Source organism: Scyliorhinus torazame, chromosome 2 (assembly GCF_047496885.1).
Source record: "Scyliorhinus torazame isolate Kashiwa2021f chromosome 2, sScyTor2.1, whole genome shotgun sequence".
Taxonomy (NCBI): domain Eukaryota; kingdom Metazoa; phylum Chordata; class Chondrichthyes; order Carcharhiniformes; family Scyliorhinidae; genus Scyliorhinus; species Scyliorhinus torazame.
In genome coordinates this window covers 103,857,391-103,929,479 of record NC_092708.1, presented here as the reverse complement: position 1 = coordinate 103,929,479, position 72,089 = coordinate 103,857,391, and positions in this window count along the sequence as shown.

Here is a 72,089-nt window from a genome sequence, read left to right as displayed (position 1 = left end):
CGCTGTTTGAAAATCTTCTAGTTGGCCCCGAGGTTGCCGGCGATGCGGAGCGGCGGCGGCGGGCTGATGTTGTCCATGTTGCAGGATGACGGAATGCTGGCGGAAGGCAGATCACTTGCAGGTAGGTCTAAGAAGTGCTAATATCCCATCACTCCTGGTATCTTGATGTGTTGTGTGTTCTGGATCACATACAGGTCACCAACACTTGAAATAGTGCAACACTATTTTATTGAATCATTAACTGTTTAAACATACTCAGACTGTGGGTTAATACGATACTAGCTATAACTAAAGACCTTAGCCTTGTCCTAACCAGTCGATGCACTTAGCACATGGTGAATGTCTGTGTTGCAGGCTGTGAGCTCTGTCCTCCTAGCTAGCTGCTACTCGAATGAGCGGGAACTCTGATGCCCCCTGTCTTTATAGTGCGTGTGCTCTCACTGGTGATTGGCTGCGGTGTTGTGTGTGTTGATTGGTCCCACTGTGTGTCCATCAGTGTGTGACTGCACCATGATATACTGGTGTATATTATGACAGAAATGACAATTACAAGGGGGCACAGGTTCAAGGTGAGGGGGGAATGATTCAGTGGAGATGTGCGGGGGAAGTTTTTTACACAAAGGGTAGTGGTGGCCTGGAATGCATTGCCAAGTGAGGTGGTTGAGGCAGATACGTTAGTGACCTTTAAGACTTATCTGGATAGACACATGAACAGATGGGGTATAGAAGGATACAGGAGGTTGGCCTAGATAGGATACGTGATCGGTGCAGGCTTGGAGGGCCAATGGGCCAGTTCCTGTGCTGTACTGTTCTTTGTTCTTTGTTGTTGATTTTTATGTTCTTTGACTTCAGTATTGACATACAGGCATGATGTCCCTCAAATATCTTACTTTTCAGGCAGGTATCCATGAGATCTGGGTCCCACCATTTCGAAGCCATAGGCAAATCCTTTCCACTACTTTGTTCGCACATCTCAACCAGTTCCCAGCATCCGGCTGCTTTGTGAATCACCCAGTGTTATTTCCCTACTAACATGATCCCTGAGTTGTGAACACTGAAACCAAAGAGCAGTGAGAGGGGGAATTTGTGCAGTTGGTCACTTTAGAGGGTTCACAGTATGTTGGTGACCATGCTGTACAAGGAAGAAAAAGTAGAGTGTCCTGTGTGCTATGGCAGGCTATTAGGCCAGGCTTTTTTTCTGGTATGGGGGACAGGTCTGTAGTCCCAGTGATCGGGAAGATGGCACTCTGTCACCTTTTCTCCACATGTCACGTGAGTCACTTTTCTGAGATTTTGTTTTCCCCTTGCAGGAATTGCAGTGGTTTTTATCTCCTCTGAGAAACATCAGTTGTGAGTGCCTGAAAAAGGGCCTTATTTAAATTCTCTTCTTTTCTGCCTCCATCCAATGGCTTGCTCCTTCCCTCAGAATGTCACTCCAATGAAAGGTGTTCTCAGAAAAAAAGCCTCTTTAGCTATCTATTACCCTTACCAGATAGTCAACTCAGTCTTGTGTTCAGTTTCACTGCTAACAAGCTGATTCCCCTGCCATTGGCTGAAGTATTCCGCTTTTTCTGCTGAGTTGAAAGCTGTACTAGTAGGTGCCACAACATCACCAATGCATTATCCTGTCTGCACCACATGTACGCTGCAGAAATATCAGAGCTTATTTAAGTGACACTGTGTTCTACAACAGGCTCGATACTGTAAGCGATTGGCAGGTAGAAGGTCAACCTCCGCGGTGTAAGATCATTATAAATGACACAATGCATTTTCAGGGCAAGTTTATGCATGATTTCATTAATAATACTTCCAGTATAAAAAGAAGAAAGGACTTTCATTTATATAGCATCAGTTTGAGAGACTTTCCTCAATGTGTTGGGACTTTGTCCCAGTAAAAATAAAAACATAAAGACCCTCCAGCCCTCACTCCTCAGTTACCCTCCCAACGCTCCCCATACCCCATCCATGCCACCTCTTGTCTCAAACCTAGCCTTCGTACCCCCAAGCCAAACTCTGCCACTGTACCCTTTCTAGAACTAACGAACCCCATAGTGTATAGTGGCATGTGTAAAATCAAATAGCTTTGAAAAATGTAACCATTGATAAGTTTCTCCAATGTTTGAAAAAAAAGTCTGGACAGCAAGCTAATGAAAGTGCTAATTATCCAGGCCCTTTGAAGTTTCATTAAAACTACAAAACACAAACCCATGAAACCACTTAACTGTGTAAACAAACATTATGAAATTGACTGCAAAGATCAGAGAGCCTAAGCTGTCAATCAAACATTTCCTCTGGGGCGCAGGTATTTTATTATTATAATAGCTGTCATATCTCATCTCTCTTTTCTCTCCACCAAGTATATATAATGAGGAAGTGTTGCTGTGATGGTACAGGGATTTGGTGAGAAAATTGACAATGGGAATAAATTTAAAATAGCAAACTGACATATGTACAGTTTAATAGCAATCTGAGCGAGGAGAGAGAAACAGACATGGAGTCACACATGTGCGGGCACTCGCACGTACACACAGATATAAATACTACGGCTGACAGAGCAGATCAAAGGCTAGGAATGCTGCAGTGAGCAACTCACCTCCAGACTCCCCAAAGCCCATTCACCATCTACAAGGCACAAGTCAATAGTGTAATGAAATACTCTTGACTTGTCTGGATGAACGCAGCTCCAACAACATTCTAGTCAACTTCACACCATCCAGGACAAATCAGCCCTCTTGATTGCGACCCCTTCCACAAACATTCAATCCCTCCACCACCGATGAACAGTTACAGCCGTGTGTGTTATGTACAAGTTGCACTGCAGGAACTCACCAAACTTCCTTAGGCAGCACTTTCCAAACCCATGACCACAACCATTAAGAAGGACAAGAGCAGCAGATACCTGGGAACACCACCACCTGGAGGTTCCCCTCCAAGTCACTCACCATCCTGACTTGGAAATATATCGCCGTTCCTGTCATGATATTCAGGTAAACATCATGGTACAAACATACATACATACTGATGGACAGATTAATGGACCAATCAATACACACACAACGCCACAGTCAATCACAGGCAAGAGCATACACACTATAAAACGGGGAACACGACACTTCCCGCTGATTCCAGCAGGAGACAGCTCAGGGCACAGAGCTCACAGCAAGCCACTCAGACATCCGCCATGTGCTGAGTACCACTCCAAGATAGTATTAGGAATAGGTCCACAGATTCAAGGGTTATGATCGAACCACAGTAACCAGTTTACCACTGTAAATATATGTTAGTAATAAAACTGAGTTGTACCATCCGCAACCGTGTTGGTTCGTCTGTGTAGCAGAGCACCCAACACATCAGTTCCTTCATTGTCGCTTGGTCAAAATCCTTGAACTCGCTCCCTAACAGCACAGTGGGTGTACCTACACCACATGGACTGCAGGGGTTCAAGAATGCAGCTTACCACCACCTTCTGAAGGGCAACTAGGGATGGACAATGAATGCTGGTGTAGTCAGCAAAGCACACGTACCATAAATGCGTTAAAAAAAAACACAAACACAGTGATCAAGGGACAAAGAGTGACAGAAGAATACTTGGAAGAAGAGTGAGTGACAGAAAAATACTTAGAAGGACAAAGGACAGCTTAGAATTTAGAATTAGAACTTAGAATCCAAAGGACAGCTGATAAGATCAATCTTAGATTTTAAAATCAGCAATTGACTCAGCATCAATTGCCACTAATGGAAGACAGAACTAAACTAATACTCCACCAGTTGCACTTGACACTTTGACAAATTTGATCAAATCACCCATGATTGATGTAAATTTCAGTGGACATAAATTCAGTCTGCAAAATCTCAACTCCTGATTTAACCTTTGGCATCCAGATATAATTCTGCTGAATCTATGCTGCACTTGAGTGGACATGGACACCCAAGTCTATTTAGATTTCTACTGTTTCTAGATTTTCATCATTTATAAAGTAGATGCTTCTATCCTTTACAAGTAAGATCTCATTTACCGACACTGATATCCTATTAATCCACAACAGTTTTATCTATTCACAAGATATTGGTATGTTGGGTGCATTGAGGAGCCATGGGGTGGGGTGAGGGTGTAATTTGGCACAGGATGCATGAGGGGCCATGAGGTTTGGTGAAAGGCAGAGTTTGATTTGGGAACGTGAGGAGGATCTTTTGAACTTGGCTTTTGAAAAGTCCCTTCGTGCAGACTCGGGTTCACAACTTCTCCAAGGGGGCGTGAACCACAACTCTGTAAAAATCTGGCACGACTCTATGAACTTTATGGAGTAATGGGACATGCACATCACCGCAATGGCACCAGCCGGGTTAGGAGTGCTGATATGGGCTTTTGACTGGAACCAGCCTTCAACCTTTAAAGGCAGCAGCACGGTAGCACAGTTATTAGTACCGTTGCTTCACAGCTCCAGGGTCCCATGTTCGATTCCCAACTTGGGTCATTGTCTGTGCAGAGTCTGCACGTTTTCTCCGTGTCTGCGTGGGTTTCCTCCAGGTGCCCCGGTTTCCTCCCACAGTCCAAAGATGTGCAGGTTAGGTGGATTGGCCATGCTAAATTGCCCTTAGTGTCTTGTTAGGTGGGGTAAGTGGGTTATGGGGATGGGGTGGAGGTGTGGGCTTAAGTTTGGTGCTCTTTCCAAGGGCTGGTGCAGACACAATGAGCCGGATGGCCTCCTTCTGCACAGTAAATTCTATGATTGTATGATAAAGGCACTCCTGAAAATCAGACAGCTGTGGAACGGAGTTAGGAATCCTAGAATCGGGACATGCCGCTATTTTTGAAGGGCTTCCACGTCATCCTGACTCAGTGAAAATCCAGGCCATTGGTTAAGGAAAAAGTGCTGTCCAGGACACTAAGGAGAACTCTACCAGTTCTTTTTCAAACATTGCCTTTACGTTGACCTGTGAGGGAAGGTGATAAGCTGCTGTTTAATGTGTCACCTGAGAGTGGATATCGCTGGCAGTGCTGCATATCTTCAGTATGGTACTGAATACTATGCTCAAATCGCTGGAGTGGAATTTAAACCCACCTTTCTGACTCACTAGCAAGTGTTATAACAGAGTCACAGCTAAAACTCTGTTAGTTTATAATCTTTCAACAAAATCTTAACTGCATCAAGAATATGACATTTATAGTCTCTCGAAACACCTTGTACCACAGAAAAATAGGAACATAAAGTATGGAATGAGAAAAGGCCAAACGACCTATTGATTCTATTTCTTCCATTGACCATGTACAGTCTGCTCTGTCAGTGATTTTTTTTTTACAAATCTACTTAATCTCCTGAGAGAAACAACAGTCTGGATTTTGCTCTGATTGTCAGATTACAAACAGGGTCGGACTCCTATTTGCCCAAGGAATTCTCCCACTCACACACGGGGGGTGGGATTTTATGAGCCTCCGCGCTGAAATCGCGACCATCACGGGGGGGGGGGGGGGGGGGGGGGGGGCGGAGAATGGGCGTCAAACCCGAGATCGGGTCCGACACCGCTCCCGAGATTCTCTGGTCACAGGAGAATCGCTGCCAATCGCAACCGCGCAGTCGACACGGCGCCGGTCGGGAGCCATTGAAAGAGGCCCCCGCAGCGATTCACCGAGTGCAGCTGGCCGAGTTCCTGATGCCGTTGTTCTCTCATGGTCCTACCCGTCGGGAACTTGGTGTGGCGGCTGCGGACTCAGTCCGCGGCCGCCCTGGTGGGGGGCGGAGGGATACTTCACCGGGGGGCCTCCTGGACGGCCAGGCTGCCGATCGGGGGCCACCAATCCACGGGTATGCTCAATCTCGGTGCTGTCTTCTTCTTGGTGCTGGTCTGCGGTGTGGGTCTGCAATGTCATGCAGAGTGGCTGACGCAGGCCGCCGCCATGCGCATGCACGGACCCCTTACTGGAAGTGCAGGTTCCCTTATCAGCAGCCAGAGCTGCGAGGACTACTTCGGGCCCTGCTAAGTGAATTGCTGCAGACTTCAGGAAAGTCCGGAGTGATTCGCCCACCCTTTTTCGTGGGCGTGGGGACAACCCCCATTATTGGAGAATCCCACCCTGGATTTGACTTTTGGGGCTCTAAAAATGTATGCGTGCAGCTTTAGACCAATGATACTACTCCTCATTGACTACTGGTATTGGGAAGGAGGGACTTATTGCGGAGCAGCAGCATCGAAAGCAGGACAGTTGATTAGGAGAGGGGACAATATATTTTTTGAAAGTGAGAATCACACTGCCCTAAATATTGTTCCACAGGCCATTGGATAGTGCCTGCTGTAAATGAGGCTTGTCCTTGCCCATTTAATGATGATAATATTTTGCCTTGCAAGAAGCTGAAGTTGTGAGACGGAAAAGGCCTAGCTTCCTCGATAGAGTATCGGGGGCCTGAATGAATGGGGTAAATCATTTTGTATCTCCTAACCAACCAGGTGGAAGCATTGTGGAATTAACAGTGCGAGGACTGAGAAGGAAGTGTAAGTTAGACTGGATGATTCTAATGTCAAATCAAGAACAGAAAAAATAAAGCTGAAAGAATCAGGGTTAACATTTGTAATAACTAATTTGCACCACCAGAGAGGCAGACGAGCAGTACTGAACACGCCATTGAAAGAGTATTGTTTGAAGTGGCTTGATTTAATTTTCCATGGTGAGTTTCCTTCATATCTACATGGCAAGCATAGGAACGTCACATTACTCAATGCATTTGAAAGTTGATGCTTACAATGAGGTATTCACTCTGTAACCTCCTCAGAATGGCAATAACCAAAGGATTGCCACTCTGAAGGGACTTACCTTCACTGGGATTGCGAAGTCCCTGGGCGGGATTCTCCGTTCCCGCCGAAATCGTAATTGGCGATCGTGCAGTGAATCTGGCGGCGATTTGATGCCGGTTTGTGATTCTCCATCCCCATTACACAGGCGTCATCGTGACGTGCATCGCGAGCAGTCGCAATGCCTCATCGGCAGGCCTACTCGCAATGCTCCGCCCCCGATGTGTCGAGTTCCCGACAGCGTGGGACATGTGTGATCTGAGCCGGTGTGCCGGCTGAGGACTGTGTCCAGCGCCGCCACACTCAGCCAGGATCCATGCCGCTGGCCAGGGGCCCTTCTGTCAGGGCTGGGGGGGACTGGTGGGGGGTGGCCGTGGGGGGATGGGGAGCAGGTGGCCAGTGGGTGGACTGCGGGGTCGCGGTCGGCGGGTTAGGTTTAATGCACAGTCGGTGTCATGTTGTACGGCGCGACCAATGCAGGTCATCAGCCGTGTGCATGTGCGGCCAGCCACCTGGCAATTCTCCGGCCATTTTCGGCAGGGGTACTTTAGTCAGCGCCGGTGCTAGCTCCTCACCGCTACTGGAATCGGTGAGGGGTCGATGCCGATGTTTTACCTGAACCTCCCGCGGATTCTCCGTTTGAGGCAGCATTTAGCCCCAGAAATGGAGAATCCAGCCCCTATCTCAGCCAACCTTCCTCATTGAGGCCGTGTGAGACAGGGGCAGCGATGGTCGCCCCCGGCTGCAGCAGCTTAGTATAAATGGAGTGCAGCGAAGGGGAACATGCCTGCTTTTTAGAGCACTAGCTAGGGGAGGTGTTCAGATGGAGGTGGGGTGTTGTCCGGTGTTGGGTCGACCCAGGGGGAGCGATGGGGTGGGCGGTGGGCTGTATTGCGTGGTGTCAGGTCAGGCTGGGGTCGGACCCAGGGGATTGGTCAGGGGTGGGGGTGAGGTGGGGGCCCTCTGAGGGTCAGGTGTGTGGGTGCTTCCCATATGGGGCTGAAGAACCTTCCAAAGTTAGTAATTTTAATCGCTCTGTCGGATGTTTCCCAGCCCACCGCAATTGCCCAGGGAAAGTTAGACCTTCTGGACAACTGCCGGGCAAACCCTTACCTGGAACGTCCAATCGGGATTCCTCAGCACATCCTTGGAGTACCCCCAAATGTAACACTGGGGAACCAGAAAGCTATGTCCTGTTATTTCTGAAAATCGAAAGGTGGAGCAGTGCAGCTCTGACAGCAACTTTTCCACTTTGACATTTCAATGTACATCTTCCTTTACCTGAAGTTGCTGTTGTACTTTCACAGAAACAACTGTGAGCATTATTAACTACAGTATGTTATGAGAGAAATTGCTGGACGTATATTGAGAAAACTGCAGCTTCTGTGGTCAGGCAATAAACCCCAGATCAGAGATACACTCTTAATGTTTTACTGGTTGATGGAAGGGCTAGAAGGATAGCGACTTTGAAACTGAGGGCAGGAAACTCCAGAAGAAGATTGCTCAAACCAACATTCACACTAAGCTGTGTGGCTGCACATCCATGCAGTAGCCTGAAAGGTACGTAGATCTTCTTCTGTGACAAAGAACGTGTGTGTGCAGCCGTTCAAAAAACTTTAAACAGTCCCTGCAGTGAAATAGTTCAGACAACACACACAGACACACACACAAATGAGCAGTTCACACATCCCAAGAGCATTCCCGTGGGTGGGCAGGCCATGGGGAGTTACTGCCTAGCATCCCAATCATACCTTGATGCCTGGCTACTGTGTCTGAACACTGCAGAGGCAACGCCACACACACAGCAGCCGTGATCGGAAAACCCAGGAGATGGGCCCCAGCACCAGGGATATATTCGCGGCCGGAGGGTGGGTGAGTGCAACAGGGAGGGAACCAGCACCCGGCCTGTTAACACTATGTGTGGGTGTCAGGGGTATAGGGTCTACGGTTCGATGAGCTGGGGGGGGGGGGGGGGGAGTGGCAGGGGGCGTTGCGACCTGCGGTGTGTGGGCAGGGTGTTCCGGGGAAGGAGGGTCCATTTTGTCAGTCTAACACCCTCTTCCAAATTCCTTATAGATATTGAGCGGTATGGCCGATATTTAGGACCCCGCAGAACTAGCCCCAGTGGTGCTACTGATAGGTCAGTGGCCAGGCACCGAAGATGACGGCAGCAGCAGTATCTACAGGAGTTAGAGGCAGCGGTCCATGTGCTGGACCCCACGCCATCCATTAGGCCAGGGTGAGACCCAGAAGGGGAGGCCCACGGTGGCCCAGGGTATACAGGCATCGGTGATTGTTCGAGCAGATGACTGGCAGCACATGCCACAGGAGGCTCTGCCTCAGCAAGGAGATAGTGCGGCAACTGTGCCATGCCCTCGCGGACTTGGTACCACACGGAGGAGGAGGAGGACACCCGTTCTCTACGGCTGTTAAAGTCACCGCAGCCCTGAACATTTACGCCTCGGGATCCTTCCAGGGCTCGAGCGGGGACCTGTGTGGCATCTCTCAGGCTACAGCCCCCAGGTGCATCCAACAGGTCATGGATGCCATTGTTTTCTCGGCCGGAAAACGTTATAAACTTTGGCATAGACCAAGCCCAAAAATATGCCTGGGCAGTAGGATCCTCCGCCATCTCCGGGTTGCCCCAGGTCCAGGGGCTGATAGACTGCACACAAGCTGCCTTGAGCACACTAAGCCAACAAGAAGGGGTTCCACTCCCTGAATATCCGGCACATGTGCAACCACCACATGCACGTGTGTGCACGTTTCCCAAGGAGTAGGAATGACAGCTACATCCTGGGGCAGCTACATCCCCGGCCTCTGCAAGGACCACCCCAGGATGGCCGGCTGGCTCTTGGGAGATAAGGGGCACCTGCTAATGTCCAGGCTAATGATGCCAGTACGGAGACTGGTGAACAATGCGGAGACCTGATATAACGTGGCCCATTGTGCCGGAGATTTGGCAGGGGCGGGAATCGCGCCGCGCCAGTTGGTGGCCTCCCCCCGCCGATTATCCGACCCGCGATGGGCCGAGTTCCCGCCTGTTTTTGCCGGGTCCAACCATCGTAAATCAAGGTAGGTTCCTACCGGCGGAACCCAGCTCTGTGGCCAGCCTCCGGGGTCCTCGGGGGGGCGCCGGGCGATCTGGTCCCCGGGGAGTGCCCCCACGGTGGCCTGGCCCGTGGTCAGGGCTCACCGATCCACGGGCAGGCTTGTGCCGTGGGGACACTCTATTGCTACGCACCGGCTATGTAAGCCTCTGCAATAGCTGGCGCGAAGGTGAACCCCCCTACGCATGCGTGGGGATGACGTCAGCAGACGCTGACTATCCCGCGCAGCATGCGCAGACCCGTGCCGGCCGGCGGAGTCCCATCGGCCCCGGCTGGCGCGGCGCCAAAGGTTTTCCACGCCGGCCGGCGGGTCGCAAACAACTCCGCATGGGAAGCCCAGGGCAAACACAGTGCTAGGCGGGAGCGTTGCCAGGTGCAGGCCAGTGGATGGGGTGCCAACTCACCCGTGCGGCCCAGTGCAGATCGTTGCTCTTATGGTATTGGGTGCCAATCCTCCTGGTTATGCTTATAGAATTCATAGAATTTACAGTGCAGAAGGAGGCCATTTGGCCCATCGAGTCTGCACCAGCTCTTGGAAAGAGCACCCACCCAAGGTCAACACCCCCGCCCTATCCCCATAACCCAGTAACCCCACCCAACACTAAGGGCAATTTTGGACACTAAGGGCAATTTATCATGGCCAATCCACCTAACCTGCACCTCTTTGGACTGTGGGAGGAAACCGGAGCACCCGGAGGAAACCCACGCACACACGGGGAGGATGTGCAGACTCCGCACAGACAGTGACACAAGCCGGAATCGAACCTGGGACCCCGGAGCTGTGAAGCAATTGTGCTATCCACAATGCTACCGTGCTGCCCACAGGTAGACTTCTCGAGCTGACGGCCGCTGCCCCTTCATACCAGCCGGCACTGGCTGCCTTGTGTTTCACCCTCCGGGGCCCTCTGGTGAACAGGACATCCCTCCAGGTCTCACCCACCTCCAAGAGCCCCCTCAGGTCTGCATCCCCGAATCGTGAAGCCGGTTGTCTCGGTGTCATGGCTGCGAGCTGAGCAGGGTTGGCTGTGCAAGTTCTGTTCAAATGCAGCTCAGCCATGTTAGCAGGTGCTAGCGAGTGCTGTCCCGGCACACTGGCTGGCGAGTCTTCATTTGTGGCCTGAAGCCTGTGGGACCTCCTGAAGTGGACCAATTAGCGTTGTATTGCCGTGACGGTCTTGAGGGGCCGAGCGCTGGGAATCTTCCGGCTCACTACCACGCTTAGAATTTGGAAGGATCAAGCCCAGAGTGTCATTTTGGGCAGGTTTCGCCGACTCTTTGGGTGAGATCCAGACCTGAACTCACCCACACTTAGGGTCCAATCAGACGGCCTTGTCGCACCCGACTTGGGACGCGACGAGGCCGTTAAATCTCGCGAAAGGCCTTTTGTGAGATTTGCGATGCTCGGGGCGTCTCACAAGATCTTGCGAGACATTGTGATCTGCATCTCGCACTCAGTGGCGAATTTCAGAACTGCATATTTAAGTGAGCATTTAGCCTCACTTAAATATGTCTGCACTGGAGTTTACCAAGGTGAGAGATCGAACACTGGTGCCTGGGAGACCAGGCTGTGGCGCAGTTTAGAACTGATACGCACAAACGTAGACCGGGCATAATAGCACACAAAGGGGGGTCTCTCAGCCCATCGGAGACCCTTGGGTAGTCGGATCTGGACAGGGTGGTACCTTTGCACTCCCCCTGCCACTGGTCACCTTGGCACTGCCAGCCTACCACCGTGGCAGGCAACCTGGGCTTACTGGCAGTGCCACCCTAGCGCAGCCAGGGTGACCACATGGCACTGCCAGGCTGGCAGTACCTGGGTGGCAGTTTTCCTGTGCTGGGAATCGAGCCCAGAGGTGCCCTGCCTCTGTGGGGTGAGGGGGTGCTCGAGGAATCCCTAACAAATAAGTATTTGGGGGAGGGGAGAGTGGTTTGGGGTGGGGAGGGTCTGGAGGCCGTGATGGGGTGTCCAGAGATCAGGGCAGCATTTAAAAATAGCACCCCAATCGCACCCTGTACTGACAAGCTCATTAATGCAGGAAAAGAAATGAAGGTGAATGCGGCCTCAGTGATGCAGTCCTCAGAGTCCTGTAGCACGGTCGTTCTCCACGCTGCAGATGTCGAGAAACACCCCGCTAAATATGCCCAAATGGAACTCTTTTCCCCCATTATATTGTGCTCTTAGTCGTTTATTTGGGCCTTGGAGAGTTTCTCCCCAGTCTAGGCCACACTCAGAAATGTTTTCAGCAGTAGGGAGCTGAACTCGCTGGCGAGACCAGCTCCACAGAGATTGGGATATTCATTTTAAATGGATGCCCTGATCTCTAACTGAGCCTGAGGGTCCTCCACTGTGGGCAATGCTGACCCCTACATACAATGCCATTTCTTACCCCCCCCCCGCCCCCCCCCACCCCCGCCCAGCAAGTGAGGATGCCCTGCTATGGTGTCGCTTACAGGGCCTTTTAAGCATCCCTCACCCATGCTTTTGAGTCCCCCCTTTCAAGACCTCTCTAAACCCAACCCTTATGAGGCCCCTTAATATCTCCCCTTCACTACCCAACCCTTCATTCCCTGCTCACCCCCCCACAACACCCCCCCCCCCCCCCCCCACACACACACACATACTTTCATGGGCATGGCCCTCCTCAGACCCTGATCCTTGCCAGTGCCAGCCTGGCACCTGGGCACCTTTGCACTGCCAACCTGGCACCTGGGCAGGGTCCTTGGCAGTGCCAACTCATGACCTTTGTAGTGCCAGGTTGGCATTGCGACGGTGCCAGGGGAAATGTCTGGATACTGCCCTGCCCTGCCCCCAGCTACCTGGGGGGTGGGGGCGCTGTTCTAATGGCCTCCGAGACCCCGGAGTCGCCATCATGACTGGTGTCCACTTATGGAGACCAATACCAATCAGCACCTGTTTGAGGCCTCGTTGGTGCGGCTGATGAGTCCTGGGTGTGGTGTTGGGTGCTCTGGTGCACAGATGAGCCAACACAGTTGTATGTGGTACAACTCTATTTTATTATAACTCTTATAATACAGTTCGTTCTGGATACTCTGCACGTGCTGTCTCCCTGAGTGTGTTTGGCAATAGATGTGTCCTGGTTCTCCTCTGCAGCTAATACTGACCACCAGGGGTCGTGTCTGTGCTTTTATATCTTTCTGTCATTGGTTGTGGTGTTGTGTGTTCTGATTTGTCTGTTGGTGTGTCTATCATGATGTGTGTGTTTGAATATCATGACATCCCCCCTTTTTACAAAGACAAGTGCCTACGTGGTTATAAATATAATTGTGTCGTGAGTGCATCTAAGAGTGTGCGTTTGTGTTGTGTACAGCGTGTGTTTATGACGTAACTATTTACATGGGGCGATGTCGGGTGCGTCACACTAACAAGGTTGTACCATAACAAAACTTGGATGCGAGAGAAAAAAAAAAAAACTTGAACATTGGTCCGGTCAGACGATATCTGGAACAATAAACAACAACAGGTTATAATACAGAAGTGTTTGACTTTTTGAACGTATGAACAGCGTTATAAGTCCAGTCTAATGGGTGACCGCCTCAAGAATGGGCTGGTCCTCAAGCCGGTTCAGCTGTGGAGATTTGGGGTCACACTGGTTCACCTTGGACTGTTGGAGGTGATGCTGTTGCCGAAGTCTCTACTTTACCATTTGTTGTACTTCGTGCAGTGCTTGGTTTTTTCATTCGTGCAAATATAACATTCAACATCTTTGTTAGTGGTGCCCTGGCTGTGGTTTGGTTCTGGTGGCGATGGAAGGGGCATGATCCGTGGCATCTCCACGAAGTCATCCTTGGGAACCAGTGGAGGATCCGGCGTGTGCGTACGGTGCAGTTGCGAGCGTGGAAGGCGGCACAAAGCCCGCTGATTGCGCCTACGCACCAATCCATCCGCCCTGCATGCCAGGAACAAGGTGGAGTCTGTTTTCTTGACTGCGCATGCGCAGCATCTCGCGCATGCGCAAACGAAACTTCCGGTTCTGCGCACTTCTCGCGCAACTGTGCTAGCGTTATACCTTTAGCAAGGTGGCCGCCGACCTCGACCCAGCCTTTTCTCAGGCCCGGGATTTCGGGCTCCGGGATCCCAGCCACGAGGTGAGTACTGCAGCTTTTCTTACCTTTAAGTGCCCATTGGATTGCGTATTCTTCACAGTACTTGGAGAATTTGCCCAGGACTGCCTGGTAATCGTACCTTTGCTGCCTCCTGAAGAACCTGAACCTTCTGAACATTGCTCTTGCCCTTGCACCGGCGACGGTGAGGAGAAATTCAATTTTTTCCTTATCATCCAGGTCTTTGAGTTCAGCTGCCACCAGGAACAATTCGAAATCTTGCCGGAATCGCCGCCAGTTTTCGTGGAGGTCGCCGTCGCACTGGAGCGCCTGCGGAACCGGGAGCTCGTACATCATGCCTGGGCACTGCTGGTTGTCTGTGTACACTGAGGTATGCCGGCAGGTATCGATCCACTCCTGTACCATGTGGTGTTGGGTGCTCTGGTGCACAGATGAGCCAACACAGTTGTATGTGGTACAACTCTATTTTATTATAACTCTTATAATACAGTTCGTTCTGGATACTCTGCACGTGCTGTCTCCCTGAGTGTGTTTGGCAATAGATGTGTCCTGGTTCTCCTCTGCAGCTAATACTGACCACCAGGGGTCGTGTCTGTGCTTTTATATCTTTCTGTCATTGGTTGTGGTGTTGTGTGTTCTGATTTGTCTGTTGGTGTGTCTATCATGATGTGTGTGTTTGAATATCATGACGCTGGGCACCAGGTGAATGCAGCTGCAGCATATTTAAATGACCCCTTAAAACATTATCTGGAGCACATTCAGCGAGGGCATGATCCAGATCCTGCAAAGCCCGATTTCCCTCCAAGTTCCCCTCCGAGCCACTCATCACCCCAACTTGGAAATATATCGCCATTTCTTCACTGTCGCTGGGTCAATATCCTGGAATTCTATCCCTAATAGCCCTACACCACATGGACTTCAGCGGTTCAATAAAGAAGCTCATCACCACCTTCCCAGGGGCAATTAGGGATGGGCAACAAATGCTGGCCTAGCCAGCGAAGGCCACATCCCATAAATATGAATTTTTAAAAAGAGGATGGTGTTCAACATGTGTCAGATGTCAAGAGGCTGAGGTAGGCTAGGTACCACAGTCACAATCACATGGGACCAGTCTGGGGACTTATTGATCAAAATCCTATCTATCTCTGTCTTAAAGACACTTAGTGATTTGGCCTGCCCAGCCTTCTGCGGCAAAGAGTTCCACAGATTCACCACCATTCAAGAAATTCCTCTTCATCTCTGTTTTAAAAGATCGTCCCTTTAGTCTGAGATTGTGTCCTCTGGTTCTAGTTTTCCCTACAAGCGAAAACATCCTCTCCACATCCACTCTATCCAGGCCTCGCAGTATCCTGTAATTTTCAATAGGATCCCCCCTCATCCTTCTAAACTCCAACAAGTACGGACCCAGAGCCCTCAACCGTTCCTCATACGATAAGCTCTTCATTCCAGGGATCATTCTTGTGAACCTCCACTGGACCTTTTCCAAGGCCAGCACATCCTTCCTTAGATACAGGGCCCAAAACTGCTCACAATTCTCCAAATGGGGTCTGACCAGAGCCTTGTACAGCCTCAGAAGCACATCCCTGGTCTTGTATTCTAGCCCTCTTGACATGAATGCTAACATTGCATTTGCCTTCCTAACTGCCGATGGAATCTGCACATTAACCTTAAGAGAATCGTGAACAAGGACTCCCAAGTCCCTTTGTGCTTCTGATTTTCTAAGCATCTTCCCATTTAGAAAATAGTCTATGCCTCCATTTCTCCTTCCAAAGTGCATAACCTCACACTTTTCCACATTGTATTTCATTTGCCCCTTCATTTCCTGCCCTCCTAGCCTGTCCAAGTCCTTCTACAGCCCCCCTACTTCCTCAATACTACCTGTCTCTCTACAGATCTTTGTATCATCTGCAAACTTAGCAACAATGCCTTAAGTTCCTTCTTCCAGATCATTAATGTATATTGTGAAAAGTTGAGGTCACAGCACCGACCCCTGAGGTACACCACTCGTCACCGGCTGCCATCCTAAACAAGACTCCTTTTTCCCCACTCTCTGCCTTCTGCCAGTCAGCCAATCCCCTATCCATGCCAGGATCTTATCTTTAACACCATGGGCTCTTAACTTGTTTAACAGTCTCTTATGCGGCATCTTGTCAAAGGCCTTCTGGAAATATAAATATATCACGTCTGTTCTGTTATACAGCTTTGGATAACACAGGCTGCTACTTGATGCAGTCTTAACCAAAGGATATTCCAGACTCTGAAATGAGTTCAACATGTTTATTGAACTATTAACACAGTTCTCAAATGAGTTTGACTCCCTGCTAATCTAACTGTAGTAACTCAGTCTAACTGTACCAGCTTGCTCTAAGCCACATGCTGGGGTGTGATGCTGCTGATCAACCCTGTCAGACTCTCTAGATGTCTGTGGAAAGAGGCTGGGTGTGAGTGCCTCATCCCTTTTTTAGTGTTTATGGCATGCCCTCTTGTGGTGATGCCACCTCTGAGTGTCCTGATTGCCCATTGGTTGTGTCCTATTCTGAGTGTTCATTGGTTGCATGTTTGCATATCATGACATCTCCCCTTTTTAAAAAGTTTTTTTTTTAGATGTACATACATGTGAATGTGCCTGTCTAACGTGACTAACTGAGGAATACAGAACAGAACAAACAAAACAAATGCTCCTAAGTCCAGTCTCTGAGGCTTGAGTCTGATCCTGGTCGACCGTCGGAGAGGTGGTGGAGGGGATGACGGTGTCTTGACAGGTGAGTGGGAGGCACGACTGGTGGCCTCATGGTTTGAGGTATCTGGAGGTGGCAATTCGACATGTGGAAACGGAGGGGAAAGTGGTTGTGGGCAAGCAACTTTTCGCAGTGCCCTTCGATTCCTTCGCACAATGGAGCCATCAGTCATACATGTGACATAGGATCGGGGTGCGGCCTGTCGAACAACGACAGCCGGAGCAGACCACCCACCATCCGGTATCTTGATCCTGACCGTGTCTGCCAGGGATAGCACGTCCAGATCGGTGGCATGTGCATCATAGCCCTGCTTCTGGCTGTCGCGAAGCTGCTGCATCTTCTGCAGCACCGGGAGGTGATCAAAGTTGGGCAGGTGCATAGCTGGAAGCGTCGTCCGCAGGTTCGCTGCCGATATGCCAGTGGACAAGGGAGTCGCCCGGTACACAAGTATTGCAAAGTGTATGTCGAAAGCGGAGTCCCAGGTCTTGCGGATGAACTGCTTAACGATGTGCACCCCTTTTTCGACTTTGCAGATAGTGCGGACTGGAGGTGACATGCCTGAAATTGTAGCTCTTGGCAAACGTGGACCATTCTCGACTGTGGAAGCACGGGCCATTGTCGCTCATGACGGTGGTCGGGATGCCGTGCCGTGAGAATGGCTCTTTACCCTCTTTGATGATGGTCCGTGAGGTGAGGTTTGACAGCTTCAGCACCTCAGGCTAGTTCGAAAAGTAATCGATGATTAAGATATAGTCGCGACCATTCGCCTAGAATAGGTCAATGCCAACCTTGGACCACGGCGAGGTCTCTAGGTCATGTGGTTGGAGCGTCTCCTTGCTCTGCGCTGGTTGGAACCTCTGACAGGTTTCGTAGTTCAGGACCATGTCCGTGATGTCCTGGTTGATGCCGGACCAGTAGACAGCCTGCCGGACCCTGCGTCTGCACTTTTCTACGCCCAGGTGTCCCTCATGAATCTGCCACAGCACCATGATCTGGAGACGTAGCGGGATGACTATCCTGTCCAGCTTGAGCAGGATGCCGTCGATCAGCATCAGGTCCTTGACGTTGTAGAATTGAGGGCATTGCCCTTTCCGCCAGCCATTGCTGAGGTTGTGGATGACTCGCTGCAACAGGGGGTCTTTGGCCATCTCTTCTCGGATGAGAATGACTTCTCATCTGTTGCTGGGAGAGTGCTTGCACACAGTTGTACCTGCAATTCAATGTGCTGGATGATCTCCAGTGGTTCACTGGGTGAGTTGACGGAGCGGGACAATGCTTCGGCGATGATGAGCTCCTTGCCAGGTGTGTACACCAAATTAAAATCATACCTCCGGAGTTTGAGCAGAATTCTCTGCAACCGAGGTGTCATGTCGTTGAGGTCCTTTTGGATGATGTGGACCAGAGGCCTATGATCCGTCTCAACAGTAAATGTTGGCAAGCCGTAGACATAATCATGAAATTTGAGGATGCCGGTGAGAAGACCTAAACACTCCTTCTGAATCTGCGCATATCTGGTCTCAGTGGGTGTCATTATCCGTGGCGCGTATGCTACTGGTACCCCGGGTGACGTGTCATCTCTTTGAAGCAACAACGCCCCAATGCTATCCTGACTCGCATCTGTGGATATCTTGGTCTCTCAGTCTGGGTCAAAGAATGCAAGGATGGGTGCAGTGGTGAGCTTGGCTTTCAGCTCCAGCCACTCTGTTCGGTGCTCCGCCTTCCACTCAAAGGCGGTTGATTTTTTCACCAGGTTGCGTACGGCCATGGTGTGTGTGGCCAAATTCGGGATGAACTTGACAAGGAAATTGACCATTCCCAGGGAGCGCAGTACTGCCTTCTTGTCCTCAGGGACTTTCATTGCCTCAATGGCTTTGATTTTGACTGTGTCCGGGTGCACACCGTGATGCGAAATCTGACAACCCAGGAACTTCAGCGTGGATGTCCCAAAACAGCACATGGACCTGTTTAGCTTGAGGCCATGTTCATGTATGTGTCGGAATACTTTCTTGAGTCGCGACACATGTTCCTCCGGGGTTGTGGACCAGATTATGATATCGTCAACGTAGACACAAACCCCTTCTATTCCCTCCATCATCTGTTCCATGATGTGATGGAAAATCTCTGATGCCGAGATTATGTCAAATGGCATTCGGTTGTAGCAGAATCTGCCAAAAGGCTTGTTGAAGGTGCAGAGCCTTCTGCTGGATTAGTCAAGTTGGATTTGCCAAAATCCTTGTGATGCGTCCAATTTTGTGAAGAAGCGCGCGTGTGCCATCTCACTCGTGATTTCTTCCCTCTTCTCGATGGGGTAATGCTCCCGCATAATGTTTTTGTTCAGATCCTTGGGGTCAATGCAGATGAGTAGGTTGAGTAGATGAGCACCCCCGAAGGTTTCTTTACGCACACCATCGAGCTGACCCAGTCGGTTGGTTCAGTGACCTTGGAGATGATGCCTTTTTGTTGTAGACTCATGACCTCTGCCTTCACGCGCTCTCTCAGTGGAGCAGGGACACGACGTGGTGCGTGGACCACTCGCTTGGCATCAGACCGCAGTAGAATCTTGTATTCGTACGCCAGTGTGCCCATCCCGCTAAATGCATCTGAGTACTGGGTTAGGATGTCGTGATGCTGGCTTGAAGATCCGAATGGGACGGCGTCGTGGTGAAGACCCTTTGAATGAGGTTCAGTTGCTTGCAGGTGTGCGCACCTAGCAGGGGCGCCCTGTCTGGTTCAACAATCTCGAAGCGTAAGCTTGCTTGTGTGTGTCGGCTGGACACCTGCAGATGGCAGGACCCCAGTGCCTTGATTGCGTTTCCATTATAGTCCAGGAGTTTGCAGGCAGCTGGAAGGATTGTGGGGGCTTCTTGATTCTCTTGAAGTCCACCTGCGAAATCAGGTTGGCGGAGGCACCTATGTCCAGTTTGAACTGGATGGGGAAGTGGTTGACCTTCATCACTGCATGCTTTTCGTCCTCGGAATCCACGGCCAGGATTGATTGGACTCGCGATGTGTCCGGTGTGGCGTATTCGCACTTCATAATAATGCCCACTCGGTAAGTGTTGTCCAGATATTCATCTCTGGATCCGTCGCACTGCCTGGATCAGAGTCATGCATTCGGTGCTGTACATTTCTGATGTGCCGCTGTCGGAATTGGGAGTGCTGGCTCCTGACTGGTGGTGCAGATCTGCACAGGGCTGAATAGTGGTTTAGTTTCCCACAGTTTAAACAGCGTTTGCCTCTTGCAGGACAGTTTTTCTAAAATGGGTGGTGCCGCAGTTCGCACACGTCATGACGTTGGCGTCGTTACACATGCGCGGTGCGGTTGTCGGACGTCTGCACCTGTGCAGTGCAGTTTTCAGCCGCTTCGTGGTCCCGATCGCATTGTGCATGCGGCGGGCGCCGGGAAGAGCGAGCGAAATGGCCGCTTTCGTCAATGTGGAGGCGCTGCATCCGGGAGATGGCCTGAACACACTCCACCTCGTGGGAGGCTTGTTTTTCACTTTCTGCCGTTTTGTACTGTGAATAGTGATTTTTAGAGTGCTCATGCACAGAACACGTTTCAATCGCGACTGGCAGGGTCATAGACAGGGTCATGTGCTTGATTTTCAACAATTGCTCTCGCAGAGGATCAGAGTGGACTCCAAAAACGATTTGGTCTCTGATCATGGAGTCAGTGATATCACCGAAGTTGCAGGATTGCGCTAGCAGTCTAAGTTTAGTTAGATAGGAGTTGAAGGATTCGTTTTTACCTTGCGTACTCTGCTTGAAGACGTAGCGCTCGAAGATTTTGTTGGTGTCCACCTCGCAGTGGCTGTCGAATTTGTCCAGGATGGTTTGGTACTTCGTCTTGTCCTGCCCTTTGGAAAAGTGAAAGGAGTTGAAGATCTCTATCGCATGGTCACCCACAGTGGTGAGTAGAAAAGCTATTTTCCGCGCATCGGTCACGCCATTGAGGTTGGATGCTTCCACGTACAGTTGAAATATCTGCTTGACTGATCGCCAGTTGGCACTAAGATTGCTGGTGGTCCAGAGCTGATGTGGAGCCTGAATCTTGTCCATTGTGCCTGTATTCAGTAGCTGGTTGTCACGGATCTTGCTGAGTTGAAATAAATAGATTGAACAGTCGCTCCTGGTATCGTGTTGTGTTATGCTGCTTCGGATAACACAGGCTGCTACTTGATGCAGTCTTAACTGAAGGATGCTCCAGACTCTGAAACAAGTTCAACGTGTTTATTGAACTAGTAACATAATTCTCAAATGAGTTTGACTCTCTGCTAATCTAACTGTAGTAACTCAGTCTAACTGTACCAGCTTGCTCTAAGCCACTTGCTGGGGTGTAATGCTGTTGGTCAACCCTGTCTAACTCTCTCAATGTCTGTCTGTGGAAAGAGGCAGGGTGTGAGTGCCTCATCCCTTTTATAGTGTTTATGCCATGCCCCCTTGTGGTGATGCCACCTCTGAGTGTCCTGACTGCCCATTGGTTGTGTCCTATTCTGAGTGTCCATTGGTTGCATGTTTGCATCTCATTCTGTGCTGTACTGTTCTATGACAACGCCCACTTGTTCTCCTTTGTCTAGCTTCCTTATTACTTCCTCAAAGAGTCTGGGAGGAGTCGGGTTTTGAGGGTGAAATGAGGGGGGGGGGGGAATCAATGTGTGATTGAAGGGGCAGTTGTATAGTTAGCCAGGAATTAGACAAGGATTAACGTTTCCTGGGTAACTATTCTTCCTAGAAAGGTAACTAACTCAAGTTAAAAGCTTTTTCATTGGGCCCCAATTTCAGGGGAATTGCCCCTCAGAAGTTTAAACGTTCTGGGCAATTCCCATGGAGTCATTGAGTTGGGACTTTTGGTGCATCTTGGAGGATGAATTCCATCTCAGAATATGTGAGGACGGGAAAAGCTGGGCAATTAACATTTTCATAGGGTTTCCACTTCCTAATTGGAAATATTCAGTCTGTCATGAACAATAAGTACAGCTCTAAGCTTTTTCCCTACAGGAACCTGGTGAACAGATGTGAAGACATTAAATGGGAGGGTAACTTTTTGAGCAGCCTTGAAGTTGGCACAATCTGAGAAACTGAAGAATAATTGCTCTTAGATTGCAATGTAGGCCATTGTTGTGTACACTGTACTTTATTGTGCTTGGATAAATATTTTGCAGGTCGGTTTGATGACAGCTAATGGAGTGCAGAGAGTTCATTCCAAATTGCCTTCTGAGCTGTTTCCTCCCTCTTCTGGTATAATACTATGTAACTCTTAGGTAAACAGCATGGTCTGTGGACTCTTGTGATTCCTCCAAGTTGCTCTTCTGCTTTGAGGTACATTATCATGTGCAGCTCCTTCATTTCCTGTTACTCCTGCTCAGCCTCCAACACAGGTACATATATGGGAAAGATTCCATGATAAAGGTCTTGACGATGTAATGGCAGGAAAACAAAGATGTACCTACCTGAAATTGCTGGGAGGTAGCTTGGAGTATCTCTTCCTTGCAGCACAGCTGAGAAAAAAGATATAAAATCCTGATGGGACTGGACAGGCTAGATGCGGGGAGAATGTTCCCCATGTTGGTGATGTCCAGAACTAGGGGTCACAGCCTAAGAATAAGGGGTAAGCCATTCAGGACTGAGGTGAGGAAGAGCTTCTTCTCTCAGAGAGTTGCAAACTTGTGGAATTCTCGACCACAGAAAGCTGTTGGGGCCAGTTCGTTGGGTATATTCAAGAGGGCAATTGCAGCTAGAGGGATCAAGGGGTATGGCGAGAAAGCGGGAGTGGGATACTGAATTTATATGATCAGCCATGATCATATTGAATGGTGGTACAGGCTCGAAGGGCCAAATGGCCTACCCCTGCACCTATTTTCTATGTTTCTATATTGCTCCAGTTGTTGCTTCTCTTTCTGATTTTGAACTAAACCTGAGAACTTAACAGGCAGATAATATCTCTCTTACAGATTCACGGTGGGTACAATGCTGATGTAAAGTGAATTTCTAATTATCCCATAATTTGAGACATTCATCAATAAAAAGGTGATCATGAAGCTACTGTCATAAAAACCCAACTGGTTCACTTATGTCCTTTAGGGAAAGAAAACTGATCTATATGTGATTCCAGTCCAACACCATTGTGATTGACGATGAAGTAACTTCTGGAGTGGCCTAGCAAACAACTCAGTTGTGCAAAACTGCTATTAAAAATTCTGCTAATTATCTTCAGTGAGACAGTGAAGCAGGCAGTAGAAAATACGTTATTCCCCTTCCAGAATCACAATTCTTCGTCTAGAACCCACACAAATGAGAAAACAAAATGTTTTGGATGAGCCTACTGTGTGGATCTGAGAAAATGAACAGAAAACTAAAGGATAGCTGCTTCCATTCTTCATTTTCACATGACCATGATTGTTCTGAAATTGCTTTGGAAAAGACTTCAGAGCAAATTGCATTCTGGCTCTCTTTGTGGAGCACAAAGGATGGAAGACAGAGAGAATAATGATAAGAAGGGGGGAAATGTTCTAGTTTTTCCATCCACTATAGTATTGTGCCAAAAAGATGATCAAATGCCCCGTTTTGAAAAATTGACCTCAAGCATCCAAGGACATGCTTAAGCTCAACATATTACTACCCACTAGTCTGTTGCGTAACCTTCAAGTCAATGATTTACTGCAATAGCCATAAAACAGTGAGTCAAAATTTGAATTAGCTAATATAACTGTAAATTATATAATTATAAATTACAGAATATATTACAATCTCTCTTGTGTAGTGCAAGAGTTAGGCCACTTTAGTTTAAAACCTGTGAAGGTTTGTAAATGAACATTACAACTGACTATTGCAGCCTATACATCGCTTATTTGGAGCCATTAAGTGTGGACAGCATGCAAATGAACTAAATATAAGAGGGATTAGTGGAATTCAGTCAGAGTTTGAAAAAAAGAAAAATAAATGGAGATTTTTAAAAATGTAAAGTCTTAATAGAAATATATGCTCAGTTTTATTTGTTTCATGTTTAAACATTAGCAATTTAATTGTCCTCCAAAAATATACATAGAGTGGATTAGTAAAACAGCAGGCAATTCATTTTGAATAGTAATACCTTGTTAAAGAAAGCTTTTTGTCGGTATCATTCTCTGATTGGGCACGGCAGAAAATAAATTTGCAGTGTCACTCAGACCCAGAGGAAGGACTAATGAGTGAAAGAGAGAGAGCATTGGTGGTGTGGGCAGATTTGCTGTATATTCATACCCTCAGCTGGCATAGCACAGGGATTTGAGGTATCCCTCATTATGTATGTGTCTCAGGAGCTTTCTTTAATATTTTAATAAATAACAACATCAGCCCAACATGAAATTAATGAATAGTATCATTAATAATGAGCTAGAGCCTTGTAGTGATAGGACAGATATTAAATTGAACCACTGTGGTGCTCCCTCTGGAGACTTGGGATTTTTCCAGCAGCAAACAAGGCCACTGAATGAAGCAGCCATCACTCTGTGCCAACAGCTTTTACAACAGGTTGGGAGTAATAAAAGAGGATTTTCTGCACGATAAAGTTAAGCCCTAGAAAATCTGCTGGTGTAGACCGGTGTGAAAAGTACTGCCAAATGTGATCCTTAATTAAACTTTAATCAAGATAACGCTGTTTGCAGTGGAATTGGCTGAAAAAAAGAGGTGACTGCTGCTCCGCAATGGGAGTGTACCAAGTGCTTTTATGATACTAAATGTGAGTGTTAGAGTGTGATTTGCATAGTATTTTATTACACTCTGTTTTTATTTTTCTGTTTATGCTTACATTAAACGGTTCAGCTCCAATGTACCTCACAATCAAATAGATTCACTGAAAAACTAAAACTGAACATTCCAGAAAATACAACAGTAATCACCAGTGCTATTTATGTCTTTAGGTGCAATAAGTATTTTATTCGCAAACTGTATACAGTGGAAATATTTATCATTATCTTGTGTTCATTTAGGATAATTTAAAATGTACAGTACTACTGTAGTTCACGAGAAACACAGATTTTTCAAGGATTTAAGAATAGCTAAATTACAACATTGAAGGTTTGGTTGCATGGAAGTTTTTTGCATTTGTAAAGTAACAAAACAGCTGGTTTCTGACCAATTTCTGCAAGTCTTCTGCTTTCCCATCCTTTCCCCAGTGTCTCGGAATATGCCCAGTTCCTTGATAATAAAAACAGGATTAGCATGTATCAATAAAATGCACCACCACCTGTCATTTAAAAATTAAATCTTCCGTTCAATCCTTCATATGCTAATGGCTTAATGATAAATAAATGTTTCCTACTCTTTAATTAGGTGATGCGTTTAGAGAAGCAACTCTTATGAAACCTTGGCCAATAATTTAAGCACCCACCAAGATAATGCAACTTTATTCTGGCCTTCTCTGCGCCTAAAGCTCAATCAAATATTGTTAACATCTTACACTGGAACACAATGAATTACTAAATGCTGTTTACCACCTGCCATCTCCCTACAAAAAATGGAAAAAGTAATATGACCAGAATTTTTCTCCCTGTCACATTTTACATTTGCAGATTTCCTGTCCTTCTTTTAAAAACTGAAGGGCAAGCATTTTCTTGAATTTATTGTTCCTATTATGAGGCGAAGCTTCCTCTTCTTTACTTGGATTTTACCAGTGCAACTTGCCTGAAGTCAGCTGAAACAGCCAATCAAAAAGATTGAGGAATTTTATGTTAAGCGTAAATTGAATTTGCATGATGTTTAACACTGTTTATTAAAAAAAAACATTGCGTTGGAAACTGGCCCTGCCCATAGGCTGGCCACACACCCCAGATCCAAATAATGAGCCTTGTGAGTTTCTGCCAATTGTGCCCGCTCAAGGAAGTTCTTCAGATTAAACTTAGACTTATAGACACAAATACATTGGAAGACACATATTAAAAACATTGAATTTTTTTTTAAAATATTTAATTTATTCGTAAACTTACCAGTGCATGCCAATTGAACTAATAAATGGTTCATTTAACTTTTTATAGTCATTTTCAGTGATTTTAAATAAAGTTACCCAAAAGTGATTGTTTTTCCACGATAAATCCATTTCAGGGGTGAGATTCTCCGACCCCCCGCCGGGTCAGAGAATCGCCGGGGGCTGGCGTGAATCCCGCCCCCGCCGGTTGCCGAAGTCTCCGCACCGGAGATTCGGCGGGGGCGGGAATCGCGCCGCGCCGGTTGGCGGGCTCCCCGCGCGATTCTCCGGCCCGGATGGGCCGAAGTCCCGCCGCTAAAATGCCTGTCCCGCCGGCGTAAATTAAACCACTTACCTTACCGGCGGGACAAGGCGGCGCGGGCGGGCTCCGGGATCCTGGGGGGGGGGCGCGGGGCGATCTGGCCCCGAGGGGGGCCCCCACGGTGGCCTGGCCCATGATCGGGGCCCACCGATCCGCGGGCGGGCCTGTGCCGTGGGGGCACTCTTTCCCTTCCGCCTTCGCCATGGCGGAGGCAGAAGAGACTCTCTCCACTGCGCAAGTGTGGGAAGCTGTCAGCGGCCGCTAACGCTCCCGCGCATGCGCCGCTCGGAGATGTCATTTCCACGCCAGCTGGCGGGGCACCAAAGGCCTTTTCCGCCAGCTGGCGGGGCGGAAATTCGTCCGGCGCCGGCCTGGCCCCTCAAGGTTGGGGCTCGGCCCCCAAAGATGCGGAGCATTCCGCACCTTTGGGGCGGCACGATGCCCGTCTGATTTGCGCCGTTTTGGGCGCCAGTCAGCGGACATCGCACCGTTTCCGGAGAATTTCGCCCCAGATGTGTCATTGCACTAAATTACTCATCCTAAATAAATGTTATTTTAATGCAAGTGAGTATAGCAAACATTTATTACACTACCTGATTGTGCTGATTCGGGAAAGGTTTTTCATTTGAGATTAAGCAAATAAGTTTGAACATAATTTGAACATAAAGCCGGTTCTCCAATTTTGCCCAAAGCAGAAACTCCTCTGCAGACTTCTCATAAAGTGTATTTTGCCTTATCTTTTATTGAAAGGAAATCCAGAAAGACAGAATACAAATATTTACACATTTCACAAATATCAAACAATTTTTGGATTGCACAAACAAAATATTGTTCAGAAAACAAATGCGCAATTTGAATCCACAGGGGCTGAGATACTATTTTGTATATGGCAATGTGAATACGTGCTGTGACAAATATGCAAGATTCCTGATATTTAGCATAAATGTCTCATTCTGAGTGAATACGGTGATATAGGTCTGCAAAAGGAGCTGGATCCACAGATGAGGGAATATGGCTGCAATGTGTCACACAGAAGACACATCTAGTGGGTCTGTCTTGACAACTGTGTACCATCCATGCTGAGGGCTCCCATTTTAAACTCCTCTATCCTGGAATATTGGGCGCGATTCTCCGACACCCCGCTGGGTTGGAGAATCGCCGGGGCTGGCGTGAATTTCGCCCCCGCCGTGTCCCAAATCCTCCGCTGCCAGAGAATCGTCGGGGGCGGGAATCGCGCCACGCCGGTCGGCGGGCTCCCCCCGGCGATTCTCCGACCCGCAATGGGCTGAAGTCCCGCCACTGTCAACCCTCTCCAGCCGGCGTGGATTGAACCACCTACCTTACTGGCAGGAGCAGACGGCGTGGGCGGGCTCCGGGGTCCTGGGGGGGAGCGCGGGGCGATCTGGTCCCGGGGGATGCCTCCACGGTGGCCTGGCCCGCGATCGGGGCCCACCGATCCGCGGGCGGGCCTGTGCCGTGATGGCACTCTTTTTCTTCCGCCTTTGCCATGGTCTTCACTATGGCGGAGGCGGGAGACCCCCTCCACTGCGCATGCGCGGGGATGCCGTGAGCGACCGCTGATGCCCCCGCGCATGCATCGCCCGGCGAAGTCCTTTCGGCGCCGGCTGGCGTGGTGCCAAAGGCCTTTCTCGCCAGCCGGGGGGCGGAAATCACTCCGGTGCGGGCCTAGCCCCTCAAGGTGAGGGCTTGGACCCTAAAGGTGCGGAGAATTCCGCACCTTTGGGAACACGCGATGCCAGAGTGGTTCCCGCCACTCCATCCCGCCGGGACCCCCCGCCCCGCCGGGTCGGGGAGAATCCCGGCCATTATGTCAACTTTATAAACACTTTCCAAATAAGCTTTAAGTTGTTTGGTCAGAAATGTTTAATTAGCAAGAATGTTTTGTAATTTTAAAGTATTAACTAAATTAAATGTATTATTCCTATTTTTCTCCTGTTCTTCAGGAAATTATGATACACCTGAGTATACAGTTCCAAAGGGCCTCTCCATGTGTGAGAGTAGACCGTGTATCAAGCAGGTAGGACTTGAGGTAGCAGGAAGGGAAGGGGAAAGTTTCCATGCAGCTAAATGTTATGTCTTCCTGTGAGTTCTACACACACATGAAAGCACAGGCACAGACAAACACACGTACATCCACATATTTCAGCAAGAATCACTATGCAGACTTAGAAGAAAACGCCCTGACTTATTTTGCCTTTCTGTCCCAGGAGTGCAAAGGCTAATTATCTCAGTTCTAACACTAATCCACCCACATCCATTTACTTAGCACAAGACAGAAGTCACACCTAGGGTCTTCCTGAAAGATTTGGCTCAGTACCATTTTGAGTGGCATAGTTACCCACTGAGAACTAGGGGACCTCTAATGATTTCTATTCAATGTAAGCATATGACGGTCAAAGTATTTAAAACTATTACTGCTGTGCATTTACCCATTCTTTTTTGAATTGGAAGGCAATCTCAGTATTTGAATATTTTTTGTTTGAATTCATCTAACTGGATGTGAGCAGTGGAATCCGAGAAGATATAGCACATTCAGCGTGTGTCAGTGTTTCTTATTTAACCACCTGCTAACTCTCTATATTACCTTTCATATTCTTTTTCCAGCAACCAATTAATTTATATCTAATTAAGAGGTTGTTTTTCAAAAATAGGAGCATATAGATTTCCTATTTTCTTCTATATTATTGTGTAACACTGCTAGATCACAAAGCTATCAAATCGATCTTCCTATTTTTCTTTGTGGTCTAAAACAGAACTTGTAGCTCAATTGACTGAAGCTTTTATCCATAACATGTTACTAAGCTAAGGGTACTATGATGCTAAGCTAGGAAGAATAGTGAATTGTGAGGATGATGCTGAGCGACTTCAGAGGGACATTGACAGGTTGGCCAAATGGACAGGCACCTGGCAGATGAACTTCAATGCAACAGAATGTGAGATGATGCATTTTGGTAGAAGAAACATGGGGAGACAATATAGACCCAATGGTACAACTTTGAGGGGAGCACAGGAGCAGAGGGACCTCGGTGTTCATGTGCATAATTCTCTGAAGCTAGACAGGCAAGTTGAAACAGTTGTTAAGAACATAAGAACAGAAGAACTAGGAGCAGGAATAGGCCATCTGGCCCCTCGAGCCTGCTCCACCATTCAGTGAGATCATGGCTGATCTTTTGTGGACTCAGCTCCACTTTCCGGCCCGAACACCATAACCCTTAATCCCTTTATTCTTCAAAAAACTATCTATCTTTATCTTAAAAACATTTAATGAAGGAGCCTCTACTGCTTCACTGGGCAAGGAATTCCATAGATTCACATGTAAGATTCACATATTCCATAGATTCCATATAAGAAGGCTTATAGGATCCTTGGGTTTATAAATAGAAGCATAGAGTACAAAAGCAAGGAAGTGATGCTACACCTCTACAAATAGTTGGTCAGAACACATTTGAAGTATTGTGTTCAGTTCTGGGCACCTTATTTAAGGAAGGATGTTAAAGCCCCAGAGAGAGTGCAGAGACAATTTACTAGAATAATATCAGGAATGAGAAATTTTAGATACAAGGAAAGATTGGAGAAATTGGGCTTGTTCTTCTTGGAGCAGAGAAGATAAAGAAGCGATCTATTGAGGTGTTCACAATTATGAACAATTTTGACAGGGTAAAGAAGAATATTTTGTTTCCACTAGGTATGTCAATGACTAGGGGGGCGGGGGGGGGGGGGGGGGAGGTCACAATTTTAAGATGGTTAGTAAGAAAGCTAGGAGTGAGATGAGGAGAAACTTCTTTACTCAGAGGGCACGATCCAATGGCAATCTGCGCCTGAAAATCAGCCCGCCGCGCCTCAGTGTGGCTGTTGAATCAGGAGACCCTGCTCCCGGTATCTACCCGGCTCGCCATGCCTCACGAGATCCAAGGCAATCTCAGTGAGATATTGCGATGTAAATCCCATCCACAATGAGCAGGATCACTTTTTGGCAAATCTGCACATTAGAGCGAGGCACCTAGCCTCACTCTAATGTGCAGATTCCCAAGCTACCTGAGGCTTTGGGATTCAAGCCATACCCCTCAGAGACCTTGGATGAGCGCCATTCAGCACTGACGAAATGACACTCATGGGGGTCTCCCAAGGGATCAGAGGCCCCCAGCTGCTTGCCCTTTGGACAGGTTAGTGCCTGGGCACTGCTGGTGCCATCTGGGCACCTGGCAGTGTCAGCCTGGCACCGTGACAGTGCCACTTGGTTGCCATGCTGGCATTACCAAGGTGCCCAGGTAGCATTCCAACTGGCATAGGCACTGCAGGGGGCCAAGTTGGCAATGTCAAGGTGCCAAGAGAGAATCCTATCCAGCTGCATCACAGCCTGGTAAGGCAATTGCTCGGTCCAAGATCGCAAGAAACTGCAGAGTGTGGTGAACTCAGCCCAACGCATCACACAAACTTGCCACCCCCACATTGATTCTGTATACACCTCTCGCTGCCTCAGGAAGGCAGACAGCATTGTCAGAGACCCCTCACACCCAGGCATTGCCTTCTTCCAGACCCTTCCATCAGGCAGAATGTACAGAAGTCTGAAGATCCGCACAGTTCCAGACATAAGAACAGCTTCTTCCCCACAGATACAAGATTCCTCAACGACTCCCCCTCGGACTGATCTGTTCCCTGTAAGAACACCATTCGCGATGCCCTATGCTGCTCTTGCTCATATATTTGCTTTGGTTGGCCCCTTGTTCCGCACCGTAACCATTCACTGTTTGTCGATGTACCATTTGTCAATGTTCTCTGTTGATTATTCTGTTTGTCTACTATGTACGTACTGTGTATGTTCCCTCAGCCGCAGAAAAATACTTTTCACTGTACTTCCACGGTACATGTGGCAATAAATCAAATCAATCAATCAAGCTGGCATTTTTTGCGCCCGTGTGATCAGGCCGAGGTTACCCAGCGTGGGAGTTGGGAGGAAGCAGGGCAGGCCCAGGACCCACCCAAAGTGCGTTTGGGCTAGGGTGGAGGTCGGGGATTGTTTCAGGAGACATCGGAAAATGGAGCTCTGTGTGGCCTCGGCAGCACATGATCCATTCAGGCCCCTTCTTCAATGTGAACCACATTGAACAGCCATGTGTTTCTCAGTGCTGCAAAAGCCAGGAAACACGCAACTAAACACACTCGCTCGGAGACTTTGTTCCCTTTTGGGAGAATCGCGCCCAGAGATTAGGATTTGGAATGCGCTACCTGGGTGAGTGGTGGAGGTGGATTCCATAGGAGGTTTTAAAAGAGGGCTGGATATATATGTAAGTGATGAATTTAGAGGACTATGAAGAAAGGGCTGGAGAATAGGACTAGCTGGGTCGCTCTTTTGGGAGCCTGTGCAAATACGATGGGCCGAATGGCCTCCTTCTGTACTGTAAATTCTATTCTATGTTATCAGATATAATTGAGTATAACCTGAAGAGCGTACTTACTAAACAACCCATATATTGCCCCCTGATACCCAGCATCAATCAAAAAAAAACCACTATCAATTCAAATACTTATTGCTGGTGTGTTAGCTAAATCAATGCTGCCAGTGTGAATCCTTGTAAATTCAAGTTATTGCCAATTTCATTCCTGAGAACTAGCTGTTCATTTACTGATGGTGTCCATCTCGAACTAATTCCCTTATTGTCTCTGTTGGTCATGTATTTGATGAGTGAGAAGTCATGCAAGTTACACTACTGATGTCGCACAATTGAAATGTGGTGTAAGCTGTGACATGTGATCATCAACCAGTTGAATCAATTGATTAGTGAGATTGTTTTCAGAATGCTTTTCTTCTTTGAAACTGCTGAGTTGTACGTTCAGGCCAGTACTCAACTCCTCATTGTATAATCAATCTTAGGTCAACTGAACTGCTAAAATACACAACCGTACAACTGTTTCAATGGCTGTGATATCATTGGAACACTGCCCAAACCAACATAATATTAATAATAATGATAAAAGACAAGACATTGCTCAACTATTTCTTACTGAATATTTTAATTTGTCTATTAGCTTGATCATAAATGCACCAAAATGCATAAAATTACATTAGTCATTTTGGTTAATACTTAAGTGATCAAAATGTCCTTTCCACAACAATCATGCAAAGTAACTTACAGCTTATGGTGAGGTTTGATCAGGAACAGGTACAATTAATTACAAGACTGAAAAAAACAATGGGCCCAATTACAGAATGATCACAAATGTGCAGAAAAATGATTGAATATTTCAATATTTTAAATTGAAAACATTAATATTCATTATCTGAATACAGAAAGAAGCCAAAAACAAGATTCCCAACATACATCTCTTATAAATAGCTTTCAAATAGTATTTGAAAAGCTGCAGTTCCTGAATATTTCCTGAACTGGGTAAGACATGCTGGAAAGTTATTCAAATGTGTAACTTTAACACTGCTGTGCAGAAATGGCACAGCCTGACATTCCTTCTTCTTCACGAACATTGGAAATTCCATCAATTCTTTCCACTTTTCCATTTTTGGTCTATTTCTTTGAAAGCAGTAGTAATCAATCTGGGGGAAATTGCACGGAGGTACACTTTTTAGGAGATTTACTTATGGTTCGTTTCATTACAATGGAGCTTTCAGAGTTTGGTAGGCTTCAAGAACTTTTGAGGGAATGGACTTCATGAGATGAACAGCCTTTTCTTGTCTTTATTTTATGCAGCCCAAACCAATAGCAGTAACTGTCCATTTTTTTTGTGTGCATGAGCTTCAGCAAACTTTTCATTTGTTACATTCATCATAGCCAAATCCTTATGTCCTCACCTGATGTTCATACATACATGCTTCCAGTACAACATTAGCATTGGTCAGTCATCGGGTATGGAGCCTCCTTAGGATGGGATTCCTGAAATGAGTTGGAGCACCCTCACTGCCACATCAGCTGGTATCAACATATTCCACAGAAAACTGAAACCTTCCCAATCAATGTCACATCACAGATGCATTCTCCCACTTACTTTGAGATACTACATGCTTTGCACTTTATTAATTGACATTATGAGATTTCCTTACAGAAATTGTCAAAATGTAACATGAAACACTCGGTCACATTGTAGATACTTTTACAAAATAGCAATGTGGGATAAGGTAGAATTATTCTCCAAGTAAGCATGCTGTGAAAATGCACAAAAAGGTTGAAGTGGATTCATAAGAAATTTGATAAGCAAATTGATGATTATTCTTCTATGAAAGCAATGTGAGACAGGAAAACTGGATTTCAAAACAAAATGAGGCAAACGTTTGTTTAAAACGACAAGACTACAATCTATAATTTTGCTATTACAGTCCACCATAAGTCTATTTTCACTTCTAATGTGGAGCAAACTACTTCACAATAGAATAGCATTGTCAGTCATGTTCCGTGTTCAAATCTTTTGCTTAACAAAGAGAACCAGCATGCAGATACTACAGGAGATTCATTTAAATGTTGCTTGTGTATTTTGTTCCACTGGCAGCAATCCATTGTGAAAGGATATGGTAAAATAAAGTGGAGAGGGACTGTAATGTGACAGCATACATGAGTCAAACATTGACCACCGCATATAAATCATTCTCAGGAGGAAAATTAAGGCATTTAATGCAGCTGAGGAGCATTCTGAGCCCAGCAATGAGGAAAATCCTGGGAGAAAATAGTTTAAAAAATCAGTGCAACTGGGGAGAAGAGATGGTATGATTTCTTAAAGTGCTGTCCTTTCAACTTTGGAACCTAGGTTCCAATGCAGCATGGACTAATGAATCAAAATGTCAAAGTTGCAAAAGTTCAACACCAAATGAACTTCAGTAGCTTGGCAAGCACTACTGCACATTTGGAGCAAAGAATGCTGTCTCATCTTTGTAGCTGTTCCTTTAAATCTAGATATTGTAAATGAGCTCCAGGTTCACGCCGACCAGAGTGGAGGTGAGTGACGGCCTGGGGGGTTGGCCGCTGGGCAGGCGATGGCGTGGCCGCAGTCTGAATGTCTGAGGAGAGGTGTGTCTTGGGTTGTGTGTGTGTGTGTGTGTGCGGCGGGGGGCGGGGGGGGGGGGTGGTGTTAGAGTGGGATGGGCTCCGGGGGAGTGCCAGGAGGGGGGTCCGTGCAGGGGAGGGGGATGGGGGGTCTGTGTCGGGGAGGAGGATGGGGGGGGGGGCGGTCCGTGCTGGGGAGGAGGATGGGGGGGGTCCGTGCCGGGGAGGAGGTTGGGGTCCGTGCCAGGGAGGGAGATGGGGGGTCCGTGCCGGGGAGGGGGTTGGGGGGTCCGTGCCGGGGAGGAGGATGGGGGGGGGGGGTCCGTGCCGGGGAGGAGGTTGGGGTCCGTGCCGGGGAGGGGGATGGGGGGTCCGTGCCAGGGAGGGGGATGGGGAGTCCGTGCTAGGGAGGGGGATGGGGGGTCCATGCCGGGGAGGGGGATGGGGTGTCCGTGCCGGGGAGGGGGATGGGGGGTCCGGGCCAGGGAGGAGGTTGGGGTCCGTGCCGGGCAGGGGGATGGGGGGTCCGTGCCGGGGAGGGGGATGGGGGCGGGGGGGTCCGTGCCGGGGAGGGGGGGTGCGAGGGCAAGTGAGTTGGTCCACCTGGCCAGGTGCCAGCCTCCAACAGTTGGACCCATGCGGTCCATGCCACCTGGCTGGGGGGAAGGAGGGGATATGGGCAATGATGACATGTCGTCCCCCCCCCACCAGGCCGTCATGTTTTCCGATCATCCAGCGATGTTGGCCGCCGTGGTGGCAGCCACTAATGTCCATGTTGCCCTGGATGAGGAGGAGGAGGAGGAGCGTGCCAGAGAGGCGGCGCAGGCTGCCGCAGAGGGGCAGGCGGCAGCCGCCCAGGCTGGAGGGACACCTGACCGACAGGACGAGGAGGGGGAGGAGGACGTCGCGGCCCCATGGCAACGGAGGCACCCGAGGGCGCTCCGTGTGTACCGGCCCCGGCAGTCATACCAGGACCTCACGGACCGGGAATGCAGGAGGAGACTCCGGATGAGGCGGGAAACCGTGGCACACATCTGCCACCTGCTGGCACACCTGTCACCGCGTGGCACTGGCGGGGGACACCCTCTCCCCGTGTCCGTCACGGTTACGGTGGCCCTGAACTTTTATGCAACGGGGTCATTCCAGGCACCGAGTGGGGACCTGTCCGGCATATCGCAGACATCGGTGCATCGGTGCATCCGGGCAGTGACAGATGCCCTTTATGCCATGGCGCACCGCTACATCCGCTTCCCTGTGGACCGGGCGCGATTGATGGGATGCACGTCGCCGTGCGGCCACCTGCAGATAACAGGGCCGTGTTCACCAATAGGAAGGGGACCTATTCGCTGAACGTACAGGTGGTCTGCGACCACCGCATGATGATCCTGCAAGTCTGCGCCCGTTACCCAGGCAGTGTACAGGACTCATACGTGTTGTCGCGGTCATCCATCCCCAGCATGTACGAGAGATGCCATCCCCGGCTGAGGGGCTGGTTGCTGGGCGACAGGGGCTACCCATTGCGATCGTGGCTGATGACGCCTATACGGAGGCCATGCAATGAGGCGGAGAACTGCTACAATGATGCTCATGTAGCGACAAGGGGAGTGATAGAGAGGTGCTTTGGCGTGCTGAAGATGCGTTTCAGGTGCCTGGACCTCTCTGGGGGCGCCCTCCAGTATCGGTCAGATAGGGTCGGCCGCATCATTGTGGTGTGCTGCGTCCTGCACAACATAGCCCAACAGAGGGGCGATGTGCCGCAGGCAGAGGAGGGCGGAGTGGAGGGGCAGCAGGAAGAGGTGCAGTCCTCCCCAGATGAGGAGGATGGGGGCAATGGTCAGGGCAGATGGGGTAGACACAGGCGGGTGGCTGTCCACCATTACCGGCTGGCCCAGCGGGCACGGGACAGACTGATAGCCGCCCGCTTCACTGACTAGATGGGCATGGGAATCGGGTAGTATGGCCACAGACCGCACACCATGGCAACAGCCGACCACCCACACCCCTCACCCATCCACCCACCCAGCACCCTCACCCCCCTCCCCAACCCCACCCACCCCACCCCACCCGCATGCACACCACCCCCCCCCCCCCCATTGCCGATCCACCTGCGGCACAACGGGCCGGGCTCACACAGTTGCGGGTGGATGCGTATCTATTGCAGGCCATGGAGGATGATGACAACCCGCCCTGCGATGAGCTCCTGGCTCCACATCATTGGACTATGTCTGACCCATGGCCACAGTACCACCATCCACCCGGACCATCCCTGCATGCGGCTGTGACACTGCAGCGCACGGTCCCGTCCTCTGCCCGGGAGGATGTTGATGGCGGCCCAGGGGGAACGGGGCAGACTCACCTGGGGCTGAGGTAAGACCACCCCTCACACACACACTTGCGCTCAACGTACGCTTTGGACAGAGCACAAAGGCAGCTTCTGTAGGTGTAACATTGACTTTAATAACCAAACGAGTTCATGCACGTGCCCTAGCCCCTAAAACTCATCTGTGCCCTGCACCCGTGCCAACTTACTCAGTGTCTAATTGTTTGGCCTTACGGGCCCTTTGACTACGTCTACGTGGTTCCCCAGATGGTACAGCAGAACTGGAGGTGGACTCCTGTGATTCCTGCCCTCTGACACTGGATCCCTTTGGCGGCCGTTTCCTGGGGCGTCCTGGTCTAGATGGGCCAGGCTGCGGCCCGGGCGACTGGGATGGCGAGCTGCCAGCCAGTCCTGCCCGTTGCCCACCCGATGCACCTGGGATGGAAGGGGGGAGTCCGAGGTGTCGCGGTGTTCCGGGACCTCCCCTACAGAGGGAGCCGGGACGGACCACACCACCTCCTCCTCCCTCGGGGTGCCCAATGGCTCCCAGGCCTCTACATGGATGGGGGATGCGAACGGACTGGCCATCCGACGCCCCCCCAATATCTGGCGCTGCCAGTCCTGGAGGCCCGTGCTGGTATCGACAGGGGTCTGCAGGTTTGCAGCCATGGAGCCCAGGGGGTTGGCAAACCCTGTCTGTGACAGTGCGACGCCGGCTCGCACATGGCCACTGGCGCCGATGCCCTCAGCGATGGCCTGCAGAGACTGGGCCATGGCCTGCTGAGACTGGGCTATGGTGTTGAGCGCCTCTGCCATCTGGCGCTGGCCCTGGCTCATGGCCTCCTGTGAGAGGGCAGACATGTCCTGGTCCACAGACGCCGCCTGCACGGAAAGCCCCAGGCCTCGCAAACCGTTCCCCATGTCTGACACCGTCGCACCCATTGCCTCCACCGCGGACGCCACCCGTGCGGTGTCGGCCTGGGTGGCACGCATGACCGGCACCACTTCCAGCTCCTGGACGCGGGTGGACTCCTCCACCTGCGACCGCAGCCGCCGCAGGCCGGCCGTCACCCTCTTCGCTCGTCTCCGGGTCGGTGGTTGCATCGGATCTATGTGTGGGTGTGGAAACTCCAGGAACCCGGGATCCATCTGGGCGGCAGTTGTTCGCTTGGGCTGGGCTGCCCTCCGACCACCCGGCCCCTCTGATGCTCCTACCTCCACCTGCTGTACCGGGACGGCTGTGTTGTGCGCACCAGTGAGTGTACCAGACGCCTCATCACTAAAGTGCCCAACCGAGGTGAGTGTTTCTGCGATGGTGGAAGGTGTTGGTGACAGCAGTGGCGTTGTGTCGTGCTCTTCGTCCCACTCTGAGTCCATGGCACTTTGGGGTGGGGGTTCGTCTCCACCCATCCACTCTGAATCACTGTCCGGTATTTCGTCTTCCTGGGTAGTGCTGTCCCGGGTAGGGGTGTCCTGGGCAGTGCTGTCCCGGGTAGTGGTGTCCTGGGTAGTGGTGTCCTGGGTAGTGGTGTCCTGGGTAGTGGTGTCCTGAGTAGTGGTGTCCTGGGTAGTGGTGTCCTGGCTCGGATGTGACGGGGGCCTGTGGCTGCCCCCCTCGTCGCTGGGTGGTCGCTCCCGCACGTGACGGAGGTGTCGTCTCCCTGTTGATCCAGGTCTCTCCGTCTCCCGTGGTGTGCGAGGGGCATCCTGCGGGCGTCGCATGCTGGAGGGTCCGGGTTTCTCTGTCTCCCGTGGCCTCTGAGGGGCATCCTGCGGGCGTCGCATGCTGGAGGGTCCGGGTCTCTCTGTCTGCCTTGGTCTCCGAGGGGCATCCTGCGGGCGTCGCATGCTGGAGGGTCCGGGTCTCTCTGTCTCCCGTGGCCTCCGAGGGGCATCCTGCGGGCGGTCTGCATCTGCGGGGATGGATGCCTGGACGTTTGGTCCTGCGATACACAATGAAGCATGCATGGTTAGACACCCAGGCAATGATCAGGTGATATGGGGGAGGGGGATATAGGGGAGGGGGGATATGGGGACGGGCTGTCGGTGGCTCACTTGCTAGTACGCCCCCGACCTCTGCATCAGCAACCTCCCGGTCCTCAGGTCCGCCAGCCAGTTCCAGGGCCCTTTCCTCGTGTTCGGTCAGTGGCCTCTCATCAGCGAGGCCTCCTCCAGTCCTCACATGCTCCCTATTGTTGTGTGCGCGCTTCTCCTGTGTGGGGGGGGGGAGTGGGTGGGGGTGGTGGCAGGGGTCAAAGGCAACACTGTTAGGCAGGTATATGAATGCACGCCATCGGTTGCGCATGCATTGCAGAGGTTAAGGTTAGGGCTGGGTTCACTTGGGGATATGGGGGATATGGGGGAGGGGGGATATGGGGGAGGGGGGATATGGGGGAGGGGGGATATGGGGAGGGGGGATATGGGGGAGGGGGGATATGGAGGATATGGGGGAGGGGGGATATGGGGGATGGGGGGATATGGGGAGGGGGGATATGGGAGAGGGGCGATATGGGAGAGGGGGATATGGGGGATATGGGTGAGGGGGGATATGGGGGAGGGGGATATTGGGGAGGGGGGATCTGGGGGAGGGGGATATGGGGGAGGGGGGATATGGGGGAGGGGGTTTATGGGGGAGGGTGGATCTGGGGGCGGGGGGATATGGGGGAGGGGGGATATGGGGGAGGGGGGATATGGTGGAGGGGGATATGGGGGAGGCTCACCCTGCCTGCTCTGACGAGGTTGTTCACCTTCTTGTGGCACTGGGTGCCTGTCCGTGGTGTCAGGGCCACAGCGGTGACGGCCTCTGCCACTTCCCTCCACAGACGCCGGCTGTGGCGTGGGGCAACTCTGCGGCCGTGCCCGGGATACAGGGCCTCCCTCCTCTGCTCCACTGCGTCCAGCAGCGCCTCCACATCCCGTGACTCGAACCTCGGGGCTGAGCGGGGGCCAGCCATCCAGTCGGGTGTTCCGGTCGGGTGTTGCGGTCGGGTGGGGGGGGAGCAGCGCGGCCTTATGAGCCGTCACGCCGTGCGGCGCGTACGACGCTGCACAGCGTCAACCACTGCGCAAGCGCGGATCCCGTTACGTCGCTGCTAGCCCATTTCGGGCCGGAGACGTTTGACCCATTTTTCCGACGTGACGCAAGTCGGATTTGCGCCGTTTTTTGCGCCGATCGGCGGACTTTGCGCCGATAACGGAGAATTTTACCCAAGATCTGTTCACTGAAGGTACTGATCAGAAAGTAGTCAAATCAAATGAAAACTTCACAAGAAAAGGTAAGACAGACCGGCAGGCTCCACTCGTCAGATTGTCAAAACAAAGGACCTCCTTTATAGAGTTATCCATAAAAGAATGAATCAGTATTGGATTGAAACTTTTAATTTCTCTACTTGAGAAATTAGATGAAAATTTAATTTAATCTGGGCAGCACAGTAGCACAGTAGGTAGCACTGTTGCTTCACAGTTCCAGGGTCCCAGGTATGATTCCTGGCTTGGGTCACTGTCTGTGTGGAGTCTGCACGTTCTCTCTGTGTCTGTGTGGGTTTCCTCCGGGTGCTCCGGTTTCCTCCCACAAGTCCCGAAGAGGTGCTGTTAGGTGAATTGGACATTCTGAATTCTCCCTCTGTGTACCCGAACAGGCACCAGAATGTGGTGACTAGGGGCTTTTCACAGTAACTTCATTGCAGTGTTAATGTATGCCTACTTATGACAATAAAAGATTATTATTATATTATTATTATCAAAGACCTTCTATTTTAAAGTATATAACTAAATAGAACGATTATTTTTGGTTTGTTTAATAAATTTCTGTAATACTTCACGCTGAAGAAAATTAGGTCTTACGTGATGTTCTACCATTTTGGAAGACACAGGTGAAATCTTATGGAGGGATAAGGAAGTCCTTTGCTTAATAAAAATTATGAAATAAGATTATTGTTTGTCTTTGTTCCAAACTTGATTCTGAAAACGTATCCAAATTACTAGGGAGCGATAAAGAGAGAAGAATTGGATAAAGCCCATTTTCGGAGAAGTAACTGCCCCACGCCCAGTCCCATTGAGGAAGGGATTACACAGACTTTATGCTGCCCGTTTGTTTTAGTTATACCAGTCTGCAACCCTCGGCAGAAATTGCCGTTGACTGGTTGTACACTTAACAGGTGACCCAACAATATGTATGGCTAGCCCCTGAGCCTGAAACTCTTAAAGGCAACCTGCCCCTCTTAAAGTCAAGGTGTACTCGTGCAACAAGAGTGGCTGTAACTGTCACGGGGCCACTTCACTCGAGGGACAAACACAATAAATGGAGAAACATGCAAGAGAGAGGGATCGCAGATTTTCTGATGCAGCATTGGAGGCACTAATGACAGAGGAAAGACACAATGATCCTGCAAGAGGCTAGGGGGCTATAAAGACGTAACCTAATAAGTTAATGGGAGCTGGCCAGGGGAGTGAACTCCTGGTGTCTGGCCCCATGAAGCTGACTGCAGTGTTGAAAAAAGTTCAATGATCTCACATAAATGGTCAAGGCCAGTGAAGGCCTCTTCTCATGACATCTCTTACCCATTGCTCCACCGATATTTCCTGCTGTGCAATGCACCACACCCTCCATCACTCAAGCAACAGCAATCAGCACTCATGCTTAGCATTCAGAAGCTTCGCTTCACTCTCACACATGTACTAATGCTGCCAGACTTACATGCCCATCTCGCTACCTCCACATATCACCAGCTATTCAGCTATGGGAGGAATATCACCCAAATGCACTGCAACACATTAACTGACATTCCTACCTCTCTCTTGCAGTGCTCAGTGGGAATTCATGCTCTCACAGCAGTCCTGCAAACTGCCCTCCAGCAGGTTACTAGGATTGCAGAACCTCCAACCCGGGAGAGTGGCAAAGACCCTATGGTGCATGGATTTGATGTCCTCCCTTAGGATGACTGGATTAGTGCCTCCATCACTGCCATTCCACCAGTTCTCTTGCTGTTGCCTTTCGGCCAGCCAATCCCAGACTGCTGTCACTCATGCCAAAGTGTTGCAATTGGAAGTGGGCTCACAAGCTCAGGGTTGTTCGAGGGCCTGTGCAAGGGTATGATGGAAAGTATGGTGCCTTAAATAGCCTGAGATACCAGTGGAACAGTAGGTAGAGGATGTTACATGAAGATGCTTTCACTGACCTTGACCATCTATATGAGTTAGTGCTTTGCGGCACTGCTGTCAAGTCCTCATGGTTAGACTTTGGGAATTGACCATCCTGGTGAGCAGCTCTCATTCTCTTCTCAGGTTGTGTCTTGATAGCCCCTTGACCCCTTGGAGAATTATGGTGTCTTCCCTCCATCATTAATACCTCCAGCACTGCATGGGGACACCTGGAAACTCTCTCATACATCTATGGAATTCCTTGCCCAGTGAAGCAGTAGAGGCTCCTTCATTAAATGTTTTTAAGATAAAGATAGATAGTTTTTTGAAGAATAAAGGGATTAAGGGTTATGGTGTTCGGGCCGGAAAGTGGAGCTGAGTCCACAAAAGATCAGCCATGATCTCATTGAATGGCGGAGCAGGCTCGAGGGGCCAGATGGCCTACTCCTGCTCCTAGTTCTTATGTTCTTATGTTGCTCCATTTGTTGTGCTTTCCCTTTTAGCCGAGCATTTCAGAGACAGATACAGCCACTCTTGTTGCATGGGACCAATTTCCCTTTGAGAGGTTCATGCTGACTTTAGGAGGTTAAGGCTAGCATGCGTCTGTTTAGTGATCACATCCTTGGTGCAGATGCTGATAGCATTATGGTGCTCAATTTCAAAGCCATATACTTTCGAAAATTTGGGCACTTGAAGCTCTCCCAATGAACCTAAGGAATTAGAGCCAAAACAATGGAGAGTAAGATTTTTAAAAAGACCTGAAAATGGAAGACAATTGTTCGCACAACTTTAGCAATCACACTCAAAGATCTTCAGTGACAGTGCAGTAAGAGATTCTGTCACTGAGGTGAGCTTTGTTGACCACAAACGAGTCCAGACTGAGTAGCTTTAAGAAACACTCACTAGTATTTACAATGTACACCCAGATCCCAGATGGCTCTGAACGGTGAGTGCCATACCTGGATGGCTTTAGACAAGACTTAGCTGTGGATGACTTGGGGTTCCCCTAAGCTCGAATTAGATGAGACGAGATGCACGGGAGGTTGATTGCTCCAACCCTGTAGGTCTCCTGTGGGTTATAACATCCCTCCCCCACAAAGCCGAAGATTCCTCTGACAACTGCTGAGTAGGAGGGCGGCCGAGCCTCTTTGCATCTGTCTGCGCGTCTGTGACTCGCAGTTCTGGAGCGGGCGGTGTATACCAGGACGGCGCACGCCACTTCCAAGATGAACGCTGTGGTCGATGCACTGTCTGAGGCTGCTGTGCTGTGTGCTCCCGTTTGGAGATCTCCGATGCCTGCATTTTCATATCCGAATTGGTATCATCAACCGCTCTCATGTCGGCATTCGGACCCCCTTGGGGCAAAGCACTGGCCTCTTTGGGCATCGGATTTAGCTTGAGAAGAACTTTCCTCCCTTCGAGGAACTTTACGAAGAATTGGTCGTCTCGACCGAATGTGATCAATGTGCTTATGCATGATGCAACCTAATGCCTGTAATTGATAAGATACCAGCCCTGTCTGGCGGGCAATGGTCCCGGAGATCCAGCAGGTGCCGTCTGCAAAGCTTTTAACATAGACTGCATCACCTACAACAACAAAAAAATCAGGGCGATCGTCGATGAATGGGGCAATGAAATGAAACAAAATGAAAATCGCTTATTGTCACAAGTAGGCTTCAATTAAGTTACTGTGAAAAGCCCCTAGTCGCCACATTCCGGCACCTGTTCAGGGAGGCTGGTACAGGAATTGAACTGTGCTGCTGGCCTGCCTTGGTCTGCTTTAAAAGCCAGCGATCTAGCCCTGTGAGCTAAACCAGGTGTTCCTGGCTGTGGCGTACTTTCCCACCTATGTCAGGGAAAACCATACTGGACAGATTTGAAGCCTCTGGCCCATTAGCAATTCAGCAGGAGCCACCCCAGTCGCGGCTTGCGGAATGTTTCTGTGACAGAACAGAAACCTGTCCAGCCTCGTGTCTGGACTGGTTTTGAATGTCTGCACCATCCTTTCCGCCTGCCCACTCAAAGTCAGTTGAAACGGAGCCGTACGGATGTGTCGCACCACATTAGCTTCAGGAATCCCGAGAACTCTTCACTCGTGAAGGACGTTCCATTGTCAGTAACAACACTCCTGGGATGCCGTGCGTACAAACATAGCTTTTCGATGGTCGCCCTGGAGATAGTCGCCAACATTTTATGACCTTCTAACCATTTAGAATGGGCATCGATCAGGATGAGGAACATTGAGCCTTGAAATGGCCCTGCAAACCTGGCTTGCAGCCGAGCCCACGGTGGCTCCGACCATTCCCAGAGGTGAAGGGGCATGGCAAGCCGAAGCTTCTGGTGCTCCTGGCATACGTCGCACTACTGGGCCACTTTCTCAATTTCAGCGTCCAGGTCTGGCCAACATAGCTACTTGCAAATATTTTGACTTTGGACACCACAGGGTGTCTAATATATAGGTCCCTCAAAATCAGGTTGTGGCCTTTTTCTGGAATGACAATGCGCATACACCACAGCAGGATACCATCCTCCATGTAAACTCGGACATCTTTGTTGAGAATGCTGACAACTTGTCTGGAAACGACATATGCTGACCCCTATTGGACTATATGCAAAATCTTCAAAAGGACAGTGTCTTGCTGTGTCCACTCATGGATCTGGGATGCAGTTACAGGCAACAAATCCATAAAGTTGAGCATGGCCACTACCTCATCTGTCCAGGGAGGATAAGGAGGGCTCCTTTGCAAGGGCAATCGTCTCAATGCATCCGCATTGGTGATCAGTATGTCAGGACGATGCTCAAATAAATACTGTAAGAAGTCTTACAACACCAGGTTAAAGTCCAACAGGTTTGTTTCGATGTCATTAGCTTTCAGAGCGCTGCTCCTTCCTCAGGTGAATGAAGAGGTATGTTCCAGAAACATATACATAGACAGATTCAAAGAAATACTGACAGGTGACCAGCAGAAGGGCCCTTGTGGTATCCTGATGGAGGCGATGGGAGGAATTGCCTTGTCTTCCTTAAAAAGACTGAGCAGCAGTTTCTGGTCTCTGATAAATCGTGAAATGTCGACCGGACACGGATTGATAGAATTTCTTCACAGCGAAGACCACTGCCTGACCTTCTTTCTCGATGTGCATTGAATTGCGTTCGGCCACAACCAGTGCCCAGGAAGCAAAAGCAATGAGCCTCTTGCTGGCATCTTCAATCCGGAGTGATTAAACGCCACCAATGCCGTATGGTGATGCATCACACGTGACAATGAGGGTTTGATGGGATCATAATGAGTGAGCAAACCGGGAGAAGTCAGCTGCTTCTTTACTTCCGGAAAGCTTCTTCTGGCTGCCATTTCCACGCCCACTCCTGTTCTTTTAAAAAGGCCAACAGAGTTGCAAGGCTGGGAATGAACTTGCCATAATAGTTCACCAAACCTAGAAAAGGCTGAAGTTCCGAAGCATTTGTGGGGGGTAGGAGCCTGCTAACTGGCACGTTCCTTATCCATGACTGGGTGTAAACCCTCATGATCAACTCGGTAGTCTAGATACACAATTTCTCTGGTGTGAAAAACACACTTCGCTCTCCGCAGGCAAACCCCTGACTCTGAGAATCGACGGAGCACTTTGACCAAATTTTCTGGATGCTCCGGTTCGGTCTTAATGCGGACCACGCGGGGTGCCACCATACAATTCATTTGCATGTACTCCTCCTCTTCTGGTTCATGCAGATGGAAAGTGAGATCCCTCGGTTGACGCTTGTCATGAACGGGACACCGGCATCTCTGGCTAACCAGCCGTTTGTGTTCCCTCCAGGCCCTACGACCACATGCCTCACAAAGTCCTGGCTCACCCTCTCTGGACTGTGGAGAGGTATGCGTCAGGATGATTCGGTCTTCGACCAATGGGCTGGGCCTCTAAGGCGCTCAGTCCAGGGTGGGGTATTTGTCGTGAGGGTGGAGGGGTTGCGTCCCAGGGCGTTAACTTCCTTCCCTGAATCTCCTGCACTCCACGCTCAGCACTTTCTAGGGAAAAGAAAATCTGTGGGGCCTATTGCAGGTTTAAAGATGGTTCAGTCAGCAATTTGTTTTGAGTCACGACATTATTCACCTCAGACAAAATGGTCTCATAACATTTCTGAAAAGGAAGCGTCGTAGTCACAAAATTCGGCTATCTTGCGCAATCGGGACAAAATCTTGGTCTCCAGAGGTCCTTTTCATCGTATTGAAACAGTATCTTCGCACAATTACTGATGGGGTAGTTAAAATGTCCACCACTATTCACTAACTGGAGCTACAGGATATGTGAAACATATGTATCATACCTTCGGTATGCACACCACAGGCAGTTAGCAAAATTACTGTCTGACGCTCATTGTCTGTGATATTGTCCACCTGGAAAAAGTAATGCATTCATTCTGCGTATGCTGTCGAATCCTTTAAGCTGGCATCAAACACATTTAATCTTCCAAACAGCGGCATATTTTAAAAAAAGTCCAACCTTGGTGTAGCAGACTAAGGAGGTGGTTGACCCAACGGTGTAGTAGTGTTGATGGCAATCCAGTTATATCCTCGTCGCCAGTTTTGTGAAGCACAATCGCGTCCGGACCGAGTGGCTTTAAGAAAACTTGGTTTATTAATGCACACTAGTATTTACAATATACACCAGATCTCAGCCACATCTGAACTGTCAGTATCATACCTGGCAGACTTTATACAACACTTATATACGAGATTTAGCACCCAGCCCCTGTAGTGGGGGAGCACATATCTGACAAGACTCACGGGGTGGTTGATTGCTCCACCACCGGAGGCCTCAGAAGACCAAAAGACATTAAGGCAAAGGAGCAGAATCAGGCCATTCGGCCCATTGAGTCTCATCCGCCATTCAATCATGACTGATATGTTTCTCATCCCCATTCTCCTGTCTTCTCCCCATAACCCCTCATCCCCTTATTAATCAAGAACCTATCTATCTCTGTCTTTAAGTCACTCAGTGATTTGGCTTGCACAGCCGTCTGGAACGATTGGACGGGAGTCTCCGACCCCCCGCCGGGTCGGAGAATCGCCGGGGGGGGGTGGCGTGAATCCCGCTCCTGCCGACTGCCGAATTCTCCGCGATGGGCCGAGTGGCCACCCGTTTTTTGCCAGACCCGCCGGCGTAAATTAGAGTAGGTCCTTACCGGCGGGACCTGGTGGCGCGGGCGGCCTCTGTGGTTCTCGGGGGGGGGGCACGGGGGATCTAGCCCCGCGGGTTTCCCCCACGGTGGCTTGGCCCATTATCAGGGCCCACCAATCCGCGGGCGGGCTTGTGCCGTGGGGGCACTCTATTCCTCTGCATCGGCTGGTGTGGTCCTCCGCCATGGCCGACGTGGAGATGATCCCCCCTGCGCATGCGCTGGGATGACGCCAGCACACGCTGGCGCTCCCGCACATGCGACAACTCATGCCGGCCGGCAGAGGCCCTTCGGCGCCGGTTGGCGTGGCGCCAAGCCACTTCCCCGCCGGCCGGCGCGGCGCAAACCGCTCCAGCGCCGGCCTAGCCCCTGAAGGTGCGGAGGATTCTGCAACTTTGGGGCGGCCCGACGCCGTAGTGGTTCACACCACTCCTCGGTGCCGGGACCTCCCACCCCGCCGGGTAGGGGTGAATCCCGCCTAATGAGTTCCACGGATTCACCACCCTCTGGCTGACGAAATTCCTCCTCATCTCTGTTTAAAAAGATTGTCCCTTCAGTCTGAGGATATGCCCTCAGGTTCTTCTAGTTTGTCCGACTAGTGGAAACATCCTCTCTATGTTCACTCTATCTAAGCCTCTCAGTATTCTGTAAGTTTCAATGAGATTCCCCCCTCATCTTTCCAAACTCCATCAAGTGCACACCCTGAGTCAATAATTGTTCTTCATTTGACAAGTCCTTCATTCCAGGGGTCATTCTTGTGAACCTCCTCTGGACCCTCGCCAAGGCCAGCATATCATAGATTATCATAGAATTTACAGTGCAGAAGGAGGCCATGCGGCGCACCGAGTCTGCCCCGGCTCTTGGAAAGAGCACCCTACTTAAGCCCAGGCTTCCACCCTATTTCCGTAACCCAGTAACCCGACCTAATCTTTTGGACAAACCTAAGGGCAATTTAACATGGCCAATCCACCTAACCTGCTCATCTTTGGACTGTGGGAGGAAACCGGAGCACCCGGAGGAAACCCACGCAGACGTGGGGAGAAAGTGCAAACCCCACACAGACAGTCACCTGAGGCCGGAATTGAACCTGGGACTCTGGAGCTGTGAGGCAGCAGTGCTAACCACTGTGCCACCGTGCCGCCCCTGAATGAGGGAAAGTGATCTATTCTGATTTATTCTGATGTGGCCTGTTCAAAATTCCAGTCCATCAAATTGCGGAGGTTTACAGCAGAGGAGAAAATTAATCCCACATGTCTGTGCCCGCTCTTCTGTATCTAATTTCACTGCCCTGCTCTTCCTGTAGTCCCGCATGTTCTTCCTATCCTCCTATTTTCCTTAAAAAGGCAAAATGGTTTCTGTTTTTCTACTCCCTGTGACAAACCATTGCATGTTCCAACAATGCCCTGCTTAAAAAAAAAATTCTTCTCCTCTTACATTCTTTGTCATAACTGTAAAAATTAGCAGCAGAAATTAAACCTGGTGAAGGGGATTAGTCTAATATAAGTTGTGAGCAATACCTAAGGAACTGATATTTGCAGGGAGGTGGAAGAGGTGTGGGGGAGGCCGGAAATAGCCAGGGAACCCAGCAAGGCCAGCGAAGCAGAGGAATTTAATGGCAGCACCTCATTTATTCTTTTTCTTTGTAATTGATAATATGGAAAGATGAGTCATTTGAAACATGGAAGTCTGGCAATATCTGGTCTGAGAGAAACATGAGAGAATGTAGGGAAAGATTCCACGAAGGGTTCACAGCAGCTGCAAAGAGCAGGATTATAAAATGCAGATAGCCTTAGTCAAACAGGCTTAGCAAACAAAACAAACAGGATTTTTGTATGAAGCTAAAAACAATGGTTCACACTTAACTATCTTAGTAAGCAGCTGGAAAGGAAAGGGTCAGGTTCAGTTGAATTTGGTGACAATTCTAGGTGTGAAATTCTGCTAACACCAAGTAAATTAAAGAAAACTGGAGACTATCAGTCTACGAGAAACATAATTTAAAGTTAAAATCAAAGTCAAAATTATGAGCTGAGGACACAATTGGAAAATAAAACTATAGAAATGACAGGAACCAAACTAAAATTCACACCCCTATTGACACCAAAGCATTTTTGAATATCACAAAGGAACTTTGACGATCACAAAGGAAACAATGTAATCAGAGACCTGAGAGATGAGGTCATGTCAAAATGAATACTTAGTTGTATCAGAATGTTTAGATCAAAGATACTTTTTACAATCAAAGTGAAATAAGAGTTACTTTACAATAAAGTCATAAAAACTTAATAACTGTTAGAAAGAGAATATAAACCCAGAGACCAGAGCACGAACTAGCAGAACCAGATCTCAGAGAGAAGCAAAGAGGTGGAGAAGCAGAGAAGGAACAAGAGAAGCAAGCAGAGTCAGCTTGCAGTCAGCTCGGCCATGGGAAAGGGACAGGGCAAAGCAGCCGTGCTAAAACAGCTAATACATCTAAGGAAGATTAGAATTTAAAGAGTAGGCATAGTCAGCTCAGAGTCAGCTCAGAGACAGCCAGCAGAGCCAGCTCTCACAGCTCGGTACATGGGAAAGATAGGACATAGCAGCCGAGCTCATCAGCGAATACATCTAAAGAAGAGCAGATTTTAAAAAGAAGATTGATTGTCAAGTTGGGCCTGAAGGTCCCTTCAACCAACCAGAAGGATCCAGAAGCAAGATCTTTTTACCTTTCTGTAAAGACAGTAATTGCAGCTTTTAAAAGAAAAAATATAATAATAAATTAACTTAATTTATCCTGAAATAGTGGTTATTCCAAAGTCTACTTTACTTACTTACAAATGCGGGACCCAGTATCGATGCTACTCAGTGGTAAGTAGATGAAATCTTCGGTTATACCGGGGGATAACTTGAAAACATAGTTTGACCTGAACAGCACCCACTGAAGCCTGCATTGGAGTCGGGGAGTGAGAATCCCTGTTCACCATTTAGAATGTCGGCCCTTTTTGGTATAGGGGGACTTCTAAGAATAGTGGTGAGTTTTCAACAACATCTTCCACTTTCTGCCTGGCAGCTGGCCATATTGGCAACCTTTCTGGTTATGGAGTCCAGCACAAAGGGGTATCCTAGAGTCATTAGAGTCGTTTATAACCCTAAATTTAGAGCTAGACTGTTCAGGTGTGATCTCGAATAACACATCTTCACACCAAGGGGAATGGAAATCTGGAACTCTTCCCTGCAAAAAAACCTGTTGAGGAAAGGTGAGTTAAAAATTTCAAAACTCCGTGTCATAGATTTTTAATAGGAAAGTGTGTTAAAGGATAAGAAATCAAGGTGGATAGATTGAGTTAAGTTATAGATCAACCATGATATAATTGACTGTCAGAACAGGCCTGAGGCCGCGGGTCTGTATGACCTCTTCACCTTTTTCACCTTTCTATCCCCATTTGTTAAAGAAGTCCCAAGAAGAACCAAAGAAATCTTACTACATGGTCAAGCGAAGGATGAATACTGTGAGACCCAGGATGGGATGTAGAGTGCTGGAGGTGATAAAACAAAAAGTTAAAACAAAGATTAAACTTATCTGCAAGGAACACAGTGACCGGGGGGGGGGGGGGGGCAACTTTAAATGAAATTTACCTAGAGCACCATCTAGTGTCAGGGTTATCATACCTAGGAGACAGAGTTTGGTGGCTAGCTCACAGTAACTTCATTGCGGTATTAATGTAGGCCTACGTGTGACAATAATAAAGATTATTTATTTACCATTAGCCTTACCATCTCAAACATAATTATCTTGGTATGTATAGATATCTTATACATACCTTAGCAGTACACAGATGGGATGGAAATAATATGGAAGAGTATGTGGCACATGTATGGCTGTGACAATAACAGGACAAAAGTGTTTTAATACAGGTAGTACATACAAATGCAAGAATCTTACCATATAATAGATTATGTAGAGTAGTGTAATGTGCCAAAAGATTAGTGTAGAATTGGACTGCATAATTCATAAGCATAAGGGATGACCAGATTCTGTAGTAGTTTATGTAGTAAGTCATCACAAATTGATTATTTTGTCTATCCAATCATCCCAAAATCATTGATTCTATTTCTTAGATAGCTACAGAAATAAAGAAAAATGTAAGTATGAAAATATAAGTAGTTGACACTTGTGGATGGATTTCCTGGTGTGATTAGACAATCATTTGAAGTTACTTGGAGCTGTGTGGCATTGATGCTATAAAGTGGAGGAACTCTCTTTTAAAATTCAGCTTGAGGTCAGATGAAAGCAGTTTCCAAGCACAACAGTTATTTTGAGCAGCTATAAATTTTTGATGAAATTTTTGCATCATCACTTTGATAATATTAGTAAATGTTCAAGCAGGAAAAGTCAATTGAAAATAAAACATCCACCAACAAGAAACAGCTTTCCATGAGTGGTAAAGTTGAAACCGATATGACCCTGTTATGAAGAAAGCAATTTTTATGAAGTATTATAGTATAACTAATTAACTGTCTGTAAATTAAAGCAGCACAGATGTGTATATGGAATCAGAGTCTGGGCGCATTCAGGACCCTGACCTTCCCGGTGCTTGCCATTTTAACACAAGACCCTGCTCCCATGCCCACATTTCTGTCCTTGGCCTGCTACAATGTTCCAGTGAAGCTCAACGTAAACTGGAAGAACAACATCTCATCTTCCGATTAGGGACGCTACAGCCTTCCGGTCTCAAAGTCGAATTCAACAACGTCATATGCTTAGCTCGACCCCACCTTGACCCATTTGTTTTCATCCAATTTCATTTTAACTGTCTATTACCATCTCTTTCTCTCTTGTCTTTCTTTATATATATTTAACCACTCCTCCCCTCTATCTTAGCCACCTTTCCTTACCCTTTCTACCCTTTGTCTCCCCCCCCAACCCCCCCCCCACCCCCCCCCCCCCACACACACATCTACATATGTCACAGTTTACCCTCTGATATTAGTTTCTCTGCTGTTTGGCCTTTCACACCTTTTATCCTCTCTGGGGACTGCCATTAGCACTCTTTCCCCGTGGTTTCTGTGGCTATTAGCGCCCCGTTTCCCTGGGTTTCTGTGGCTATGACTCATCTTTCATTCTCACTCCACAGTATAAGTATTTCCCACTTTCTCTGCCTTATAGCTTTGACAAAGGGTCATCTGGACTCAAAATGTTAGCTCTTTTCTCTCCCTACAGATGCTGCCAGACCTGCTGAGATTTTCCAGCATTTTTTCTTTGGTTTCAGATTCCAGCATCCACAGTAATTTGCTTTTATCCAGTGTGTTTTTCTGGATGTGTGTATTACATAGAATTTGTAGCACAGAAACCGACCATTTGGCCCAACAGCCTTTGCTGTATTTATGCTCCTTGGAGCCTCCTCCCACCTTATTGCATCTCATTCTATCAATAATTTCCCTCATTTACATATCTAGCATTCCCTTAAATGCATGTGTGCTATTCACCTCAACCATTCTATCTAATAGCAAGTTCCCCACTCTAACTAATGAGTGAAGGCATTTCTCCTGAATTCCTAATGGGATTTATTCGTGACCATCTCATATTTAGCATTGCTATTTTTACGTTCGTCCACAAGTGGAGACTTCTGTGCTATTGAACCCCTTCATAATTTTAAAGACTTCTATCAGGTCACCTCTCAGTCTTCTTCTTTCTAGAGAAATGTACCCCAGCCTGATCAGTCTTTTCAAGCAGCTGTAACATCTCAGTTCTGTTGTTCTGCTTGTAAATCTTCTGTGTACCTTCACCAAAAACTCCCTATCCATTCTGTGACATGGAGACCAAAACTGTGCAAAGTACACGCGTGTGGTCTAATCAAGGTTCTATAATTTCTCTACTATTCAATTCTATCTCTCTAGAGATGAACTGCAGTGCTTTGGTTGCATATTTTAGGTTTTGTTAACCTTCAGTGCTACTTTTAACGATTTTTGTAACTGTATCCCTGGATCCCTTTGCTCCTTTTAATATGTTTAATATTCATTTAAGTTGGATTGGCAATTCAAATGCAACTGTCTTTCATGACTTCAATCACACAAGTCAATGATACCCAGATATATTTTGCACACCTGCCCTTACATTAAGATGCTAACTATCCCAGGCTCCTTTACTTAACAAATACATGCAGAAAAAAGTCCAGCCTAAGACATTGTCATAATGCATTGTTCATTGCTCACTTGACATTCACTTCTTCAAGCAGGTGAATTACTAGACCTGCCAACGATGCCCCACACTGTCAGTTTTCATAATGTAAGGATTTCTATTTCTATTGTGCTACTAGCTGAGCTACTTACACTCTCCTCAGGAAATCTCTGGCTGTCCATAGCAAAGCTTTTCAGTCAGCCTTATGTGCACAAGAATGAGTAGAGTTTGAACCTGGAACTTTGGGCAAGAAAAGCCTTCACAGAGTTATCAAAAATGCAAACTCTGCAATGCAATGATTTGGGTGCAAATAGCATAATTGCCATTGTTGTTAAATTAGGGTTGAAAGGGAAATTGTTACAAATTTGCTTGGTTACAAAAATGATAATTAACTTCTATAGTTTTTTACAAAATTCATAGGAAAGCAAATTTAGAAGAGAATTGTTAAAATATTTAGATTATTTGATTAATTTGTCTGAATCAGGATCTAAATAACAGTCTGGTGATTATTAGTTTTATACAATAATAGTCAATGAACATTTCCTTGTCATTTAATTTTATTCATGTCTCCATTAAAAATCACTTGATGCTATTTCTTTAATTTCATACTTGGTTGTTTTCCACACTTGCAACCCTTTGTCCAAAATGACATCTGTAGACACGCCTTTAAAAAAATGCTAAGTGATTGCTTTCCAAGTTGACTTATAATCACCAATGTTTACACAATATTAAAATATATAAAACAGGCTTACTTACATTATGGGTTTTACAAAGCACTATACCATAATATGAGATTTCTATTTCAAGGAATATTTTCCCCATTTTATCTGGTCAAGGAAATTAAGATATTTAAGCTTTGAAAAAAAAGTTCAAAAATTTAAATTCACCCAAATAATTTTGAAGATATTCTTGGGGAAAACACAATGGATGTGGTATTTCAATGTGTTTCAAAAAGTGTTCTAAACAAAACTGTTTGCATAAAAGCATGAAGCTCCTATAGGGCTAAGAATAAACAAATGATCTATGTCTGAACCATAAAATGAGCCAGGAATAAAAGGATTGTTTTCCAACAATCCACATATTGTGAAATGTAATGCATGCATGTGGAGAGGCACATTAGATTTCACTGCGCGCAAGAAGTAGTTTATCTCTGTGGCGTAGATCTTCAACAGATCTTTGCATAGAAAATACTTGCAGGAGAGAGGTACTTCAGTCACAGAACAAACCTCCATTAAGTCTGCTTTGCTTTGTTAACTTTCGCAGCATGTATTCTCACTATTGCTTTCAACACCTGAAAAATTAGTAGAAGAATTTGACTGATTATAGCGACTGCATGGACTATTCTGCAGCTTGTTCCAAAAGGGATACTCAGCAGAACTTGCATTTTTTCTTTCATTTTGTGCTGTCTGCATGAGTAATTACTCCCTGATTTCTGAGATGCAATTGAGTAGCTTCCACATTAGAAAAATCCAAAGATTGATAGAGCCCTTGGTCCTAAAGGATTAGTTTGTCGCTGTAATTTCACAGAGTAGGTCATTCAAAAGCAAAATGTTACAAAGTTTAATTCATTCTGTTTTAAAACCTAGGTATTCCTACCTATTAGAAGCAACCTAAGAGGAACTAGTCAGCCTTCATAGTGGGTAGGACATTCACTAGCTTGTGCAGGTGAGTTTTACCATATGACTGGAAATATGCATACCTGTCTCAATATATATGTATGTAATAATGTACCTTTTCTCGGTAATCTGAACTTGGATAGAGGAGCTTTTTGCACAATTGAAATGGCAGCAAGAGAGACTCAGATAATGTGAGTAAATATAATTAGAGTTGTTGAACCACAAGGCGTTTCAAATGGCCGTGACCTTTGTTATTTACATTTGGATAGGGCGAGGCCTGCAGTACAAGGATAGATGGTGAAATCCGTGATGATTTACAAAAGCTGCAGAGAAAATACATAAACACCATTTTTAATACATTATAAGTACTGCATATAGAATAACTCTGCTATATGTTGCAGGGGATATTTTTCTCGAGGCATATCAATCTAGGTGCTGCAGTGCTGGCGGAAGGTTGACACGTATTCTACAGAGGTTGGTAAAAGGCATTACCACTACAATTACATGTTTGTACCAGCCATACAATACCCCGGTGCGTCATTTGTTTGTACATACAATTTTGAATGTCATCTCACTGACTGAGCATTGAAAAGTATCAAGTTATTCAATTCAAAATCATCCAAAATGTTAATGTTTTAGGCCGGTGCTATACAGCTAGTTGCACTCAACCGATTAAATTCTGTCTTTCAATGTTACCATGAATTGAAAGAAACAGAATAACAGTAAAAAAAATCCTTCATATATTATCATTAAACGGCTATGACAACTTGATGGTGCCTTATTCATTGATCCATCTTCAATATGCTAGGAAATGAGCAATGTAAAATGTTATTCTATTGTATATGAAAAATTATATTGGAATTTATAGTATTAAAACACTCCAAAGTCAATGTATAAGATATATAAAATACTTCAAATATACAGCATAAAATTTACATTTAAAACAAATATGCTTATCAAATAATTAATACAGACTCTATGAACTGATTAACATGGTTCATTGCAGCCTCTAAGTGATGCACCATGCTTTATAAATTCAGCTCCATTTCCCCTAAACAGCTGCATGAACTGCTGTGATAATGCTACCCTGTAGCTAAACATCTGGAGAGAGCTGAAAAGCCAGCATACTAAATACTTTGCACCTTCTTCTGGCCAGATGGCGAGAGGGACTAATTATGTCATGATAGTTTTAAGAAAACTTTAAAAATTAGCATCATTTATTAAATGGAAACAGAAAGCTCCTATATATTCAGATATATTGCCTAAAATTGAATAAGAGTGTGTTATTAAATAGCACAAGTTAGTTTATGTTAGTTTTGACTTCACCTGCTTCAATGAAGATAAAACTGATAGAGTGAAGCTTTGGGTCACAAGTGACTTATATGTTTCTGTGGCTCCAAAAGTGCTTTTTTTTAAAGTAAAGAGATGCAGGATTCCACTGCAATGGAGTGAGTTCTCCCAGTGAGAGTGAGTTCTCCCAGTGAGACAGAGAAGACAGCCAGAGTGAGACAGCAAAGAGTGAGTATGGGAATTTGAATCGAGGTGGGAATTCGAAGCTGGGTGGGGAGGAAGTGCTTTTTATCCCTGGTAAGTAGTGTTTCTGTTTTTCTGTTTCTTTTCATTGGTATATTTATTTATTTTTTTCTTCGTTGTTTATTTATTTAGTTAAATTTTTGGGGGGGAAATTGAAATTGTTCAAGTTAACCGAAGGTTTAAGACATGGCAGGAGATCTCAGACCCATGTCATGCTCCTCATGTGCGATGTGGGAGCTCAGGGACACGTCCACTGTCCCTGGCTCCTTCACGTGCAAGAAGTGTGTCCAGTTGCAGCTCCTGTTAGACCGCTTGACGGCTCTGGAGCTGCGGATGGACTCACTTTGGAGCGTCCGCGATGCTGAGGACGTCGTGGATAGCACGTTTAGCGAGTTGGTCACACCGCAGGTGAAAGGTACTGAGGGAGATAGTAAATGGGTGACCAAAAGACAGAGCAAGAGTAGGAAGGCAGTGCAGGTGTCCTCTGCGGTCATCTCCCTGCAAAACAGATATACCGCTTTGGATACTGTTGAGGGAGATGGCTCACCAGGGGAAGGCGGCAGCAGCCAGGTTCATGGCACCGTGGCTGGCTCTGCTGCGCAGCTGGGCAGGAAGAAGAATGGCAGGGCTATAGTGATAGGGGACTTAATTGTAAGGGGAATAGACAGGCGGTTCTGCGGACAAAATCGAGACTCCAGGATGGTATGTTGCCTCCCTGGTGCAAGGGTCAAGGATGTCTCGGAGTGGCTGCAGGACATTCTGGGGGGGGAGGGTGAACAGCCAGCTGTCGTGGTGCACATAGGAACCAACGATATAGGTAAAAAACGGGACGAGGTCCTACAAGCTGAATTTAGGGAGGTAGGAGTTAAACTAAAAAGTAGGACCTCAAAGGTAGTAATCTCAGGATTGCTACCAGTGCCACGAGCTAGTCAGAGTAGGGATGTCAGGATAGAGAGGATGAATACGTGGCTCGAGAGATGGTGCAAGAGGGAGGGATTCAAATTCCTGGGACATTGCAACCGATTCTGGGGGAGGTGGGACCAGTACAAACCGGACAGTCTGCACCTGGGCAGGACTGGAACCGATGTCCTGGGGGGGTGTTTGCTAGAGCTGTTGGGGAGAGTTTAAACTAATGTGGCAGGGGGATGGGAACCGATGCAGGAAGTTGGAAGGTAGTAAAACAGGGACAGAAATAAAAGGCAGTAAGGGGGAAAGTGTAAGGCAGAGAAGCCATAGTCAAAAATCAAAAAGGGCGACAGTACAAGGTACAGTGACTGAGGGGAGCTCAGTGAATAGGACCAGGAATACTAAAAGAAATAAAACGGGAAGTGAAAACATTAATGGTAAGCGATGCGGCAGGTTGTTACAGGAAGATGTGGGTTCGACGACAAGGAAAATTAGGAGAAAGGTTAAGAGGAAATATAACTTAGGAGAGGTTACTGATCGAGGTGTTAAGATTAAGAACAGAGGTAAAAAAGCCAACATAAGTGTACTTTACCTGAATGTTCGTAGTATTCGGAATAAGGTAAATGAGTTGATGGCGCAAATCATCGTGAATGACTATGATTTAGTGGCCATTACTGAAACATGGTTAAAGAATGGTCACGACTGGGAGTTAAATATCCGAGGGTATCAAACTTTTCGGAAGAACAGAGTGGATGGTAAGGGAGGTGGTGTAGCTCTGTTATTTAAGGATGACATCCGGGCAACAGTAAGGGATGACATCGGTGCTATGGAGGATAAGGTTGAATCCATTTGGGTGGAAATCAGGAATAGTAAGGCGAAAAAGTCACTGATAGGAGTAATCTATAGGCCACCAAATAGTAACATTATGGTGGGGCAGGCTATAAACAAAGAAATAACAGCTGCATGTAGAAATGGTACAGCAGTTATCATGGGGGATTTTAATCTACATGTTGATTGGTTTAACCAGGTCGGTCAAGGCAGCCTTGAGGAGGAGTTTATAGAATGTATCCGCGATAGTTTCCTCGAACAGTATGTAATGGAACCTACGAGGGAACAAGCGGTCCTAGATCTGGTCCTGTGTAATGAGACAGCATTGATTCAGGATCTCATAGTTAGGGATCCTCTCGGAAGGAGCGATCACAATATGGTGGAATTTAAAATACAGATGGAGGGTGAGAAGGTAAAATCAAGCACTAGTGTTTTGTGCTTAAACAAAGGAGATTACAATGGGATGAGAGAAGAACTAGCTAAGGTAGACTGGGAGCAAAGACTTTATGGTGAAACAGTTGAGGAACAGTGGAGAACCTTCCAAGTGATTTTTCACAGTGCTCAGCAAAGGTTTATACCAACGAAAAGGAAGGACGGTAAAAAGGGGGAAAATCGACCGTGGATATCTAAGGAAATAAGGGAGAGTATCAAATTGAAGGAAAAAACATACAAAGTAGCAAAGATCAGTGGGAGACTAGAGGACTGGGAAATCTTTCGGGGGCAACAGAAAGCTACTAAAAAAGCTATAAAGAAGAGTAAGATAGATTATGAGAGTAAACTTGCTCAGAATATAAAAACAGATAGTAAAAGTTTCTACAAATACATAAAACAAAAAAGAGTGGCTAAGGTAAATATTGGTCCTTTAGAGGATGAGAAGGGAGATTTAATAATGGGAGATGAGGAAATGGCTGAGGAACTGAACACGTTTTTTGGGTTGGTCTTCACAGTGGAAGACACAAATAACATGCCAGTGACTGATGGAAATGAGGCTATGACAGGTGAGGACCTTGAGAGGATTGATATCACCAAGGAGGTAGTGATGGGCAAGCTAATGGGGCTAAAGGTAGACAAGTCTCCTGGCCCTGATGGAATGCATCCCAGAGTGCTAAAAGAGATGGCTAGGGAAATTGCAAATGCACTAGTGATAATTTACCAAAATTCACTGGACTCTGGGGTGGTCCCGGTGGATTGGAAATTAGCAAACGTGACACCACTGTTTAAAAAAGGAGGTAGGCAGAAAGTGGGTAATTATAGGCCAGTGAGCTTAACTTTGGTAGTAGGGAAGATGCTGGAATCTATCATCAAGGAAGAAATAGCGAGGCATCTGGATGGAAATTGTCCCATTGGACAGACGCAGCATGGGTTCATAAAGGGCAGGTCGTGCCTAACTAATTTAGTGGAATTTTTTGAGGACATTAACAGTGCGGTAGATAACGGGGAGCCAATGGATGTGGTATATCTGGATTTCCAGAAAGCCTTTGACAAGGTGCCACACAAAAGGTTGTTGCATAAGATAAAGATGCATGGCATTAAGGGTAAAGTAGGAGCATGGATAGAGAATTGGTTAATTAATAGAAAGCAAAGAGTGGGGATTAATGGGTGTTTCTCTGGTTGGCAATCAGTAGCTAGTGGTGTCCCTCAGGGATCAGTGTTGGGCCCACAACTGTTCACAATTTACATAGATGATTTGGAGTTGGGGACCAAGGGCAACGTGTCCAAGTTTGCAGACGACACTAAGATAAGTGGTAAAGCAAAAAGTGCAGAGGATACTGGAAGTCTGCAGAGGGATTTGGACAGGCTAAGTGAATGGGCTAGGGTCTGGCAGATGGAATACAATGCTGACAAATGTGAGGTTATCCATTTTGGTAAGAATAACGGCAAAAGGGATTATTATTTAAATGATAAAATATTAAAACATGCTGCTGTGCAGAGAGACCTGGGTGTGCTCGTGCATGAGTCGCAGAAAGTTGGTTTTCAGGTGCAACAGGTGATTAAGAAGGCAAATGGAATTTTGTCCTTCATTGCTAGAGGGATGGAGTTTAAGACTAGGGAGGTTCTGCTGCAATTGTACAAGGTGTTAGTGAGGCCACACCTGGAGTATTGTGTTCAGTTTTGGTCTCCTTACTTGAGAGAGGACGTACTGGCACTGGAGGGTGTGCAGAGGAGATTCACTAGGTTAATCCCAGAGCTGAAGGGGTTGCATTACGAGGAGAGGTTGAGTAGACTGGGACTGTACTCGTTAGAATTTAGAAGGATGAGGGGGGATCTTATAGAAACATATAAAATTATGAAGGGAATCGATAGGATAGGTGCGGGCAGGTTGTTTCCACTGGCGGGTGAAAGCAGAACTAGGGGGCATAGCCTCAAAATAAGGGGAAGTAGATTTAGGACTGAGTTTAGGAGGAACTTCTTCACCCAAAGGGTTGTGAATCTATGGAATTCCTTGCCCAGTGAAGCAGTAGAGGCTCCTTCATTAAATGTTTTTAAGATAAAGATAGATAGTTTTTTGAAGAATAAAGGGATTAAGGGTTATGGTGTTCGGGCCGGAAAGTGGAGCTGAGTCCACAAAAGATCAGCCATGATCTCATTGAATGGCGGAGCAGGCTCGAGGGGCCAGATGGCCTACTCCTGCTCCTAGTTCTTATGTTCTAATGTGAATGAATCATAAAAAAAAGTCATTAAAGGAGAACCCTGTGATAATTCAAAAAAATCATGTCATCAATTGATATCTGAAAATAAGACTGTTTGCTGTTTTACACACAATATTGATCTGTCCCCATTCCAATAGTGATTCCATGTTCCAAGTGACAATTTTGTGAGGACTTAGTTCATGATTTTATTGGTGATGACATCATCATGTGAAGTCAGACAAAGTTTCTGCTGCATCACTGACACTTGCAATGTCATTTAATAAAAAACATTCTGTTGTTTTCCCTCCCTCCTGCACAAGACAACAGGTCAGTTTGCAAATATCAACCTGATGAGCATGTTGGGAAATAAAAATCATTCAAGTTCACTACTTGCAGTTTTAACAGTTTCCTGGTCGTCTAGTGGCATTTAGGTTTACTCATGGCTTAAGGCGCCTGCCTAGCAAAACATGGACAGGAGGTGCTTTGGAGGAAGTGGAAAATCAGAGGGGGCCCAGAAATAGTAGGCAGAATCTTGTCAAAGAATAGCAAAGTGTCAGTTCCGGTGGGAAAAACAAGGTGAAAGCAGGATTGCTCACAGAATCAGAGACTCTCGGCCAAAAAAAAGTGAGTGAACATGGTTTATGTCATCCCTCTGGTGGGACAGGATCTCTTAGCGCCATGAAATGGCTCCAAACAGATTGCGGCGCCATCTTTAAAGAGCACTCTGACCACACTGCAGTCTAATAGTCCCAGTCCACATCACGGAGCTCTCTGGGGTTCTCCCCAACCCCCAACATTCATCGGCAGCATTTCTACCCCCATGTCCGCTCTTGCTGCCCACCACACATAAATTTAGATTTATTGTCCTGTGGACTGAGGTACAATGAAAAATAATGTTCTGTGTACATACGGATATACGCACCCCCCCCCCCCTCCAACCCCAACAATGCGGCTCCCACTAGGGTCCCTGCCACTGCCACTGCCCCTGGCACAGGTTGGCCAGGGCCCGGACATGTCCCTCTACCCCTCGAGGGCTACACTTACCTCTCCGCCCCCGGAGGGAACTCCTCATGTCTGGCCAAACCTGTTATAAATGACATTGGCGTGACATCACGCTGGCACAGGTTGAATATTCTGTGAGGGGGCGAAGGTCTGGAGAGAGAGGGGAGGGGAGTAAAAATTCCAAAACCCAATCACGCCGGAGGGAATCAGGTTTTTCAATTCTCTCCAGGCTTTTCATGGGAGGAGAGTGCGGGCTCAAAATCTCCCCTAGTGGGTCAGCACTACTTACAAATCACCACAGCAAGCTCCTGCAGGGGCCTGGATCGACAAAGACAATATCCACCCCATGAGTTTTGGAAGAATGTAAGGCTGCAGGTTGATCTCCCTTGCTAAACGTATGTTCCAGTCCATGGAAGCCAGGTCTAGCACATAGAACTAAGCCTATAAAATTAGTTTTTAATTATCCTCTTGTAAAGAGGGTTAATTGCCTGCAAAGCTTTCAAGTGCTAACAGCAACAAACTATAGGCACTATAGTACCTGTTCCACAAATTCTCTCATCTTCCGCTTGACGGGTTCCCAGAATTCGTCCATACTAGCATGGGTACCCACCAAAGATATTTCAAATAAATCACCTCATCCTGGACCTGGTACTCCACATTGTGGGCAGAAGTGGAGGACAGCAACAGAGGATTGAATCTGAGCGCTTGCAGCCCCACTGTATTTCATTTCAGGGCCATCGTAACAATACATGTAATTTAATTAGTGGACAACAAACTGACTAATTATGACAATTTAATGAAACTGTTTCTCTTTAACCTGTCATTTCAAAAGATGTTAAAAAGAATTTGGCCAATAATTGATCCCAGTTAAAACTTACAATCCATAACCAATAGTATTCCTGCCAAAGTTGTGACAAAAGAGGACAGAATGGATTATTCTTGGCCTGGATAGAAATGATGTATTAATGGAACAGAAGAACTACATTGAGGTTAGTCATGATGTTGGTATGCAAGGTGATATTGTCCACCTTTCAGAAGTGATCGGAAGATAAGATAGGCATCTGACATGAATTCCACTAATCATATAACATAACGAGAGTTAATTTTTTAACCAAAGTACATTGGCCTGTATACAGAACATAACAGGTTGAACATTTCTGTTTGCTTAAGGAAGCCGTCTCTTTGTCAAAAATCTTTAGAATAAAGCCAAGACATTAAAAATTGTGTGGAAATTTTGGGAGGGAACACCATGAAATTGATTTTCATTTGCCTTATCTGGTATTAATGGAACAGTAACAGCCTCAGAATAGGATCAATAGTTTCACTGTGTCCACTAATACTGATAATGTGCTGGCTCTGTTTTGAAAGAGACTTGCCTCGAGGCATCCAATGCAGCAGGTTCCTTGGAATGTACAACTTGTGGTCCAATGATATAACTAGGACGTCCGCCAGCGATTATTAGAAGGGGGTACACTCGACCTTACAGAGACTGTACAGCTCGCTAACTCCCTGGAAGTGGCCTGCCGCAATCTAGAGTCCTCCACCTCCGACCGCGCCGCACCCCCGTGGGCGTCATGGGCCCCACCATCATCCGACCCGGGTGCACCGCAAGCCTGCGCCGCGCGGCAGCCAGCTAACTCCGGAGGCCCCAAATGCTACTTTTGTGGCCAGAACAAGCTCCCCAGACAACACAACCCAGCGCGGAGCGCGACCTGCAACGGGTGTGGCAAGAAGGGCCACTTCGTCACCGTTTGCCAGGCCCAATCGGTCGCTGCCGTTTCCAGGCCCAACATCGCTACACCCTTCACGTGCGACCGCCACTGCCCGCCACGTGTGGCCCGTGGGTGCCGCCATCTTGGATGTCATCCGCCATGTGCGCCTCATGGGTGCCGCCAACTTCAGCGTCATCTTTAAGCGCACCCCAGGACCCCTGCTCGCCTGGCCATTCACGGGCTGCCGGTACCTCTGCCACCGCCGATCAGCCCTCCCGCCAACTTCCGCAGCTCGCCTCCATCACCCCCGATCAGTCTCGGCCCCACAACATCACGACCGCTACAATGACCATACAGATCAATGGGCATGAGACGACCTGCCTCTTTGACTCCGGGAGCACGGAGAGTTTCATCCACCCTGCTACGGTAAGGTACTGCTCCCGCCCGGTCTTCCCGTCACCCACAAAATCTCCCTGGCCTCCGGATCCCATTCCGTACAGATCTGGGGGTACTGCGTCGCGACCCTCTCGGTACAGGGCGTAGAGTACAGTAACTTCAGACTCTACGTCCTCCCCCATCTCTGCGCTGCCCTGTTACTGGGTCTAGATTTTCAGTGCCACCTCCAGAGCTTTACTCTGAAGTTCGACGGACCCCTGCCCCCCCCCTCACCGTCTGTGGCCTCACAACCCTTAAGGTCGATCCGCCCTCATTCTTCGCGAACCTCACCCCGGACTGTAAGCCCAATGCCACGAGGAGCAGACGGCACAGTGCACAGGACAGGAACTTTATCAGGTCGGAGGTCCAACGGCTTCTGCGGGAGGGGGTCATTGAGGCCAGTAACAGCCCCTGGAGAGCTCACGTGGCAGTCATTAAGACTGGGGAGAAACACCGGATGGTCATCGACTACAGGCAGACGATCAACCAGTATACGCAGCTCGACGCGTGCCCCCTTTCACGCATATCTGACATGGTCAACCAGATTGCGCAGTACCGAGTCTTCTCCACAGTTGACTTGAAGTCCGCATACCACCAGCTCCCCATCCGCCCGGAGGACTGCCAATACACTGCAATTGAAGCAGATGGCCACCTCTACCATTTCCTTAGGGTTCCGTTTGGCGTCACCAATGGGGTCTCGGTCTTCCAGCGAGAGATGGACCGAATGGTTGACCAGTACAGGCTGCGGGCCACGTTCCCTTATCTGAATAACGTCACCATCTGCGGCCACGACCAGCAGGACCATGATGCGAATCTCCAGAAATTCCTCCATACTGCTATATTCCTTAACCTTACCTATAATAAAGAGAAATGCATTTTCCGCACTACCAGCTTAGCCATTCTTGGCTACGTTGTGGAAAATGGAGTCTTAGGGCCCGACCCTAACCACATGCACCCCCTCCTGGAACTCCCCCTCCCCCACTGCCCCAAGGCCCTGAAATGATGCCTGGGATTCTTCTCATATTATGCCCAGTGGGTCCCTAATTATGCGGACAAGGCCTGCCCACTCATCAAATCCACCGTTTTCCCCCTGACAGCTAAGGCCCGCCGGGCCTTCAACCACATCAAGGCAGACATCGCCAAGGCCACGATGCACGCGGTCAACGAGTCCCTCCCCTTTCAGGTGGAGAGCGATGCATTGGATGTGGCTCTGGCCACCACCCTCAACCAGGCGGGCAGACCCATGGCTTTCTTCTCCCCCACCCTCCATGCCTCCGAAATTCAGCACTCCTCTGTCGAAAAGGAGGCCCAAGGCATTGTGGAAGCTGTGTGACATTGGCGGTATGACCTGGCGGCAGGAGATTCACTCTCCTCACTGATCAACGGTCGGTTGCCTTCATGTTTAGTAATACACAGCGGGGCAAGATTAAGAACGACAAGATCTTGAGGTGGAGGATCGAACTCTCTACCTATAACTACGAGATCTTGTATCGCCCGGGGAAGCTCAATGAGCCCCCAGACACCCTATCCCGTGGTACATGTGCCAGCGCACAAGTAGACCGACTTCGGGCTCTCCACAATGACCTCTGTCACCCTGTTCTTCCACTTCATCAATGCCCGCAACCTGCCTTACTCCATCGAGGAGGTCAGGACTGTGACCAGGAACTGCCAAGTCTGCGCGGAGTGCAAACCGCACTTCTACCGGCCGGACAGAGCGCATCTAGTGAAGGCCTCGCCCCTTTGAGCGCCTCAGCATCGACTTCAAAGGGCCCTCCCCTCCACTGACCACAACGTGTACTTTCTCAATATCATTGATGAGTACTCCCGTTTCACTTTCGCCATCCCATGCCCTAACATGACTTCTGCCACGGTCATCAAGGCCCTGCACAGTATCTTCACCTTGTTCGGTTTCCCCACCTACATCCATAGCAATCGGGGATCCTCCTTCATGAGCGCTGAGCTGCGTTAGTTCCTGCTCAGCAAAGGCATCGCCTCGAGCAGGACGACCAGCTACAACCCCCGGGGAATCGGACAGGTGGAGAGGGGGAACGCAACGGTCTGGAAGGCCGTCCTGCTGGCCCTTCGTCTAGGGGTCTCCCGGTCTCCCGCTGGCAGGTGGTCCTCCCCGATCCGCTCCACTCCATCCGGTCGCTCCTGTGCACTGCTAACAATGAGACCCCTCACGAACGTGTGTTCGCCTTCCCTAGGAAGTCCACCTCCGGGGTCTCACTCCCAACCTGGCTGACAGTTCCTGGGCCCGTCCCCCTCCGGAAGCATGCGAGGAGCCACAAATCAGATCCTCTCGTCAAAACGTCATCCTCCTCCATGCAAACCCACAGTACGCCTACATGGCACACCATGACGGGCGACAGGATACAGTCTCCCTCTGGAACCTGGCATCTGTTGGTTCCCCATCCACAATCACCACCACCCCCGACCTGGTACCATCCCCTCCCCCTCCAGTTGCCACCCCTGCCCCTGTGCCATTCACCCCCCCATCAGCGACTATCACTGCAACCCCCACCCCAGCGGCACCCGTCCCCCCACCGGATCCACTACTGGTTGAGGAAGGCGAGGACAACACGCTCCCGGAGTCGCAGGTACCCACATCGGCGCCCACACCACAACTGGGACTTAGGCAATCGCGGCGGCGGGTCAAAGCCTCCGACAGACTCGACCTATAACGTTGCTTCACTCCCGCTGGACTCTTTTTTTAAACAGGGGGTGAATGTGGTAAACACCACTGGTCATACACTATGTGTATTACGGTACTGCCATTGTACTCCAGTCATTACAGTAAATCCCGGCCTGCTGGTTCCACCCAGTAGGCTCTGTATAAAAGTGTATGCTCTCCTGCGCTGCCTCCATTCTGGTTCCAGCTGCAGGAGGCTTAACATCTAGAGCAATAAAGCCTCAATTGTTCACCATTCCATCTCATTGTCATTGATAGTACATCATAGGCCCAGCTAAGTTAATTTTGGAATTGTGTTCTGGGCTCAGGGAATTCCCTTCATGACTTCACCTATCCCCTGCAGAACCTACCTTGCCGATGCCTGACTGAGGTGGGCCAAAAAAGTAGTCTTAATCCAGAAAGTTGCATCTGGATGCCCATGTGATGCCCTACAGCTCACCCCTCAGGAGTCCAGAGCCTCAATATTGCAGCCACCTCTTTACTTCAGGTGGAGACAACTCACATGCACTCTGCTGGTCATCCCAAAGCCAACCCCCAGATCGTCTTAGCAAAGGAGAAACGAGAGAAGTTAACAAAAACTGAGGATAATGGTCAAGTTACGAAATCAGTCATATGCCACTTCTACCCATTTCTAATTTGTCATAGGCTCTCTGCATTTCTCACTAGGCTAGGGCAACACTTCCTAAGCTGGAATTAATGGGCATCTGAGAGTTCGTGGAGACTTTCAGGGGCTCCATCAAAATAACCTGAAAAGAAAGATTTGGAGATTTGGAAAGGATGTTTTAAGGAAATCACCGTCCCTGCTTTTAACTATTGACCTTTAATGAACGCCAGTAGGAAGTGGTTCAGAGTAAATGTATGGTGGCAGCCAGAAGCATGCTCGGTGCAAGGCAGGAGCCGATTGAAGCAGCCACATGTGAAAGAACAGTAAACATAGAGGAGCTAAGAAAAATGAGAGGTGATCTCTTTGGAATGTTTGAAAGTTTTCAGTGACTTGACTGGGTAAATGGTGAGAGAATGTTTCCTCTGGCTGAGGAATCTAGAACATGGTCCTAGATTTTTGCCAAGTCGGGATGACACAGGAACCCTTTAAAAATAGAAGCCGAGGCCAGGTTACAGGATTCCTGATCCCATTCCCAGAGTTCCCGATTTTCGTCCAAGGGCTGGTTATGGTCAAAGGCCTCCGCTCTACTCTCCTACCCTGGCCAGCTCCATTGCAGGAATAGGCATGTCCAAGTCCCCCACAATTTCCATGGCATCAGGCCAGGTCTTCAATGAATCATCTCCAATGCCAAGCTGAGGTGAGAATACCAAGGTCTTCTATGGCCACTCATGCCCCCATGCCAAGCTAAGACACGTCCATGCTCATTCACTCATTTTGTACAGTATAGAACCAAGAAATTCTATAGTGACAGTAGGATGTATAAAAAAGCTTCAAAAAAGTCATTGAATTACAACTTAATAAGCAACTCCTTTTTACAACAGCCCAATAAAAGTATCATAAAAGTGATGTGAACCATAGTTTGCATGAAGGGACCTGTTAAAAGGTAAGTTCAAAAGCCCTCTTCTTACCCTCCATGCCAAGGAATGCCACACCCATCCAGAATGACAGGTTGGAGCCTGATAAAGCCGGCAAAGTCCCTAAGTAAAGGGACTCCCTAGAGACCCCCGAAATAAAGAGACCCTCCATAGAGACCACCTTTATAAATAGACCCCCTCACAGATCCTGTCAGGGGCACCCCAGAAAAGAGATCCCTGTCTGGAAACTCCCCAAAAAAGAAACCCTATCAGGAAGAACCCAACCCTCCTCCCCACCACCACCGCCAACCCCCCCCCCCCCCACCCCCCCACCCTCCAGAAAAGAGACCCATGTCAGGAAGACCCCAACCCTCCTCCCCACCACCACCGCCAACCCCCCTCCCCCCCCCCACCCCCACCCCACCCCCACCCTCCAGAAAAGAGACCCATGTCAGGAAGCCCCAGAAAAGAGACACTTTCTGGAAGTTAGAGAGCAGTTCAAATGCTTGAGTTGTAGGCCATCCATTCAGTTCCCTTTGATATTGATTTTACTAAGCTGTGATTGACAACTTCCACACACACACACAGCTGTCAGTATTGCTCCATTCATAACCCTTCACAGCTGAGTAACTCTAAAGTGTTCCAACCACAATGTTGATAAACATCAAGCTTTGATTGATAGGTCCTGGTGTCAATTTCCAACTGATCACTTCAAAATCAGTCAAGCATGAACGGAGGTGATTGGAAAACACTTAATTTTGTATGACGTGGTCCAGGAACTATCAATCAAAGATTGATACTTATGAATATTGGTGTTAGAGCACTTCAGAGTTACTCAACCGTGCTTTGAGGTGGTTTAAACACCTCAAAGATTTTCTCTTTCCAGGAATTGGCACATGCTTCCTGTGTCTGAACTAGCAGGTGTGTTGTCCAGGTAAGTATTAAAGAGTACATTTTTCACTGCCTCTGTCACGAATGTGGCGGCGCTGGACACAGTCCGCAGCCACCACGTGAGGCCCCCGAAAACTGAGAGGACACGCGACCGACGTCATTGGAAAGTCGGCCCTTTGGGGGTGGAGCATCAGGGGAGGGCCTCAGGTGACATCCTGAGGCCATCCCAACGGCATGCAGTGTACTCCGAAAAACAGCACCGGCCCCGATTTCAGAGTTAAACCGGATTCTCCGGCCAATCCCGCAAAGCAATTTTGGCATCGGCAATCGGAGAATCCTGTCCATAGTCTCCCAAACAGAAAACCTTGTCCTCAGTGCTAACTTTCAATTCTTATAAATTAATTATATGTTCATAAGATATAGGAGCACAATTAGGCCATTTGGTCCATTGCATCTGCTCCGCCATTGCTCCCGGGTGGGACCATAAGTGCACCACGCCGGCAGGACTCCGCAGAACTCGGCGGGCACTCTGCCCGTCGAGCGCGGCGTATCGCCGCGGGGGCAGCGGTGTGCGATTGCCGCTGATTCTCCGGCGAATTGGCAGCCCGGTGTCGGAGCGGCGTGGCGGGATTCTCGGAGAATCCCGGCCCTCATCTCTGGAATCAACCTAGTGAATTCCACAGATTCACAATTCTTTGGGAGAAGTCGTCTCAACTCTGTTTTAAATTTGCTACCTCTTATCCTAAGACTAATTGCAATGCGGGGAGTGGTCTGAATTGTGATGTGGGGGCGGTGGTCAGCCGCAGGACCTCGCTATTGGGTTGTCTCATCCTAGAATGCCCCACACGACTACTTTATCCATAACTTTAATCATCTTGTATCCCTCAATTTTATCTCCCCTCATTCTTCTAAACTCTAGAGAATATAGACCGACCCTGTTCAATCCCTCTTGATACGACAAACCCCTCGGCCGGGATTCTCCGATGTCGCGGCCGAGTGTTGGCGCTGGCGTCAAAACCGGCACGAGCGACGCCGGCATCAACAGGCCTCCTGGGCCAGTAATTCTCCTGTTCTTCGGGGGCTAGAACGGCACCAGAGTGCTGTGCGCTGCTCCGGCGCTGAAAGCCAGCCCTGCACAGTCGGCGCGGGTCCGCGCATGCGTGCAACGGCCGTCTCTGCGCCACAGCATGCGCGTGGTTGCCGTCGCCATGCCGGCCCCTGCACAACATGGTGGACTCCGACAGGGGCCCAGCGAGGAGGAACATAGGCTGCCCCCAGAATGAGCGTGCCCACCAATCGTGGGCCTAGCCACCGTGGAGGCCCCCCCAAGTCAGATCCGCCGGCCCCCCCACAAGGACGGCCCCCGCAGCCAGAATGCCGAAGTCCCGCCGGGTGGGACCATAAGTGAACCATGCCGGTGGGACGCGGTGGAACTCGGCCGGCACTCAGCCCGTCGAGCGCGGAGTATCGCCGCGGGGGCCGCGCGTGTGCGATTGGCGCCGATTCTCCGGCGAATCGGCAGCCCAGTGTCGGAGCGGCATGGCAGGATTCTCGGAGAATCCCGGCCCTCATCGCTGTAGTCAAACTAGTGAACCTCCTCTGAACTGCCTCCAATGCCGCTATATCTCTCCTCAACTAAAGGGACCAAAACTGTGCACAATACACCAGGTGTGGTCTCACCAATGCCCTGTATAGTTGCAACATCACTTCCATATCTTTATACTCTATTCCTTTAGCTAGAAATGCCAACATTCTATTTGCTATCTTTATTATCTGCTGGACCTGCATAGTAGTTTTCTGTGACTCATTAATGAGAACACCCAGATCCCTCTGCAACAGAGCACCCGGAAGTCTCTCCCTATTTGGATAATAAGTTGCATTCCCATTTTTCCGACCAAAATGCATGACCTCACAACTTATCCACATTAAACATTATCTACCATAGGGCAGCACATAGTGGTGCAGTGGTTAGCACTGCTGCCTCACGGCAACGATGAACTGGGTTCAATCCCAGCCCCAAGTCATTGTCCGCGTGGAGTTTGCACATTCTCCCCGTGTCTGTGTGGGTCTCACCCCCACGACCCAAGGATGTATAGGGCAGGTGAATTGGCCACCCTAAATTGCCCCTTAATTAAAAAATTAAAATAAAACTCCATCTTGTCAGATTTTGGCCCACTCTCCTAACCTTTCCATACCCATTTGTAATGTTCCTATTTTCTCATTGCAATTTACTGTCCCACCTATTTTTGTGTGGCCTGCAAATTTGGCTATCGAACCTTCTATCCCTGTATCCAAGTTGTTTATACAGATTGTAAATAGATGGGGCCCAAGGACCAAACCCTGTGGCACCCCATTTGTTACATCTTACCATCCAGAATAAGACCCACTTATCCCAATTCTCTGTCTCCTGTCCGTCAGCTAGTCTTCTATCCAAGCTAATAAATTACCCCTAATCCCATGTGATCTAACCTTGTGAATTAGCCTTCTGTGCGTCACCTTATGAAACACCTCCCGGAAGTCCAGATATACTGCATCTACAGGATCCCCATTATCCACTTTGCTTGTTACATCTTCAAAGAACTCTAGCAAATTAGTCAAGCATGATTTGCTCTTCATAAAACCATGCTGACTCTGATGGATAGTGTTTTGACTTTCCAAAAGTCCTGATATTACTTCCTTGAGAATTGATTCTATCAACTTCCCAACAAAAGGTGTTACTGGTCATAATTTCCCATATTCTGCTCCTTCCCTTTTTGAATAAGGGCGTTACATTAGCGTTTTTCGGGGAGGCAGATGGCACAGTGGTTAGCACTGCTGCCTACGTGCTGAGGATCCGGGTTCCTATCCCGGCCCTGGGTTACTGTCCGTGTGAAGTTTGTACATTTTCACCCCCACAATCCAAAGATGTGCAGGTTAGGTGGATTGGCCACCCTAAATTGCCCTTTAATTGGAAAAGAAATAATTGTGTACTTTAAATTTCAAAAAAAAAATTAGTGTTTTTGCAATCCACTGGAACCTTTCCCACGTCCAGGGAATTTTTGAATATTATAACCAATGGATCCACTATCTCTGCTGCCGCATATTTCAACACCGTAGGATGTAGGCCATCAGGCCTGGGGAACTAGTCTATCTCAATAGTTTGTTGAGCACTGCTTCTTTATTGATGTTGATTCTTCCAAGTTCCACCCTTTTTACTAACTCTGAACTGCCTGTTCCTAAGGGAATGGTACTCATGTCCTCCACCATGAAAACTGAGGCATAGTATTGATTAAGCATCTTTGCCATTTCTGTATTCCCCACTATTAATTCTTTGGTTTCATCTTCCAAGGGACCAACATTCACCATAGCGACTCTCTTCTCCTTTCTGTACGTCTAGAAGCTTTAGCTATCCTTTTTGATATTTTGCGCTAGTTTTCTTTCATTATTTACCTTAGCTCTTTTCATTACTTTTTTAATATCCCTTTGTTTATGTTGGAAGTTTCCCAATCTTCCAACCTGCCACTGGCCTTTGCAAATGATATACCTTAGTTTTTGTATTTATATTGACCTTGATCTCC